The 72,089-nt window shown below is 39.0% G+C and overlaps 1 pseudogene across 1 annotated transcript; it reads left to right on the top strand.

Annotated features, from left to right (window-relative positions):
- Nucleotides 1-31,612: 31,612 nt before the first annotated feature.
- Nucleotides 31,613-32,155, top strand: LOC112636125 (annotated as a pseudogene). The gene has a single exon (XR_003122130.1). The product of XR_003122130.1 is annotated as a 60S ribosomal protein L21 pseudogene (transcript).
- The last annotated feature ends 39,934 nt before the right edge of the window (nt 32,156-72,089 follow it).

Raw genomic sequence — 72,089 nt, 5'->3', positions numbered from 1 at the left:
GGGTTTTCTTTCTTCTCTCTTCCTTCACTTCTGCTGTTTCTCTTTCTTTCCACTTTAAGTTCCCAGGGAGGTCCCCTTTCTCACCCCTTCCTTATCACATTCAGTGCTCAGGTAAATGATATTGTTTCCACTAGCCTAGTGCAAACATTATATACTTTTTTATTCACGGGGATATGCTTTTGAAATTTTATCTCTAATTATGAAAAGAGTTGGCAAACTAATTTCAACATCAGTAAGAAGGTTAGGGGAACTATCAGGTGCAGTAAAGAGGCCTCTCCCTAGCATCAGCAAAAATCTTTTAAGGAATATACTTGCAAAGTTTAGATGTGAATCCAGTTCTAATGGAAAGGAAAGGGGGTCTCAGATGAGTGAGGCTGAATGCAGATCACATTTAAGAGGACTCCGGAGGACTGAATTCTGGAGGCATTCCTTTATCTTGGTGTCTTTCTGGGAAGATTGCTGGAGTAATATTGTAATCTCTAGTTTCTCTATTGAACACATGACCTCTGAGATTTTATTCTCCTGAAGACTCGGAAGCTAATCAGCCTCCTCATCAAGAAATATTTCAGAGCAGTATCTCACAAATTGTGATGTGTAAGTAAATCACCTGGGAATCTTGGTAAAATGTAGATTCTGTTTGTACATTCATGATTTCTCATTTCTAACAGAAATGCAGCAGGTGATGTGAAAGCTGCTGGTCCCCAGACCACACTTTGTGTAGCAAACTTTTAGTATTGTGTTGTCTGATATAGTAGCCACCAGCCACATGTGGCTATTTAAATTAATAAAGATGTAAAATTCAGTTCCTCAGTCTCACTAGCTACATCTCAAGTGCCCAGTAGCCCCTCATGACTAGTGGCTACTGTTTGGGGCTGTTAGAATAGAACATTTCTATCATCTCAGAAACATCTTTTGGAAAACCCTGTTCTAGAAGATGGAGAGTTCAACTCTAGATGGAGTACAAAGCTGTAAACAGAACATGTTTTATTTATTTTTCCTGGAAATATCAAGGTAGCACTATTTGCCAGAGAAGTGGTCTGTATTTCCAGAAGGTGCATAAACAGAAGGTCTAGCATTTCCTAAGCCATGGTATAATCCAAGCTACAAGAGATTTCTCTTGAGACCTTCTCTTTCTTTTTACACACATCGTGGCCCCTGTCCATCAGCACACCAGAGAAAGACACACATACACAATTTAGTCCTTCATGGAGTTGATGGCTACAGTTCTCATTTGGGTACTCCTGATGACATATTGTTGATTTAGGAATTAAAAAAAGACTATGGAATAGTTCTTCATCTATCTTGAACTCTTATGTGGCAATTATATATATGATAACAAAAGTACAAACGAAGAATTTGCAAAAGTTGTTAATAGCCAAACTACAACAAGAATGACAACAAACCACAGAGACTTTGCAATCAGTTAAACAACTAAACATGTGTCTATAAAACATCCAATGCATATGGCAATATGCAGGTCTTGGTGACACGTGAATACTGTCTGCCTTCATGGTGGGCATATGTAGTTTTAACTTTACACACAATTAGCTCTTGTTTAATTGGAACCTATTGATTTCAATGTCTTGGAGGGCAGAGTATACCAATGTCCCAAGTGATGCTCAGCTGCTTTCATTTGAGCTCTGGAGCCCCTTTTCAGTGTGTTAATGTCACTGTCTTTTGCATGGCACTGCAGAATGCTTCCAGAGCACAGGAGGACTTGTGCAATTCAGGCAATTCTATCCTTTGGATTTGCTTCAATATGGACAGGACCTTTGTGGTGAGAAGTATGTGTCACACTTCTCAATGCCTTTCTGTGACCAAGACACGGTTTAGATTTTGGTGTCACATGATCTCCAGTGTCATTCCTCAGGAGTCACATGAGTCTTTAATATTTTTGTCTCCTGAAAGCTGGCATGACAAGTATACACTTGGCCTTAGCATGTGGTTATGTGAGATCACTGGCCTGGATAAGGACATGAGGTAAATTCTCTCAAGTTTCTGTAAGGATATGTGCAGAGCATATTGGCTACAGGTTGAGGTTAATATCCTCAGCAAGATTCTGCCCCACATTGGGTAAATGCATAGTCAGAGAAGTGACTTAGAGATCAACCAGTGGTTCAGTTCCACGGAGAGGTTACCCAGCTGGGAATTGAATAATTTCAGTGATGGGTGTTGGTTACTTGAAGAGCCTGATAACTAGCATCCTTCTTCCCCTCCTGATATTGTAACCAGTAGAGAAAGGAGCACTGGAGTCAGACTTTGGGGATAAAAGTATAACATGTATGTTTTTTGATAAAGCTGATAAACAATGGGTCATAAGGGCTGTAGAAGGCAGCTTCTGACCTGGTCCCCATGATACCTACCTCCTGGTATTCACACTCACATGAAATCCTCTCCCCTTGAGTGTGGGCAAGACCTGGTAATTTGCTTCTAACCAGGAGATTATGACAGTGATTATGGGATGTCCATTCTGTTACTATGTTCTGTATGAGTGTAACTTCCATTTTGCTGACAGACTCTGCCTGTTGACTCCCTTACTGGCTTTGCTGAAGCAAGCTGCCACGTGGAGACATTCCAATGGCAAGAAATTGAGAGCAGCTTCTGGCCAACAGCCAGTAAAGGACCAAGGTTCTCCATCCAATATCCTGCAAGGATCTGATTCTGTCAATATGTCAATAAAAATGTGAGCTTAGAGGCAGATCTTTCTCCAATTTGAGCCTTCAAATGAAATCTCAGCACTATCTGACACTTTGATTGTGGCTTTATGTGGGACCCTGAAAAGCAGAACACCAGCTAGGCCACGCCAAGATTCCTGATCCACAGAAACTGAGAAATATTAAATGTGTGTTATGTTAAGTTGCTAAGTTTTGGGCAATTTGTTCTTAAGCAATAGATAACTGATACAAATGTGTTTGCCAAGAAAATGATAATAGATAATGGATACAGATGTGTTTGCCATTCTGCCCTGCAAATAGACAGATGTATCTTTCTAGTTTCTGGTGATGCTGAGCAAACACATGCCCGCTGCTTGGGAACCTGCTGCTGGAAAGCTCACAGCATGTGGGGGCAGAGAAGAGAATATGCCTTTGTTAGGCAGGTAGATTCCAAATCAATTAAGGAAAAGATAGGATCAAACTATAATGACTATTCTTTTTTTTTCTGAACTTACCTGCTGATAAGTCAGTTTCTTGTCCACTGAGGAAGAGGATCTTCACTACAGGTCTCTCCACATCTGCAAATGCAATGGATGAGCACCCTTGAGTCATGGGGTTGCCTAGTGAGCAGGTAGGTAACTCATCTCTACGGGGAGGATTGAGGTTGGAGCAATAAGCCAGGAGTGTTTAGGAAAAATCTTTTCTTATAGAAGCCAGAAGAGTAGAAAATACTTATTTTTCTTTTACAAAGAGCAACTCTCCATGTGAAAGAGTCTTACATAAAAGAATCTTCCTTGTGTTGCTTCAAAACCTAGTTTTGAATTTTCTTAGTTTTGATTTCTTAATTTGTATAAGAAATATACAAATGTGTCAGTTCTTAGCAATGCAAAGATGCTTTAAGATCCATCTCTACCCTCAGGAAATGTATGGCTTGAAAGACAGATGTATTTATAAGCAAACAACTAGAACAGCCATTGCAGGCTTGATTCCCCTGGAAGCTAACTCTCCTGTGAAGTTTAATATGTATAATGTTTACTAGGGAGAGTTCTTGCGACCAATACCTGTTGAAGGAAAGAGAATGATGCAGAAATGGGCAGAGGAAGGAGTTGAACTGTGTGGTAGGCTTGAGAGAGCCTAGCTGACTGCACTAGAAACTCTAACACTAAAATGGCCCCTCAGGATTGACCTGATGGGCTGAAATGGCTTGGCCTTACACACCACTGGCTTCTTCACTGGACGTGACCACTTCATGTGCAGTGATGTTCACACTGGCCTTTTTCCTCATCTGAAGGAATCTCTACAAGGCTAGCAGCTGAAGGTGAAGTGCTGTCAGCACTCGCTGGAACAACAAATCCTTCCTTGATAGGGCAATTTAGAAAGTGGGACCCCCCCGACCCCACCCCCAAAAGGCAGGCATTAAGACTTGGCTAAGTAATAGCCCTCTCCAAAATACAAATATTCCCCAAATCCCCTCCCTTCTTATTCAGGCCCATTTCTATTGTTCAAAGTGGAATAGTGGTTCAAGAAGCTTAGGCTGATTATTTACCTTGAATCCACATCAGCTATCCACATCAGCCATGTACTCACTTTTGAATCTGATGTCTATTGATGTGGGAGCAGATCTCACTGGAACATCTCCTTGCACCCAAGTCAGTGTTATTTAAAGACAGAGATGTGGTCCTTAGAGAAATGTATCCTTAGGGGATTTCATTGTTTTGTGAACATCATAGTGTACCCCCACAAAGCTGGATGGCACAACCTACTACACACCTAGGCTGCGTGTTACAGCCTATTGCTCATGGCTACAGACCTGTTTAGCATGTTACTGTCCTGAATATTGTACAACACAACACAATTACAACACAATAGTAAGTATTTGTGTATCTAAACAAGTCTGAACACAGAATGATAGAATAGAATACGGTGTTAAAATCTCATGGGGCCACCATGGTATATGCTGTCCCTGGTTGATGGAAACATCGTTAAGCAGGGTGTGACTGTACTCAGGTGCAAAATGGCAGTGAGGAGGGAATGTCTGGCTGTGAGACTGTGAGGTTGCCTGGGGCCTGGTTGTGAAACAAGCTGCACTTTGCAATAAGAAATTTGAACTTTTTGGTTAATGAGACACCATTGGACACCACTGGAAATTTGTTCTCCTTGGCATCCATGGGGTGGCTCACTGTTTTAACCTAGTAACAGGTGGCAGTGTAGACAGTGGATTGAAGAGGAAGAGACTGGAGGCGTGGACACAAATGAAGAGATCAAGAAGCTGTAGAAGAGAGAGGTGATGAGGTGCAGGGCAGAGCAGAGTCAGCACAGACAGCAGGGTTGGGAGCTCTGAAGGAGGGTTCTAAGGTTGGACAGACAGGGTTTAAAGACTGATCAGACAAGTGAGGTGAGAATAAAGTTAGTTACAATGAATTTGTTTTCCAACTTGAGCCAATGTAAACTGGCTGGTTAGCTCATTGGTTAGAGTGTGGTGCTAGTGAGGGAGTGGAGTGAAATTCTTTCCTATTGCAAAAATACATTTATTCTAAAACAAACATACCAATATACTATTAGGAACGTAATGTTTTATTTTTCACACGTTCACTTCTTTCATACTAATAGTTTTTCAGGTGTTGAAAATTTGGGTGGACATTAAAATATTCCAGAACATCAGCTCACAGTTGATTATAAGAATAATAGCAACCACTGATTGTTTTCCTTTAAAAAAAATTTCATGGGAATAATTTTTTATTTTTAATTTTAATAGTTTTGGTGATACATGTGGTTTTTTGTTAGATGGATAAGTTATTTAGTGGCTATTTCTGAGATTTTAGTGCACTTGTCACCTGATCAGTGTACACTTTAGCCAATATGTAGTCTTTAATCTCTCACCCCTCCCCCAACCTTCCCTCCATAGTCCCCAAAGTCCATTGCATCATTCTTATGCGTTTGTGTCCTCATATCTTAGCTCACATTTATAAGTGAGAACATACAATGTTTGGTTTGCCATTCCTGTGTTACTTTACTTAGAATAATGGCCTCCAGCTCCAGTCAAGTTGCTGCAAAAGACATTATTTCTTTCCTTTTTATGGCTGAGTAGTATCCCATGGTGTATATATACCACATTTTCTTTATCCACTCATTGATTGATGGGCATTTAAGTTGGTTCCATATCTTTGCAATTGTGAATTGTGCTGCTATAAACATGCATGTGCAAGTGTCTTTTTCATATAACGACTTCCTTTCCTCTGTGTAGATACCCAGTAGTAGGATTGCTGGATTGAATGGTAGTTCTACTTTTAGTTCTTTAAGGAACCACCATACTGTTTTCTAGAGTAGTTTTAGTAATTTACATTCCTACCAGCAGTGTTAAAGTGTTCCCTTTTTCCTACATCTACACCAATATCTATTGTTTTTTGACTTTTTGATTATGGTCATTCTTGGAGGAGTAAGATGGTATCTCATTGTGGTTTTAATTTGCACTTCCTTGATTAGTGATGTTGAGGATTTTTACATATGTTTGTTGGCTAGTCAATAAATGGTGCTGGGAAAACTAGCAAGCTACATGTAGAAAAACAAAACTGGATCCTCGACTCTCACCTTATACGAAAATCAAGATGAATCAAAGACTTAAATTTAAACCTGAAACCATAAAAATTCTAGGAGATAACATTAGAAAAACTGTTCCGCACATTGGCTCAGGCAAAGAGTTCATGACCAAAAACCTGAAAGCATATGCAACAAGAACAAAAATAAATAGATGAGACCTAATTAAACTAAAAAGCTCTTGCACAGCAACAGAAACAATTATCAGAATAAACAGACAACCCATAGAGTGGGAGAAAATATTTGCAAACTACGCATCTGACAAAGGACTATATCCTGATTGGGCTTTTCTTTCTCTTTATCTCTTTCTCTCTTTCTTTCTGATGGAGTCTGGCTCTGTCGCCCAGGCTAGAGTGCAGTGGCATGACCCCGGCTCACTGCAACCTCTTCCTCCTGGGTTCAAGCAATTCTCTGGCCTCAGCGTCCTGAGTAGCTGGGATTATAGGCACCCACCGCCATGCCCGACTAATTTTTGTGTTTTTAGTAGAGATAGGGTTTCACCATCTTTGCCAGGCTGGTCTCAAACTCCTGACCTCATGATCCACCCACCTCTGCCTCCCAAAGTGCTGGGATGAGCCAGCATGAGCCACCACGCCCGGTCTGATTGGGTATTTTCTATGTGCTAAGGACTGGGACACTTTCCTTAAATAATCCTGTTAAACCTCATAGCTACATGATTATTTTGTGGTGTGATTATGCCAGTCAACAGTGAGAAAAGGAAAAATGGTAGATCCAAGATTGGAGTCACAACAGTCTGACTTCAAAGATCATGCTTTGTTTTTACAACCAAGACAAAGCCTCACTGAAGTGCTATTAGTTTTCCCCTGTGCCTGTCCCCAGGTCATTCCATCACTGCTGATGACCTGTGCTTCCTGTCATTGACCACCGAAGGGCTGAGGGTAAGGTACCTGGCCCTATAGGCAGCAGTTGATGGCAGTAATTTGTAGTTTGTAATGTTGAAGTGTTGAGAAAAAAGATGTTCATGTTGCCAGAGTTCTTGCGTAGAAACATAACTTCCATTAGCATTCTGTTGAGTTTTCAGAAGCTAATTAAATGTAGGACCAAAAAACGCAGATGAACACTGAGGAAGTTTAGGAATAAGATTTTCAGTCTTTTTTATTTCCTCCTTTAAGAATTATGTATTCAATGTTAAACTTTGATTGAAATACTACCTACAGGCTATTGTGTCCTCTTTTCATTTTCTAGTATAATATGTTACATTTGAATAACACTTTGTCTGTTATCAGCTTTTTTGCATGGAACCCTATTTGATCTTGCAACAATGTGAGATTGAGTGACTCAGAGGGTTGAGTGAGTCGTCAGATCTCACCCAGCTACTGAGTCAGGACCAGCTTTCAAACTTGGCACTTCTAACTTCACGTTCAGTACTTTAAAACTTTTTTTCACCATATTTAGGAATTTTGTAAGCCAAATGCAATCTAAAGCACATGGTGCCAATAGTTATTTTTTTGCTTATTTGCTTGTTACTGATCAATATATAAAAATTACTTTAACTCTTTTACTGTTAAAAATAGAGTTTGAGTCAAGTGAGTGAAGTTTTTTTTTTTTCCTTTTTTCTTGACCTAGAAACATAGCACAAAACAAAATAAAACAGGAGACAGATTCATTTTTTATAGTGACGTGAGACTGATGACATCAGTTTACCAAGGATTTGCATAGAGTTTTCATTGTTTTTGTGAAATCTTGTGGACTGCTATGCTGTTGAACTGAATAATGACATTAGAATTTGGACTTTGAAATAAAGACGAACAGATAAGTCTTGGTGATGTACAAAGGCTGGCCTCTTTTGCCTTTGATTTTCAGACAGGGATTTCTGTGTCATTCAGTGATTAAGGTTGCCAAATGTAGCCAGGAACTGTTTCAGCAATCATAGATGTTGATTTTCCAATTGGGCCAATCTGCCAGACTGGCAGACAGAAAACTAACAGAAATATTAAATATAGACAGCTTCTATAGTTGAATCTTGTTTTTCCCTCTCTCTGCTGGAAGCCACTATAAAATAGTAGCCTGTATGTAGGTCATTAAAAACATACACAGATACACACAGCAAGTTGTGTATTTGCACTGTTAAATTAAACCTTTGTGGACTCAATAACTGGGTGCCAAAACAGTTGTTGCAGATGTATTAGGTGATTGAAACAGTCTTTCATTGACGATGTCATACCCAGATACTGTCTGCTGGCTCCCTGTCCCACTGTGAAGGATTCCATTCTCTGTTGACCCACACACCTTTGGGAATCATTTTAGGGGAAGCACAATTTTTTAGTTTCCAAATTCACACTCTTGAGGTCTCATAAATTTGATAGATGTGTGCTGGGAGAACTTGATAGAATAGTTGGTTTTGTTTTTAGGATTCGCTTCCATGCATGGCCAGCAAAGATGTATAATTGTGTGCAGTTCTTCTCCTGGCCACAAACACAGCAGAAGTGAACTTAGTTTCTGTGACCACAATTTATGTAGAGTGAAACCCTCCCCTCAGATTCAAAGAAATGATGCAATTACATTGCAACACACATATGTGGCTTCCCCAGATGCCCCTGGGATATAAAAGGGCCTTATGTAGGCTGTGTGGCACCGTGATCCTCCTTTTCTATGAATATTCTTCGACAATTTTCCTAGCTTTTTCTGAAATATATTTCTATCCACTTTGTTCTGTATTTCTTTAGAGGAAAAAAGTTGAGTAATATAATGCAAAGTGAATTTTTGCTGGGTAGGATTGATTAATGTCCACTTAGGAAAAATGTCTTTCAAATATAGTTTGTTTGTTTGTTTTTTCCTTCCTTCCTTCCTTCCTTCCTTCCTTCTTTCCTTCCTTCCTTCCTTCCTTCCTTCCTTCCTTCCTTCCTTCCTTCCTTCCTTCCTTCCTTCCTTCCTTCCTTCCTTCCTTCCTTCCTTCCTTCGTCTTGCTCTGTCACCTGTCGCCCAGACTGGAGTGCAGTGGCGTGATCTAGGCTCACTGCAAGCTCCGCCTCCTGGGTTCAGGCTATTCTCCTGCCTCAGCCTCCTGAGTGGCTGGGACTACAGGTGCCCACCACCACGCCGGGCTAATTTTTTTTTTTTTTTTTTTTGTATTTTTAGTAGAGACGGGGTTTCACCATGTCAGCCAGGATGGTCTCAATCTCCCGACCTCGTGATCCACCCACCTCGGCCTCCCAAAATGCTGGGATTACAGGCATGAGCCACTGCACCCAGCCCAAATATATTGTTTTCTAATAGGTGGGAAATGTACAGAGAGAATTGGTTTTCATCATAGCTCATTTGGATTGATCATTCCCACTTCCTTTTTCCCTTTCAGCAGCAAAACTGGCAAAGGAAACTGTGATGTATTTGGACACCTGTGTTCTTTATACATGGCTTGAGAAGACTCTTTAATATTAAAAATAGCATTTAATAAACATATTTCTGTATGAGTTGGGAATTATGAATTTTCTCTCTGTTTTGGAAGGTTTGGGTTACTTGACCCTTTGACCAAACAACGAGTGAATTTAAGGACTAGATGACATCTTCCATCTAGAACTCTGTGTCTTGACAGATTTAGAGATGTGATCCTAAGTTTAGGTGAGGAAGGTCGATTTTCCCTCTTCTTATTTGTGAGAGGTAGAAAACAAGAATGAAGAGGGAGAAAAGTTGCATTCCTCAAACAACCCACACCCCAGAATAGAGAGCATAGATAATCTTTTCTTGATAATTATACATGGCCAGTGCTTGCTAACTAGTTTTTGTCTGACTTCTCAACCTAGACTCTTCATTTTTGTGTCCCATAGCCGCTTGCCACTCACTTTTTTTTTTTTTGAGACAAATTTCACTCTTGCTGCCCAGGCTGGAGTGCAATGGTGCTATCTTGGCTCACTGCAACCTCTACCTCCCAGGTTCAAGCGATTCTTCTGCCTCAGCCTCCCGAGTAGCTGGGATTACAGGTGCACACCACCACGCCCAGCTAATTTTGTATTTTTAGTAGAGATGGGGTTTCTCCATGTTGGTCAGGCTGGTCTTGAGCTCCTGACCTCAGGTGATCCTCCCACCTTGGGCTCCTGAAGTGCTAGGATTACAGGCGTGAGCCATTGTGCCCAGCCTGCCACTTTTCATACACAAAGGGACAGCCCTAGCCTAGTCACCTTACAAATGTGCGAAGACAGCAATTGCAATCCTTCTTTTCAATGTAGTAAACTCCCTCTACACAGCTGACCTCCCTTGTCCTGCATATTCATGTGTGGTTGATGGCTCAGAATTTGTTGGAAACTCCTTGTATTAGTTTTCTATAGAAGCTTAATAAATTACCACATATTGAGTGGCTTAAAACAGCATAACTTTATTATCCTATAATTCTTCAGGCTAGAAGTCCATAATGGGTCTCACTGGACTAAAACCAAGGTGTTGGCAGATACGCGTTTCTTTCTGGAGGCTGTAGGGGAGAATTTGTTTCCTCGCTTACCCTTGCTTCTAGAGCCTGCAGCATTCTTTGCTCCGTGCCTCTCTTCCATTTTCAAAGTCAGCAATGGGTTGAATTCTTCTCATATTGTATCATTCCAGTCTTTGCATCCATTATGACATTGCTTTCTCTGACTTTGGCTCCTTTTCTGCCTCTTTCTTCTACTTTTAAAAGACCCTTGTGATTGCATTGGGCCTACCCAGATCATCCAGAAAAATCTCTCTATCTCAGCATCAGCTGATTAGCAAACTTAATTCCATCTGTAACCTTAATTCTACCTTGCCATATAACATAACAAGTCCTGGAAATTAGGCCGTAGACATCTTGGGAGGCCATTATTTTGCTTACTACACCCTCCCCTGTCTCAGATTCAGCTAACGAAGGATGGAAGTTATGTTCTTGAACTGATGATATGGTTTGGATCTGTATCCTCACTCAAATCTGACATTGAATTGTAATCCTAAATGTTGGAGGTGGGGCCTGGTGAGAGATGATAGGATCATGGGAATGGATTTTTCCTGAATGATTTAGCACCATCTTCCCTGGTACTGTCCTCGTGATAAATAGTGAGTGGGTTCTCATGAGATGTAGTTGGTTTGTAAGTGTGTAGCACCTTCCTTCATCTCTCTCTCTTGCTCCTGCTCTGGCCATGTGACAGGTATGTTCTCCTTTTACTTTCCATCATAATTGTAAGTTTTCTGAGGCCTCCCCGGAAGCTGAGAAGATGCCAGCATCATGCTTCCTGTACAGCAGGCAGAACTGTGAGTCAATTAAACCTCTTTTCCTTATAAATTACCCAGTCTCAGAAATTTCTTTACAGTAGTGTGAGAATGAGATAATATAACTGAATTAGCAAAGGTTAGCTGATCTCAGCAGAGGTGAAATGGTATTTCTTGGATAAGTGCTCACTCCAAGCCTGAGCATCTTTTTTCAGAGTAGGTATGCATGAGGGCTCTCTGCAGAATCAGATTAGAGCCAAAGTATTTGATCTACAGGATTTGCAGAAGACTGTCGCAAGTGAACACTGCTCTTTTAAAATACAAGCTTAGTAGTCCTAAAAGGAAATTTTAACATGTACTGTCTACAAACTCTTTGGTCCTAGTCAATGAATACATTATTATTATTTTGACAAACGACGCTGCATGGACACTGGAAATTTGTCAGCATATTTGCTTTTGAGAAGATTACATCGTTCATGAGAGGAGGCTACGGGGCCCTGGTCCTTGAGAGAAGCCTCTGGGCCTCTGGTTCATGAGAGGATGCTCTAGGCCTCTGGTCCATGAGAGAAGGCTCTGGGCCTCTAGTCCATGAGAGGAAGCTCTGGGCCCCTGGTCCATAGGAGGATGCTCCAGGCCTCTGATCCATGACAGGGTCCTCCAGGCCTCTGCGTCGCTACTTTTGCTCAAGTGCCTTCCAAGCCCTGCCTATCTGCAGGAGAAGCATCTCCTGTTAACCCTGATTGCACTGTTTCAGATCTGGCTGTTCATTGTCTGAGCACAACATGCTCATTCCTGCTTTTGGGATGTGCTTTCAGGTTTTCTGAAATGTTCAATTTCCCACTTTTTCACATGAATCTTAGAATTCTAGCTGTATACTCAGGCTTTGAATGTGACCTCTTCCCCTCTGGCCAGCCTGGAGGTCTGGACTTGGGCCCTGAACTCAGCTCCTTGAGGTCTGCCTATCATTGTTGCTTGATCAGTTACCCTGAATTGGATTTTCAATACTCTTCTTTTCTTTCTTTATTGTAACCCTTCCTTCTACTTTTACTCCTACATGTGATACCTCTTAAAGCATGTGGAACTCTCCTAGGTCTCACTGACCTGGTCAGGTTCTCATCCAGTCCTTTCAGGTCTTTCTTTGCTCATTTCCCTTAACTTTGGGCACTTAGACAATGGCAAGGCTCATTAATGTAAAGGTAGGTGCTTTAAAAGAAGAAGCAAGGAAACTTCTGATAGAGACACTGCTAGTAATTTCTCGGCATCACTTTATAAGGAACAGGGAGTACAGGGAGCCACTGTCTCGTATTTTGGTGTTTATAGCAGCTAGAGCAGAGCCGCAAAAGAAAGGGAATCCTAAATACCTTTCACCGAAGGGACATTGTCATGATTAGAAAAGAAGAATTGGCCATATAAATTTGGTCTCTGTGTAAAAAGAAAATTGTTCCCACTCAATTGACAGGTTATTTTTTACAAAATAAATTTATTTTTGGCTTTGGATAGAAACCTTTCCCAGCTTTCTAATTACCCAGAAATAGCTTTTTCTAGGACCTTTTGAGAATAAAATGTGCCATTCAGAGAGGAGGAAGAAAGTATCTGAAAGCCAAAAAAAAAAAGAAAAAAAAAAGCTAAAGTAGAGTACTGGGTTTCCTTGGGGTCTTTTTCTCAACTATCAACAGTGTTTGGGATAGTTGGGCGCCACTGTGGGAGTCGTGGGGACTGTGTCTTCCACAGCAGAAGGAGGAAGACTGTACCTGCTCAGCTAGGCCTGCTAGACATTCACTGGACAGAGTTACACTGAAACCAGTCATCCTCCTCAGGGGGAAAAGGTATTCTCCTTCTTTACCTATATGACAAGAACAAGGATGAGAGAGGACAGTGGGCATATAGTCTGGGGGACTCCAGTGTAATATAACTCCATAGAAACACCCTTAACCACATATCATATGGTTTGACTGTGTCCCCACCCAAATCTCATCTAGAATTGTAGCTCTCATAATTCCCACATGTTGTGGGAGGGACCCAGTGGGAGATAACTGAATCATGGGGCAGTTTCCCCCATACTGTTCTCATAGCAGTGAAAAAGTCTCACGAGTTCTGATGGTTTTATAAGGGGAAATCCCTTTCAATTGTCTCTCATTGTGTCTTGCCTGCTGCCATACAAGGAGTGCCTTTCACCTTCCACCATGTTTGTGTGACCTCTCCGGCCACGTGCAACTGGGAGTCCATGAAACCTCTTTTTCTTTATAAATCATCCAGTCTCAGGTATGTCTTTATCAGCAGCATGAAAACCGACTAATACCACATGAACGGGACCTGGCTGAGGGTATGATGGATTTCAATGAGAATTTTACAGAGAAGACACAAGGAGAGAATCATTCGCAACCTGCACATTCCAATAAAAATCTTAGCTCCAGCTCCAGAGTCATGGAATGTTGAAAGGTGAATGGTCTCAGAGTCAGATGAGTGAGGAAAGTACTGTATCTGCAGCATGTCACTGGCTGTCTTCTAGTCGCCAACCAGATCTCTTTGCCCTTTGTAGTGGTTTGTGCTCCATGGGGTCTGATGGGATGAGTCTAGACCCTGGCTTCCCTGATTACTCTCTGAGTGACCCCCAAACAATGTAGTTAGCCTCTGTTTACCTTCCATGTGATACAGAAATTGCAACAGACTCTCCCTCATTGTGTAGTTTTGAGGCATATGTGAGATAACACATGTTAAACACAACACACAGACGGCTACGTGGTAGAGATTATTAAAAGTTAGCTGCCATAATTGTCGTCATTCATATGATTTTGATTAGTTGGACTCAGTAACTTGGGAGACGTGCATAGAGTAATAGCTGGAGTTCTGTTGCCTGACTGTGCCCTATCAAAGGGTTAATTTGTAGATTGTAAACAAGCTCCGTTTTCCACATTCCACTTTCCACTTTCCAGGGGCTTGACTTCAAAGTTTAGGCTCTCTGTACCCTACAATTTGAATTTGTACTGCTTTTGGTTCAACTGTGAAATTGTGGTATGCTAGAGCTTAACTCAGCCAGGCTTACTATTTAAAATCTTCTCTTGCAGCCCATTTGGCGTTACATAGATCTTAAAGCTGGTTTCACACTCCATTGTATCAAAGGTTAGAGGTCAATTTACAACATAGCAGGAGTGGACAGTAATAGCATTTGGCACCTAGATCTCCTTTTCATACAGTGGGAAGCATTTTAGAAATACTAACCTCAGTGGGTTTCTCAGATTAGCTCTGTTTTGAATTAGTCCCTCCAATCTGGGTGGTAAAATGCAAGCGGCGAGGTTAAATGACCTTTTTCAAGTTCAGAAACAGAGAGCCTTTCGAAACATTCATATTTAAAACTTCAACCTTTGTTGCCTGTTCTGCTTTGTTTTGTTTCTCCTTCCTTCTTGGCCTTCCCTGGAAGCAAATGCATTCTCTGACATTTGTAAGTCTTCTACATTGAGAAGGAAACGACATTAGTTTATAATATTTGTCTAATTTCATCTTTTTAGTTGGTGGAGGTTTTGTTACTGAACACAGGGCATCAGGAAGGGAGGAGGGGGAGAATCATGCTGTGGGTCTATTGCTGCCAGTTACCATGATCGCTTATAAAGTCATTGGAATGATGGGAGCTGCAAAGACTTCCTTGGGAATCAGCCACCAGCGCTAGTTGTTCAGTAGAGAGATTCTGAAAGCTCGGGGTGTGTGTGTGTGTGTGTGTATGTGTACATGTGTGTGTGGAGGGATGTAAGTTCACAACTGTCATGAATACTCACTTTTATTTTCCCAAAGTAGAAAGTTTCAGCAGATCCTCCCTCTCCAACCCTTTAGAAAGGTTGTAGGGCTGCTATTGCTGGCTCTGACAATTTGTCGAAGTGAAAATGAAGTAGCAACAGAAGATGAAGTGGAGAAGGAAGAGAGGGAGGAGGAGAAGGTGGAGAAAGAGGAGAAAAGAATATTTTATTTTCTAAATTGCTGAACAAGGCACCTCAGCAAAATGGAAATATCACATTCTTTATTTCTATTATTATTTTCCTTCTAGGATGAGAAGATACATTAAATACTTCAGGTTCAACCATAATTGCATTTGAACAACAGGCTAACTCATTAATGGGAGGTGGCTTGCTTTGGTTTGGGGTTATCTCCAGTATTAGTGGAGAGATGGTTGGATAATCTAATCAGACATGTCTTCTTTTCAATCAGTGTCACTGAACAACAAAGTATCACTGACCTGTTGAATTTGGCATAATGGGTTTTGGCCTTACTGATGTTTAAATTATCGACCCATATGTAAAGTTAAATACCTTTTGCTTTTCCTCTCACTAGTTTCCTGACTGGTAAAAGTTGTTGTAAATTGTTTAGCAGGGACTCTGACTTTTTCTATCACTTGGTAGGGAATAGCAATCTTACTTGTTTGCTATTTTAGGCTTTATGAATGTGTCCAGTTTATGAAGCTAACAAATGCCTTTTTAGTATTCTGGACACTGTGCCCTCATTTCATTATGTGGCTCTTTCCATTCAGCATTGGACACATTTATAGACAAAGACGAGCAAGAGAAATAGAGTTTTATATTCTTAGCTTCACGGCACGTTGAGGAGGAACCCCACTATCCTACCCTTCATAGCTCATGCTAGAACACACATCAGTGTTCAGTCTAGGCTCTCAGTCAAACATCAAAAATTGACAGTAAATTCTGAAATGCTATTTTGGGTGCCGTTAAAGGTATGTCTGTGGCAAATTCAGTAGAGTGCTATTCAAATCCCTGCTGAGGACCTAACAGGAATGCTGAAACTCAGAGTGTTTCACCAAGTTCTACCTTGGTGGGAAGTAGCAGAATACAAAATATTTCTCTTATAGTCCCCAGCAGCATATTTACGGAAACCTTAAGTATACATCGAAATACAGTAATTAAAATACAGCTCACTCATTGACTTCCTACTCTCTAAAATAGAAAGTCAAAATTCAAGGTATTTAGTTCCATTAGTTTTGATGTCTCCAGACAACAAGGACCAATAAGGCTGAGCAGGTTTGAAGAGACAGAGCATCCTCTTCCTTTTCAGGAGTTTAAGACTGTCTTGGGTGTCAGCTTAACATTCCATAGATGGAGGGTTAGTCCTATAATACAAAGCGTATTAAATGGCATTATGGAGTCAGTCCTGTATTTAATGTCTTGAACATTTTAAATTACTTCTATTCTCATGTTGTTTTTTAGTCGAATTGTTTCCTAAAGAAAACCACTCTTTGATCATGGCTCTCCCTGTCAGAATTGTGTGCACTCTGTAACATCTTTGGTTCCAGTAGGCCTATTTTCCTAATAACTTTGTTATTGTGCTGTGAAAGATTACAAATTTGAATATGTAGTGTACATGCTATTCAGTTTGTGAACTAGTGGGCCATATGTAACAGCTGACCAACATGTGAAGATACTGGTACTTGATAGCCTCTTCAGGAAAATTTGCTTCCAAATTTTAAGCTGGAACGTCACTGGAATAACTTTAAAAAATGATTACAATACATGGTTTTTAGAATTTTGTTACATATGTTAAGAATTGTGTACAAATTGAAATGTCTGTACTGATCCTCAACCAATAAAATCTCAATTATGGAGAAAAAAAAAAGAATATGATGGAGGACCTTAAGCATCAAGATGTTCACCTTTGGGAAGCTCTCATTATTTCTGAAATTAAAATTAAGTGCATGTAAGACATACGTTCGTGAATGGAAGATGTGCTTTAAGGTATACTTAAAGTTGCTTGGTAGTGTCATTTTGAATGGAAAATTGTCCTACAAGGCCAAATAGAAGTCTTTCTTAGTTTTCTCTGACAATATCTTATAGCATTCACTGGTAAGTTAATATTGAAAACTGCTTGGCTTTCAACAAACAGTCTAGACTTTTCCAGTTACAGACTATGCTGACATGGCTTGCCTTTATTAGTAGGTTTGGATATTTCTAGTTCCTGCATATTCTGTTTTGTGGGTTTTCTCTTATATTCTCAAGAAAGGAATAAGAACTTTGAAGAAATATCCCCGAGCAATAATTCTTTTATGATAGTCCCTGATCCTCTGTCTTAGGATGATTATCTGAAAATTGTTTACATGGTCTAAGTTCATTTAAGTTTTTGGTGAAATAACGGATATTCTAACCCACCATGTTCACAATCCTATTTATAATTCTTCTGGGTGATGGACATACAAAATGAAGCAACTTTTACCATGTTCCTCCCTTCAGCTGAAACTGTGAGAGCCAGATACCAGTTTAGAGTTTTGGTATTTCAAATTATTAAATATCTAGAGTTCCTGTGTAATTTGGGGTCGGGGTGGAGTCCGGTACCATTTCCTAGTGAAAAATTATTATTATTTATTTTTTTCATAGAAGTATAATATAAAAAAAATCTCCAACATTCTTCCTGATATTTGCTGGCAGTAGTAGTAGTGTCTCTTCTCCCCGTTGAGTAGCTCACTCTGGGAACAAGACTTCAAGCAACTGGGGCGCCCAGGGCAGCCACTGCTTTTGTGTCTGAAGAGCTCTTTTTCACTACTGTGCCCATCATCGGGGACACCTTTGACGGCGGCAATCTAGAAGAGCCTCAGGAACACCTCTATCAGGGTTTCTCTAACTGCACGTGGTAAAAGACCACGTTTTATTCTTCATTTCCAATCTGTCAAAGACATACTTTTGTAAGAGACAGTAACAATGAATTGCGAGAAACCTATAAAGAAAGGAAAGACGTGCAAACACCAGTCTGCTGATCCCACACTTGGATGTTGAGACAAGTCAAATTGCTAAAAAGGTTTTAATTATTTCATTTCAATTCCCATACTTATGTCGTTATGGACAAGTAACAAATAGTTTGAAGACCGGCACCAGTCTCCACATTTTGAATAGCACTGACCTGGGTTCCTTGACAGAAGGTCATCTTAGTTCTACTCCATGGACAAACTAACATCCCTGCTGAACCATGTGATGGAAACTGATATTCAATGTCCTCTCAAGTTGCTTTGTGAAGGAAATTTATGTAACAATCCAGCACGCCACCTTTCTCACAGCCCAGTCAAGTGTCCTGAAATAAAACAGTTTTATCACCTTCCTTTAACTAGGAGAGTGTTCGCTCACTCAGAGAATACCCCTCTTTGGATTTCCTGTTTCATCTTGCTTAAAATGTTTGAATTCAAGAATTTAGAGAATTTGGCAAAAATCCCAAATTCCTTTTGAATTTCTCCCATATGACACAAGGACAAATGTGCAATTGAGTATCAGAAAGAATGTGGGTAAATAGCTCCCCAGGGTACATATGTAAATCAAGCATTACTAACAATTCTGGGCTATATTAATTAGCATTCACATACAGATAATGAAAATTCTGGAGTGAAGGGACAGTTGCACAGGAAGCTACTTGTCTGTCTCCTTATATGTGGAAAGATCATTTACAAAACAAATCACTATAAATCTATGTCTTTTCAGTATTTAAAACTGAATACAGTATTTGATATATCTTAAATGTACAATTGGAAGAGCTGTGGTTTTTTAAAAAGTAACATTTTTCTTCTCGATTTTTCTTTCTTCTGTCTCTTTTTGTTGTAAAACCAATAACTTAGTGGTGCTCAACAGGTATTTAGTGAGTCCTTGAGGAATCTTTCCCAAGTCAGATTTGATATTTAAGACAAATTCTCTTCTATGATTACTGATAATTTGGAAAAAAAATCAAACTGTCTCTCATAAATATTTATAGAATAATAAAAGAAATAGACTGATAGGATTTCCATCACCTAACTAAATTAGCATTCATGTTCACAAAAAACAATGGGCTTCTACTTGGTAGTTAAGCTCAACCTAAGGCAAAATATTTTAGAGTTGGTGAATTCAGAAGACTCCAAAGCGGGGAAAAAAGTATCCTTGCAGAAAAAGATAAAACATACTAACCTCACATCTTTTATTGGAAGGTAGCGTTCTGGTGGTATGTCCTAAGAAAAGTCAATTAAAATTGAATTGAGCGCCTCTTAAAAATATCCTGTTAACATTTAGCTACCTCTAAGCACTTTTAGAAAAGAGAAATAAAGAGAATTCAACCTATCGAATTTCAGAAACAATCTCTGCCAAGGAAGAAAATACAAAAATTAACTTGAGTAACTTGTCCATCATGTTACTGGATGCATCTCATCTATTTGCACATGAATCCACAATAGTAAAGTCTGACATCTGCAGAAGGTTTAGATGTAAAATGAGAGAATTCTCTTCAGATGCCGCAATAATCATCCCCAGTGCCCTGTAGTTATTGGCAGAGCTCTAACCAAACAGAGATTTTTTTGTGTGTTTTTCTTTCCTTTTACTTCTAAAGGGTGCAGGAGCAGAGGAGAGCTTTACGCCTGGGAAAAGGATCATGGGGTACGTACATCAAGGCAGGGTTTAGGGGCAGCATTAGAGTTAGTTTGACTCCACCCATTGTGAAGTCACTTCTATTCACACATGCCTCACATGGGTCTGCATACCCCATCTTAAAAAGCCCAGGAATAGAAAGGAAAGGAGGGAAACATGTAAGATCTCACCCTGTATTTTTGGATGAATTATAACAAGATGAAGAGTTTTCAACTTGCATAGAAGAATAACTTATCTAGAAAAATGCATTCAGAGAAGAAGCTTATCCAGAGCAGATTCCAGCAATTTCAGTCCCAATAGAACAGAGCAACGAAAAAAAAAAAAAACAGCTATTGCTGCAAATTCTTGCAACATACTGTAAGGGAGCTCTATGGTTGTCACTTGAACTTACTGATTCCTGGAATAATTGAAGCTGTTGACTCTCACTAAGCCCCCTCCTAACACCTCATCCCATATTACCTGCCAGGACCTGTGCTTGCCTAGGGGACAATGAGGATAAGTCCCTTCCCTCCAGCTGTACCTAGTCTGGTGAAGAGAGACAATGACATACAGCATGTGATAAAGTGTAGCGATATGGGAATATGCAGGAGAGGCAAATCATGTCAATAGAGTTTCCATGAAGGTTCAGGACTAGAGCCCAGGTTTTCTGATTCACAGCCTGTTGCTGGGTTGCATTCCTTTCTCATTTATTCTAATGACTAGGTCATTTTGCTCTTGATTAAAATGCTTGGAGAAAGAAGTAATAAGAGGAGGAACATCTGAAGAAAATAGATAAGCTGTTAGCCAAAAGGTAGCCAACAGCAAAAACAGAACAAAACCAGTCTCTGGATTTTTATTATAAAAATTAATAGTCACAATGCTAACACAGTCTAGAAAAGGGTAAATTACATTTAAAATTCCATGTTTAATAAAACAAAGATGTAGGTAATATGGCTTAGACATATTTAATCTAAAATGATTAAAATTGAAATGCCATACATGTTTTTTAAAAAAGCATTGAGCATCTATTTAATGAAACACATATAAGAGGGGAAGCCTCAGTTACCTGCAAAGTAATGTGACATAGAGTATATGATTCTGTAATAATAACAGGTAAACAGGGTAAAGAAATGCAATCTATTGGGTAGACTTTATTAGCAAAGGAGAAAATATGCTTAGAGTGTCTGACGTACCACATTGCCTTTGTAATTGTTCTTCAGCTATTACTGAACAATGTCTTTAATAATCATATCACTTACAGGCTATCTTTGTACTTGACTCAGGTATAGCCAAATGCTTGAGGTTTGCTTTAGAAACACTAAAAATATCATATCCAGGGGCCAGAAATTTGTAGGGCAGCTGTTAAAGGAGACATATAACAGTTTTGTTCAGAGGCGAATCATTCACTGAAAAGGGCATTGTTGTTTAGTTGGAAAATTTTTTGAAGGACAAATACAAGCTAGGATGGAAGAGATAAAATAGAAATATAATTGACCAACACTGAAAATCCCAGAGTGTTAGGTATATTTAAAGTACGAGGGCATGAGGCAAGCTCCATGGAGATGGTTAATAATTAATGTGGGAACTTGAAATTCTGTTTTACCAAGGAACAGAGCCATCCCTGGGGAAACACACGCGCGCGCGCGCACACACACACACACACACACACACACACACAGATATGCATGCAAATGCGCGCGCGCACGCACACACACACACACACACACACACGCTCCAGATCCCTTTTGGTTCAATGAACTCTCTAAGGAAAGGGTGGGGTTCAGGCATCAATATTTTTAATTAGTGTTTTTAAAAAGCCATGCATGATGATGTTGCTACTATGTAGCCAGGATTGGAAACCATTGCTCTAATCGAACCAGGCGTGTATGTGTGTGTGTGTGTGTGTGCGTGTGTTTGTTCATATGTAGGGAAAGTATTATGGCCTGAATGTTTGTGTCCCCCACCAAATTTATATGTTAAATCCAAACCCCCAATGTGATAATATTTAGAGATAAGGCCTTTGGGAGGTAATTTAATGGAGGGTGGAGCCCTCATAAATGGGATTAGCACCCTTATAAAAGAGAATCCCTTGCCTATTCTCCTCCAAGTGAGAGTGCGATGAGAAGCTGACCATTTGCAGCCTCAGAGAGGGCTCTCACTGGAACCACCAAGCTAGCATCCTGATCTTGGACTTCCAGCCTCCAGAACTATGAGAGATACATTTCGTTGTTTATAAGCCACTCAGACTATGCTACTTTGTCATAGCAGCCCAGACTGACTCACATAGGAAAGGAGTAGTTAGGAAAGTTTTTTCTGGCTCTGTCACTTAGGAGAGAATGCAGTGGTGCAATCGTGGCTCACTACAGCCTCGACCTCCCAGGCGAGGCTCAAGCCATCTTCCCGCCTCAGCCTCCCAAGTAGCTGGGACTACAAATCTGTGCCACCATGCCCAGCTAATTGTTTTTATTTATTTATTTATTTTTGTAGAGACTAGGTTTCACCATGTTGCCTAGTCTGGTCCTGAACTCCTGGACTCAAGCAGTCGGCCTGCCTTGGCCCCCCAAAGTGCTGAGATTACCATAGAGAAGGGAAGGTAAGCAGGTTCAGTCTTCTGCTGGAAAGAACTGCCTTAGTCAGACGCTGTAGCTGAAGATGCCTCTTGCGACTGTGGTATCCTGAGCAGGATATTCTGGGTCTAGAGTTTCATTCGCCATTCTTCCAGAGGGCTAGTCATCCTCTGCTTGTGACTATGGCTCTTCCTCTTGGCCCTCACTACTCAAAGTATGATCCTTTGGAATAGCAGCATCAGAATCACCTAGGAGTTTTGTTGAAATGAAGAATATAAGACCCTATCCCATAGATAGATAGATAGATAGATAGATAGATAGATAGATAGATAGATAGACAGACAATAGACAGACAGATAGATAGATAGATGGAAGTCTAAAACTGCAGATAGATAGATAGATAGATAGACAGATAGATAGATAGATAGATGATAGATAGATAGATCGGTGAAAGTCTAAAACTGCATTTTAATAAGGTTCCCCTGTAATTTTTTACATATTAATGATTGAGGAACTTTACAGCAATGTTTTTCAAACTTTTAACTAACACCCTCCCACATGGCAAGAAACACATTTTACATTGTGTTCTAGAAGACACACACACACACACACACACACACACACACACACACACAACTGAAACAAACTTTTCAGGAGGCAAAACATATTGGATCTATTCTCTGTTCTATTTTTAAGAAAAGAATACCAGCCAAGACTCACTACATCAATTTCATAATTGTCTAATAGTTCATAATATGTGGTTTAAGCACCTAAAGAACCAAAGTGACATAGAAGTAAAATGGAATACTGGAAATATTTTCCCACTTTGCAGGAAAATTAAATTAAATGGAAAACCATTTGTCTGTCTAAAGATATTTTTTCCTACAGATATTTTTTTAAAGGTCTGGCTTTTGCCACTGCTTGATTGCTAGCAACTGAGTGCCAGTAAGCATAATCAAAAGTAAAAGAAAAGGAGACAAATATTCATGGAAAAAGAATTGGAAAGAGTCAATCATGCTTAGCTTAAAAGTTAAAAAAATAAGTGACATGCTTTTGGTTAAAATTACATGTGTCAAAAAATATTTTTTGAGATGAAATATTTCTTGATATGAGAAAGGTTTCATCATATGATATCAATAAATAAATTAAAGGTGTTAACATTTAATATCACCTGATCAAGGTTGAATATCATTGCTCTGGAAAAGTATTTCTCGAATTATTTTTTGTGACCATAATGCAGACCGAGAAGGTAGAAGACTTCACAGACCCCTTACCCTGTCCATTCCCACTCTACAGAGGGGAAAGAATAGAGTAATAAGAGGGAACATGTCACTGCATAAGCAGATTCTTGTGGTTTGCCTTAGCAAAGTGGTAGAGATGACTTGTATTCGAATCACAACGTATACATGCCTTAAAGGCTAGTGATTGCAAAATTACGGTCTTCAAATGCCGTTGATGGAAACATATATCACTACACACTTGGGTTAACCGAACAATCCACAACAAAGTCCAATGTAAATGAAGAAGTTAAGCCAAAAGTAATTCCTAAGTAGAAGGCATTTGGAAACCACGACCAAGTTAAGACCACACTGATAATCAAGTGTGCTTCCTGAAAGCAACAGGAATTCCACAAGTTGTGCTCAATTAGAATTGTGCAACCTCACCAGCATTACATGGTAATGCAGGGCCCTGAATCAGAGTTCTCAGCAATCTCTACTAAAGTAAGAGTTTAGTTTTGTGCATACAACATTAAGCAACATTAAGTAACAGTCATTCATTTAGAAGATGGCCAATATGTAATCTTTGAATGCATTTAAAAATGATAGTAGGAAGAACCAAAGAATGCACATTATCAGGAGGCCCCACCTGGACTATAATCCATACTCTAAGAATCACTACTATAGAATCATTAATTGTCAAGGCCCCACCTGAGCTATCTAGTGATGACTCTGAAATTCCACAGCTTTTTAAGGCAATAGTTTTTTAGTTGTTTTTTTCTTTTTCTTAAATTTATTTTCTGATTTCTGGAGAATGCAAAAAACAAAAAAACAAAAACAAAAACAAAACAAAACAAAAAAAACCATTGAGATTTCCCTGGGAACCAAGCCTGGGTAATTTTATGTATTTCCACACCGTTAGTCCTGTCTAGGCCAGGGATAGTTAAAATGTTTCATCTCACAAGCCAAGTCTGATTGATTAGTAATGGATGCCTGAGTGGCTATGTGGAAGCAAGAAAGGGTGTCTTGATTGATAAAGGATGTTGGCCATGGGCATTGGATAGTGGAAGGGCAGTGATGCTTGGTTTTGCTGTCTCTACTGTGGGCTCTTTTTTTCTAAACATTGAGGCAAATCATGGATCTTTTATCATCCCATAAATCTACATTGGGGTACCCTTCTGGGATATAATTGATAATTAAGCTTTGGCATCTTCCTTCCCATGTTCACATACAGCTAAGGTTGCCAGACAAAATACAGGGCATCCAATTAAATTTGAATGTCAGATAAGCAACAAATACCTTTTCGTATAACCACGGCCCAAACCTCGCATGGGATCCACTTGTACAAAGGATATTGTTTATCTGAAGTTCAAATTTAATTGGATGTCCTAAATTTTTATTTGCTAAATTTGGCAGCCTAAATTCAGCATTTAGGACACTTGACAGTGTCCCAGTATCTGGGTTTCTATGTCACCTACCTCCAGCTTCAGGGACCACAAAGACCCCGAGTCCTAGGATAGCTTTGTGTATCCCAGGGTGACCCACGGCAAATATGCAAACTAATCCTGAATTACAAAAGTTTGTTAAGTCCCAGGAATGTAGAAAAGGGGAGTAGGGGGAGAGATTTAAAAGATTAGAGGGTGAGTGGCATGCAGGAGTCAGGAATGTTCAATATTGTAGGTTGGGATTAAGCATGTCTAGAGGTGACTGAGGTAGGTAAGAACAGTTGGCTTGGATGTGACTCACAGGGAGGGATTTAAAGGGAGAAAAGGGGTGCAGCATTTTGTTTAGTCCTTTCAAATCTGCAACTACTTCCATGTTAGGTGTTTATTAATGGGGTTTCTATTACTAATGTCAAGAACAAAGCATTTCCTAGGGCTTAGGCTCACACTCTGCTTGGAATAGAGATTGTAATTCTAGGTGTGATTTTGAAATATGGCAGCAATAATCTTTGGAGTCCTGCAGAAGCATTCCAAAATAATATTCTTAGCACTTGAGAAAAGAAGGGTGAGGAGAAACTATTTAAACCCAGAGTGCCAGGAGTGAGTCTTTGTACTTTCAGTCTCTCTCTCTCAATCTCTCTCTCTCTCTCACTCGGTCTATCAGGTTTCTGGGAGTAAGATCCATTGATGTTTGTTTCAATTCAAGTGTGTGTGTGTGTGTGTGTGTGTGTGTGTGTGTGTGTGTCTGTGTAATTTGTGTGTATAATTTAAACCCATGATCATTTTGGCAATGATTCAGATGTACCTTAAGCTCTGTAAAGCAAAACAACAGAAAAACTGGAAAACAGATTAAACTCATGACCAGCCATCGAATGATTTGTAGTTATGTGCTACTGTTAAAACTAATTTCCCTAGTGGTTTCACTAGTTTTTCTGTATGCTGAAGAGTTACACTGCAGTGTGACAGATCTTTCTCTTGTTGGTAAATCACACAACATTAACAAGTAATTTGATGACTGTGGATTGGAGCTGTGATTCAGTTCTGTCTGAATTCGCAGAAAATGTTTGACTTAGAGCTCTTAGAAAATCCAGAACAGACCTTTCTTTTGCCTTACCAGCATGCTTTATTAATCACTGAAATACCTGCAGAGTACTCAAGGACTGCAGATGAAATGGGGCTAAAGGATATTCATCTGATAAGCTTCACATAAAGTCTAGATATTCAGCAATTTAGGAGGAAATGCACGTACCAGCCCCCAAATGAAGTTGCTGGTAAATTGGCTGTATTATTTTGCCTGCTAAGAATCTCTCTCTCTCTCTCTCTCTATAATGTTTTCTCCCTACAATGGTCACTTCTCTGTTACTTGCTATAGGAGCCCCATGAGGATGAAGGCAGGAGAAACAGACTATGTGCCAGGCAGCTGGAATTCCTCTAAAGCCTTTTCCTTTGAAATCAACTTCCTCCTTTCACAGGTTTATAAACAGCCCTTCCTGTGATTTTGCAGTACAGAATATGAAGATTGCCCCTGCCAGCTCAAAGCGCAGCTAGGCGCTAAGTCTCTGTTGCAGCTAGCTAGTTCCTCTGCAAGCTGCATGCTCACCATCGGTGTATGATCAGCATTCTGCCATCATCCAGGGGTCGGGAGGCTGACCGTAATGCTCACACACAACCCTCCCCACTCTGTCTTGGCAGTTAGCAAGACTGTTACAGTAATGTGAAATGCTGAGTTCTGTTTCTACGTTGTTTTCCCCTGCCAAGACCGTTGCAGTGATATAAAAAGGAGGAAGCCCAGACTGGGCAGGGCTGCTTTGTGGTTAAGAGGTTGTGGAGGTGATGATGGAGGTAGTTTCTCGTTTCTGTGACGAACAAGAAGAAGTTTCATTTTCTTCATATGATTTCTTTTCCCATATAACTGTCGAATTTCTAGCATAGTGGGGAAAATATATTGATAGATGTGATTCTAGCTGGAGAACTTGCTAAGCCTATGCAGGTACATACACAGTGGCATGGGTTAGTAGTTAGTCCTTGTGCTAGAGTTAAAGACAAATATTGGGGAAGCTGTCCCATATGCATGATTATTAAATTCTTGATAGCATAATTATTTCAAGTGAGTAACTGAGCAAGTGTTCTACTTTGATAATTGTGTATGTGATTTGTAAATTACATTAATAATTTGTGATCAGTGGCAGTGTTGGTATGATCAAAATTAACCCTATCTTATATTTCTGCATGATTGTACTCTTAGTTAAATGTATTTCAGATTTACTTCATTTCAAGTGCTTTATGTAACAGAAAATTCTATGTTTGATGAATTTTAATAAATCAAACTACCTTTTAACCCTATGGTAGTGAAACAAATGTATGTAGGTTGATTACTTAGTGATCACTGTGTACCAGGTGCAGCACTAACACTTTGTGTAAATTTTGTAATTTTAATAATCACAAAGACTATATAATTAAGATACTATAATAATCTCCATTTGATGCATGTAGAAATTGTCCCAGAAAGGTGAAATAACTTACCTTAAGTATTTAGTGAGAAAGTTTGGGTTTCAACTGAGGCAGCCTGATACCAAGAAACAAACCCAATTACAGTTGCTAGATCAGAGCAGTCAGTCTACTAGAGTAGATTAACACAGCCTTCATACATAATATGAAACTATTAATCTGGTGAATAGGTATTCCCCCCATCCTTATTGAAAAGTAGGATCAGAAGCAATTTGCATTCATTTGAGACAAAAAATTATATGCATTGGTGGGATGCAGTGGCTCATGCCTGTAATCCCAGCACTTTGGGAGGCCAAGGTGGGCAGATCACTTGAGGTCAGGAGTTCAAAACCAGCCTGGCCAACACAGCGAAACCCATCTCTACTAAAAATACAAAAATCAGCCAGGCATGCTGGCACATGGCTGTAATCCCAGTTACTCAGAAGGCTGAGACACAAGAATTGCTTGAACTTGGGAGACAGAGGTTGCAGTGAGCCGAGATTGTACCACTGCACTCTAGCTTGGGTGACAGAGCAAGACTCTCAAAAGAAAAAAAAAAAGTATACATTTACTGTCTTTTCTTAGGGCTAGTTAGCTTGCATCTCTTATCATTAAGACAGAGCACAATACTTAATAGGTATCTTCTGATACTAGCATATGCCACATTCGGATATGCTGTTTCCATCCACTTACTGGGTGACGTGGAAGACTGACAACTTTGAGTGGGGCCTGGAGTGGGAAAAGGTCCCGCAGTGAGTCCAGGTTGCCATGAAAGCAATCTGTCACTTGGGTCAGCAGATCATGTGGCACCACAGGGAAAAAGACATGCTGTAGAGTGTATTGCAAAACCCAATAGGAGAATTTTGATAAAGACCCAGGGAGCCTGGAACTAGGTCACAGCATCTGCAGCAGAAGACTGTGCCCTTTTGGCTGCCTCTAGGGTTGTCATGCTACTAAACTCAAGTGGAGACAGTATGTGACTTTGTGCCTTATTTCAGAACAACCAAGTCATAAGATAGGATGGATCCAGCAGCAGGGCATCATCATATGGTAGTGCTATTAAAGCTCCATAGGGTCTTCTCGTCTTATTTGTTTATATCTGCCTCTTCATGGATAGGTCAATTTCATTGATTGAAAATAAGAGACAGCTGAATCTATTAGATTATATATGAGAAGAAGACGACAAGGTGGGTGGATCATTTGAGGTCAGGAGTTCGAGACCAGCCTGGCCAACATGATGAAACCCTGTCTCTACTAAAAATACAAAAATTAGCTGGGCATGATGGCATGTGCCTATAATCCCAGCTACTTGGGACACTGTGGCAAGAGAATTGCTGGAATCTGGGAGATGGAGATTGCTGTGAGCCAAGATCATGCCACTGTACTCCAGCCTGGGTGACAGAGTAAGACTCCATCTGAAAAAAAAAAATGTGTGTGTCTCTCTCTCTCTCTCTCTATATATATATATATATGTGTGTGTGTGTGTGTGTATATATATATGAGAAGAGACAAATGGTGTAAGTAAGCTGAAAGTAAGGTTACCATGATTCGTTCCCCTTTTGCCTATGGGGTTTAACTGCTGCCTCTCCTTCACCTCACACTACTGGTTTCCTGGGGGGTCCCTTATGACAGCTGATGCTATCTCTAAACCATGCTTGGTTTACAGACAGTCAGCTTGGTTTGTGGGTACGAGTTGAAAGTGAACTGCGCTTTATGATGGCCCCACTTGGGAAGGTTCTGAAAACCAGTGGTGAGGGTAGATTCTCCCAGTGATAAGGAGACATAGGTCAAATTATAAGTAATGGCTTTATGAGCAGAATGACATGTCTCATTTGCCAGGGACCTGGAAGGAAACAGACTAGAACATCAAGGTCAAGTAGGTTCATGGATGGGCCTTGGGGATTGATCAGTGTGTGGATCTCTGTGTTCATCTTAACAGCATCAATAATGAAAGAGGGCCTAAGTAGATAGAGTAACCCAACCAACTTCAGCCAACTCTGTCGTCAGCCACCTAGTGCTGGCACAATGGACTCATGAATGTTATAGCAGTGAAGTAAGGATGGAGGCTATACCTGGGCCCTGGGCCCTGAGCTCCCACTCATTAAGGCTGATCTCATTGCAGAGACCAGTGATGAGCTTCTGAATCAGCAAATCTTTCAAGGAGATCAACCTGCCGCTTGGTGGCAAGTTGATTACATTGAACTTCTACCCTGTAAGGAGTAGCAATTCATCTTGCCAGGGTTCACAAAATATCCTGGGAGTAAGTTGCCTTTCCTAGTACTGCTCTCTGAGGGCTTAAAGAATGTTTCATCCACTGACAAAGGATTCTGCATAACTTTGTTTCAGACTAAGTAATGCACTTAACAGCAAAAGAGGTACAGCAGTGGGCCCATGACTGTGGAAGCTCCTGGTCATATCACCTACAGCTATGTGACGAATATAGAATGGGTCCCCATTCTCCAGAATGTGGTGTATACACTAAATCAATAACCAATACATGCGCTTTACCCCATTACATAGAATACATGGGCCTGGGAACCAGGAGATAGTTTTAGAGATGGCCTCACTAACCATCATAGGTAGTACCCACCATGGGAATTTGTGTCCGTCTCTTTCTGATGACGTTAGAATGTGTATGTCTCAAAGTCCTGATTCCCAGAGAGAAAATGTTTTCACCAGGAGCCACATTGAGAGTATCATTGAACTTTAAGCTATGGTTGCCGTAGAACTTGTTCAAGAAACTAGAAGATACGGAAAAGACGGCAGAGGTTATTGATCCCGATCACCAAGAGGAAGTAGGGTCACTATTATAATATAGGGCTAGAGAGAAATATGTTTGCCGCGCAAGTGTTTGAGTAACTCTTGGTACTCTCTTGTGCAGTTTGGTGTGAAATGGACAAATGCATAAAGTGTGGCCTGGGAATGGCAAGGTGACTAGACTCTCAGATCTCTCAGGTAAGAGCATTAGTATCACTCTTCCAGGCAAGGCTTCTAGACTATCGAAGTTACCAACCAAGGGTGAGGGGAATCTAGAATGAGTAGTAGAGGAGGGGAAGCAGGAGTGTTAATTGCAGCCTTGAGACCAGCTGCAGGGATGGGATTTATTGTTTCTCTCACTCTCACTAAGCTGCTTTGTCCATGCTTTGCCAAGGAACAAAACCATCCAGAATCCTGGAGAAGTTTTCCCCAAATGGCATAAATTTACTCTAAGAAATAAGTGGATCTAAGTTGCAGAAGGGGTGGGCTAGAGTGAATACCATTCTACTTTTTCACAATCATAAAGGAGATAGATTCACTCATTCTCTAAGCTACTGAGGGGTTTGGCTGCTGGCTACCACCTTGGCCAAGGTTATGCCCCTTCTTATCCCCAGAGGCAGCTCAGACCCAAAGAGTGGATGATGGAAGTTCTCCTAGGCCTGGCCTCCTTGCCTCAATTGGCTGAGGCCTCCATTGTAATTGTATCACAGTTCAGTTCAGCTTCTCTCTGTCCAGTTCAGCTTCCCTCACTTCTCTATTGGGGGGATGTTCTTTCCAATAGGGCCCCTGTCCCAGTCTCCTTCTCAGAGTCTGTTTGCTGCAGAATCTGACCTAAGATATGCCAAAGTGCTTTCAGCGAAGGACGAATAAAGCCTTCAAGTCCACAACGTCACCTATAAACAGATGTCCATCCTACTCTCTGATTCTTAGTAACCATCCCCCCTGTGAAACTGTGAAAATGCCCTTGTTCCCACCTGCATGGCCCCTTAGGTTTTGAGGAGGTCCCTCTTGGGCACATGAGAATTGTTCTGTTACTTCTGTGCAGTGCCAGAGCACCAGAACGTGTACAGCAATCTTTCACCTGGGATGCCTGGGTTTACCATGTGGCCATCCCCCTTCTCTCTCTCTGTCTCTGATTTTGCTGCCTGCTTCAGCTCTTGTTTTTCTACTGTCTTAGGCTCTTCTTGGGAGACTGATGGGCCCCTGTGATGAGTATCACCTACTTCTCTCTTCTGATCATTTATTTTTTGTTCCCTTCTTTCCCCATGTCCAGAGTGAGGTTTTGGTAGAATTCACTTCTCAAACCCTCAGATTCAATAAAATCAGAAACCTCTCTACTCCTGTCAGAGTATAGGCTTTTAAAATAGAAAAGAGGTCCTTTCGGCCGGAACCGCCATCTTCCAGTAATTCGCCAAAATGACGAACACAAAGGGAAAGAGGAGAGGCACCCGATATATGTTCTCTAGGCCTTTTAGAAAACATAGAGTTGTTCCTTTGGCCACGTATATGCGAATCTATAAGAAAGGTGATATCGTAGACATCAAGGGAATGGGTACTGTTCAAAAAGGAATGCCACACAAGTGTTACCATGGCAAAACTGGGAGAGTCTACAACGTTACCCAGCATGCTGTTGGCATTGTTGTAAACAAACAAGTTAAGGGCAAGATTCTTGCCAAGAGAATTAATGTGCGTATTGAGCACATTAAGCACTCTAAGAGCCGAGAGAGCTTCCTGAAACGCGTGAAGGAAAATGATCAGAAAAAGAAAGAAGCCAAAGAGAAAGGTACCTGGGTTCAACTGAAGCGCCAGCCTGCTCCACCCAGAGAAGCACACTTTGTGAGAACCAATGGGAAGGAGCCTGAGCTGCTGGAACCTATTCCCTATGAATTCATGGCATAATAGGTGTTAAAAAAAAAAAAAAAAAAAAAAAAAAACCTCTGGGCTGAAAAAATAAAATAAAATAAAATAAAATAGAAAAGAGGCTGGTGGCCTTCAGTCTTTGTGCTTGAGGTCTGGCTGCAGCCCTGCCCTGAGGCAATGACTCAGGCTGGTGGGATTGGGCAAAGGGCGAAAAGTGGAGGAAGAACCCGGTATCTGCGGTTTGGTTTTCCATGGTTTTAGTTACTCATGGTCAGACGTGGCCTGAAAATATTAAATGAAAAATTCCAAAAAAATAAAAAAAAAAATTGATAAGTTTCAAATTGCCCACTGTTCTGATCTGGTGTCATCCTCCTGTGTCCTGCCCAGGGCGTGAATCCTGCCTTTGTCTGGAACCTGCATGCCATAGATGCTCCAAGCCTGCCAATGAGTTAGTAGCCATCTGGGTTATTGGATCTACTGTCCTGGCATCCACAGTGCTTGTGTTCAATGAACCCCTATTTTACATAATAATGGTCCCATAGTGCAAGAGTACTATGCCTGGTGTATAAATTAAACTTTATTATGGGTATGCATATATAGGAAAAAACAGTATATATAAAGTTTGGTACTATACATGGTGTCAGGCACCCTCTGGGGGTTTTAGACCATATCCGTGTGGATAAGGGTGGGAAGTTCCATACTCAGAAATACCCACAAAATATCAGTTACTATAATATTTCAAAAATACAGTCTCATTCCATTTAGCACTCTATTGTAGTGAATATGTCCTTGCCCTTCAAAATGGTATTAAAGCAACATCAATGTCTTTTGTCCTTTTTTTTTTTTTTTTTTTGACCCTAGAATCTAATGCACTATTCTCTGTGTGGAAGATTCTAATTGTTTTTATTGTTGTTCTTATTAATGAAATTATTCACTATAACTGACACACAAAATAATAAATGTATAATTTACAATGTAAACATTGATGTTAGACTCTTGAAAGTCAACATTGACCACACCGGCCATGGTGAGGGGAATTTATAGTATTGTCTGCATGGCTTACTGACTTATGTTTCCTTTTATATTTTGAAATTTATAAATGTCTTCCTTAGTATCCACAAGAATCTATTTATAATGCTCACATGCTTCAATGATTCACTGTAGTCAACACCTGTAAGTAAATATCTAAATTCCTGGTTAATTCGATTTCATGAATGAAGCTGGTATTATGAATGAAAGAGTTACCAAAAAAAAAAAAAAAAAAAAAGCAAACCAAATCCAGGATTCATGTATGCCAACCTTTTCTTTTTCCATATGTCCCTGAGATGAGTAAGGAAGGTGCCAAGTAGATTTCAGGTGAGAACAGTTTGATTTTATCACTAGAAGTGAATATTTGAGCAATAGAAATCGTAGTGTTCAATCATGGAAATGTGAAGGAAATGAACGTAGAACTCACAATGATGCACCATGTTATGACTCTTAAATTGCCAAGGATAACTAAAACAGTGGTTTCCATGGGCACAGAAAATGCTTGCTCTTCTCTCAGCTGGTGGGACTAAATTGACCCAGTCTTTCAAAAGGCTAATTGATAATTTGAGACAAGAGCCTGAAAAGATGTGTTTTCCTCTTGACTTAGGATAAATCTCTGACTATGAAATTACTAAGGACAACATCAGAGATGAGGCCAAAATTTACGTACTAGGATGCCCATAGAATATTTATGTATAATACTGGAAAATTAGAAACAACCCAAATGTGTAGCTATAGAGAGAGGGTTGAACAAACAATTCATGTCTATACTATGGAATAATATGCCTCAATTCAAATTTTTGAAATTCATCACACTACCTGGAAGGTACTTACTATATTAAATGAAAAATACTACATTTACAGAATCATCTGAATTTTGTAAGAAAGGAATAAGCTTTATAAGTGTCACAAGAAATTCTAGGAGGAACCAACCATGACAATACCTTGATTTCAGACTTCTAACTTCCTGAACTGTGAGACAATAAATTTCTGTTGTTAAAGGCAAAAAATATATATAATGAAATAAAATTTAGGAGGACAATGCACTAACATGTGATCAATGTTTAGCAGAGTTAAGAGGAGTTTTAATTTTTTCTTTACAATTTCTGTACTTCTATTTTATTTTTTATTTTTTTTTTGAGACGCAGTCTCACTCTGTCGCCCAGGCTGGAGTGCATTGGCCGGATCTCAGCTCACTGCAAGCTCCGCCTCCCGGGTTCACGCCATTCTCCTGCCTCAGTCTCCCGAGTAGCTGGGACTACAGGTGCCCGCCACCTCGCCCGGCTAGTTTTTTGTATTTTTTAGTAGAGACGGGGGTTTCACCGTGTTAACCAGGATGGTCTCGATCTCCTGACCTCGTGATCCACCCGTCTCGGCCTCCCAAAGTGCTGGGATTACAGGCTTGAGCCACCGCGCCCGGCCTCTGTACTTCTAAAATTGTTCACAGTGGCAATGTCTTACTTAAAATTATTAAATAACAATAGAAGTACTCTTATATAAAGGAGAATTGTCTTTGGTGATAGCATTTGTGACTCTATGTGGTGAGGAGGAAAACACTCTGTATGCATATAGTACCATGCAATGAGGAACATATGTGAGGTTCATTTCCATTAGGTACCCACTATCTTTTGTCCTACTTACAAAGTTCCAGTCTTGGGTTGTTTTTTTTTTGTTTTTTTGTTTTTTTTTTTTTGGCATGTATGTTTTGTGAGTATATTATTAAAGTTCAATCTCTTCTTTTGTAGGGTACAAATGTAAATTGATATCTTTTCTTATTTCTTGATGATTATTTACTAAAATGCTTATGACAATGCATAATTTAGAAACTTACTTCTCTTCTCAGAAACAGCAAACATGTTAAACTCGCAGCCCAAGGAGAGGGCTTAGAGCATAGAATTTAAAGCACAGAATTATAGGGCCCATAGTCTGTCTTAACTGCTATGGTAGGAATTTTTGACTTACACCCAGGGGGATGTTTATGAGTAAAGAATTTGAACAGCACTGGGTGGAAGGAGAAAATATCCACTTCCGGAAAATCAATAGCAAGCTCGTGGTGTCTGTGTCAACCAAATTAGAAAAGAAATTACTCGTTATTAGGAACAGAATCCATGCAATGATGAATGCAGTGCAAGGATGCAGGGATTAGTATTTCTTTAAGGAAATGTTTTTCTTCGTCTGGTTCTATATAACCCTTTCATTCTGATTCATTATTCTTAAGTTTTCTCCTAGTATAGGTATTACCGAACATGATTCAGGAAATGAAGGAAACAAATAAAATGCTGAAAAGTCGCCATATGTTTTCTATGAATAAAGTGTCTTAGTGCTGCTACAACAAAATACCACTGACGGGATAATTTATAAAGAACAGAAATTTACTTTCTTCTTTTTGAGATGGAGTCTTGCCCTGTCGCCCAGGTGGAATGCAATGGCACGATCTCGGCTCACTGCAACCTCCACCTCCTGAGTTCAAGCAATTCTCCTGCCTCAGCCTTCCGAGCAGCTGGGATTATAGGGGTGAGATGCCATGCCTGGCTAATTTTTGTATTTTTAGTAGAGATGGGGTTTCACCATGTTGGCCAGGCTGGTCTCAAACTCCTGACCTCAACTGGTCTGCCCACCTTGGCACTCCAAACTGTTGGAATTACAGGTGTGAGCCACTGCACCTGGCCAGAAATTTATTTTCTTACAGTTCTGGAGGCTGAGAAGTCCAAGATCTGGATGCTGGCAAGTTCAGTTGTCTGCTGAACTTACAAGATAGCACCTTATTGCTACATCCTCATACGGTAGAAGGCAGAAAGGCAAGCTAACCAAATGCTGCATAAAGCCTCTTTTATAAGGGCTTTAATCCCATTCATAAGTGAGGATCCCTCAAAGCCTAATCACCTCTTAAATGTCCCACTTCTTAAAACTGTCACATTGACAACTCCTAAATTTTGGAGGAGACACATTTAAACCACAGCAATAAGAAAAACTAGTTTTTCCTTTCCTTCCTCTCTCTGTTTCTTTACCTCTCCCTTCTTCCTTTTGTTCTTTCTTCTCTTCGTCTCTTTCTGTTTATTCTTTCTTTGCTTCCTGATTTGGGTTGTTGCATAAAAATCTGATCATGCTTGTTACTTTAGAGGCAAAAACGTACAAAATCTTTGGTTTTTATAAACAGTATTTTAACATGCGTAAGACATAACTGCCACAATATGAATATGTTCTCCTGTGTAAAAAATGGCATATTTGTTTGGAATTTAATTATGGCGTGTCATTTTCCTGGACAAGGATACTCACAAAAGAGTGTCTTTTCTAATTTTTAGAGACTTTGAGATGCCTTATGGCTGTTTTTGAATGATAGACTCAGTGTGGATTCAAAACAGGGGGAAGCCTTTTTTCTTGTTTCTTTCAATAATTTTTACCAAACATCTGCTAAGAACTCCCAGAGGTATATTTTGCACAGGACTGAAAAATGACTGCTGGTAATGCTAAGAGCCTGCTACTTTCAGAATACGTAACACAGATAATATGCATGACGATTTAATACATCTATGAATGGATATTATATGGAGATTGCAGACCAGCTGTTCCCTCCTAAAACAAGCCACAGGAACAAGGGCTGCAGCTAGAGCGATTCAGTGTCAATATAAAGAACTGGAAGAAGTTGCTAGGGAGGTTTCTGCATCCCTTAGGAAGATTCTTACTTAGAACATCGCATGTTGTTAGTTCTGGCCTGTGATTCCCAAGTCTTGCAAGTTAAAAAAAGAACAAAATATCAACTTGGATTTTAAATTTAGGTGAAAATCACTTTATTTACTGGAATAAATTCTTGATCGGTACTTAAAATGAAGAGAAAAAGACTTTCGACTCAAAACTACTGGAGTTAAATTGTTCACCCTCTCCTTTGTAGCAAAAGCGGAATCCCCACAGACTGTAGAAGCAACTCGAGGCCTCCTTGCACTAAACTTCTGTCATTATAGCTTCCTCACTAGGACCTCTCAACAAACTCGCTGTCTATTAACCCTACCAGCCAGGGTGAGTCCTGCCATAAGACGGTGAAGCAACAGTGGTTTCTTTAATTCCTGCAATGATCTGTTAATGTCAAATCCTTTCCTGTTTAGCTTCTTATTTGATCTTCTTCATGATCATACAAAGCCATCATTATTATCCCATTTCCAGATGAGAAAAAATGAGGATCATGGGGTGACTTATCCAAAACTACCCACTTCGTAAGTGGCAAAGCCAGGCCAGAACCTAAAGTCTTTGGAATCTCAATTTAAGGGCCCTTTGTACCGTACAGTAATTTTGATTCTCTCATCATCTTTTTCAGGGGTGCTCTTCTTTCTGACATTGTGACTGGTTGGTCTGGTATGTCCCTGGATCTCTACTCTTCTAAAAATGGCAAGATAAATAGTCAGACTTCCACAAATCATCCTGTGAAATAGAAAGCTCCTGCCCATCCCTCCACTATAAACATGGATGGTCTGGCTTTCCACGTGCCCATTGTGTCACCTTGGGCAAGTTGTTTAACCTCTATTTGTTTCAGTTTCCTCATCTGTATAGATGGAAATAATAATATTCCCTATCATATAGGGATGTCGAGAGGGAAATGCATGCAAGGTGTTTGGAACAGACTGTTTGGAACAAAATAAGTAGAGTAAAAATGTTACTTAATATTATAAATTTGCCATCAATTCTAGACTCCAAGCCTGACTTTCCCATGTGACAATATGGTATTTAACTAATTATATAAAAATCATCTGTATATATGCCTCTTTTCAAGGCAATGGAGAATATAGGGATGAATAAAACTAGTATCTTTCCCCAAGAGGCCTATCATTCAGTAAGAAAATTGGGAAATACACACATTTTGTGTGATTTTGAATATCTTTTTTTTTGAGACAGAGTCTTGCTCTATCACCCAGGCTGGAGTGCAGTGGTGCGGTCTTGGCTCACTGCAACCTCTGCCTCCTGGGTTCACACCATTCTTCTGCCTCAGCTTCCCCAGTAGCTGGGACTACAGGCACCTGCCACCATACCTGGCTAATTTTTTGTATTTTTAGTAGAGACGGTGTTTCACCGTGTTAGCCAGGATGGTCTCGATCTCATAACATCTTGATTCACCCACCTTGGCCTCCCAAAGTGCTGGGTTTACAGGCGGGAGCCACTGCACCTGGCCTGAATATCTTATATGCCTTAAACTTCCATGAAACCTGGCTCAGTGGCTGCTACACACAAGATACTCAGAGAATAAATATGGAAGAGTTGAATATGGTGAGTGAAAGTCAAGATTTAGGGAAAGCTCCCTGGAAGCAGAAACAACATAAGATACACATGGAGGCATAAGAAGGATCCATTTAAGAAGTTCATGGTGGTAGATTTATGGGTTCAGGGTCAGTGTATAAAAAAATTGTAAAGATAGATTTCAACCTGGATATTGGATGGTCTTGAATGACATCCTATAAGTTTAAGTGCCATGTGGTACCCAATGGAGGCAAGCAGGACATCAGATGGTTCACAAAAGAATCTGGTGTGATTGGATATGAACAATAGGATCATGTCTTTTATGATTTTGAGGACTGTTAGGACTGGTAGTCTGGTATACTAATCTTCATAAGATCATAACCACTCATCTCAAAACGTTGCTAAGGGAAATGTTCATGCTTGGGGTCAAATGCAAAGAAAAGCAAAATAATGGTTTTTTTTTTTTTTTTTTTTTTTTATTGGTTGGACTTTTTATCCACAACTCCACGATGCCAGTAACTCTGTTAAGATGGGCTTGCAACATGGCATGTAGACAAGAAGCCCAAGATACCTTCTTGCTATTCCTAAGCCTAGACTGTAACTTGGATGGTGTGCTCCAACTTGCCTCAAGGACAATAACTTTTGAGTCTAATGGCTTAAATATACATGAAAGAGCAAGACAACTGGATGACTCCTCCATGTGGAGAAAGGCTTGGGCCACTTTGCTACTCCTTGGCCATAAAAGGAGAAAGAAAGAAAGAAAGAAGAAAAGAGCCACACCTGTGGATGTGATGATTAATCCACAATAACCATGCATGTGTAGGCCAGGCACATGCTTGGAGTCTGACTCATTAAATGTGTGTCCCTCCTTATAGAAGAATAAGAAGATATGGGGGAAAGTAGCTGTTTGTTTTTCCAGAGGCCTACCTGGAAGATGGGTTAAGGAGGTTAAATATTAGAGGTAGAGGGAATTTGAGCTAGGTCAGTGTCCGTGGGACTGAACACTGTCTTTGATCTCAAAGGCATTGAGAATTCTGATTTAATGTTGAAGTGAGAGATGTAGAGACACTGAAGATGATTATTAGTTTCTAGTTTTCTGTGTCTGGGAGCATGGTGCTGCCATTAACTAAGAGAGGCAATGAAGAGGCTAAGATGACTTCTTTTTTTTCATAGTTTTAGTGTACCCTTTAAACAAAATACATCTGCTAGTACCCTGAAGCTACCTCAAGGGTAAGCAGAGCATTAAGTTAATTGACAAGTAATATTATAGTCTGAGGAAAAAGGGAAGGATGAATACCACCTTTTATCTTTTCCTAGAAAATAAGTAACAGGAGTGTAGAATTATTCATGAGGCAGGTGGACCTAGGGCCCTGTAGTAAATGGCTGCTTTTTAAGCATCCTTGCTGTGTTTCAGATGATGTTGTAAACTGTCTAAGAGATGCTGAAAGCTTTTTCAAGAAGTATATAGCAAAACTTTTGAAAGGGGCTAGTCACAGAAATTGATTCCTGTGATGGTTAATTTTGTGTGTCAACCTGACTAGGCCACAGGGCATCCAGGTTAAGTGTTATTTCTGGGTGTGTCTGTGGGGTGTTCCAGAGGTGGTTAACATTGAAAATTTGAATTGGTAGATTTAGTAAGGTAGACTGCACTCCTTAGGGTGAGAGGATAAAGGGCCTAAATAGAACAAAAAGAGGAGGAAGGGAAGACACACTCCCTTCCTGTCTGTCTATATGAGCTCAGGTGTTGGTCTCCTACCCTTGAACTCGGCTCTTCACCTTTGGTGCCCTGGATCTCAAGCCTTTGGAGTCAAACTGGAGTTACACCACTGGCTTTTCTAGGCCTTTTGCTTGCACACAGCAAATTCAGGGACTTCTCAGTCTCTATGCTTGTGTGAGCCAATTCCTTATAATCTATCTCTCCATATGTATATGTATGTGTGTGTGTATATATAATATATATTATATAAAAGTTATATATAATATATAATATATATTATATAAAAGTTATATATAATATATATTATATGTTATATATAATATATATGTTATATATAAATTAAATATATATTATATATAATATATATACACATAGGTGTTTTCATTGGGTTCTTGTTAAGACAACAAGAACCATATATATATATATACACACACACACACACACACACACACATGCACATGCACACACACCAGAGAAACAATATGTGTGTGTGTGTGTATATATATATTCCATTTCTTTGGAGACCTTAACTAATAAACCCTCCTAGCAGTATTTTCATAGTTTAGCAGAGGGACTTGGCTCTGGGAATTGTTTAAAGCCAAACTTAAGTATGTGAGAGAAAAGACTCCACTTAAAGTCAACAATAGTACTTAAAAAAAAAAAAAAAAAAAAAAAAGGAAAGAAGTAACATGATAATCTGGGCCCACAAGAAAAAAGATACACATGTGTACCCTGGCATTTTACCTGGAATCAACAACTGAGATAAGAAGTGCTGAAAGGTAGTTGGTATTCCAAATGAATAGTTTAGAAAGATAGGAAAAAGTCTGGATCAGTGATTACTAGTGGGTCATGTAATTCAAAACCAAACACCACATGTTCTCACTCATAAGTGGGAGTTGAACAACGAGAACACATGGACACAGGGAGGGGAACATCACGCACCAGAGCCTGTTGGGGGGTGGAGGACTAAGGGAGGGAGAGCATTAGGAGAAATACCTAATGTAGATGATGGCTTGATGAGTGCAGCAAACCACCATGGCATGTGTATACCCTTGCAACAAACCTGCACGTTCTGCACACGTACCCCAGAACTTAAAGTGTAATTAAAAAAAAACGGATCTTCTTAAAAGCACTATAACATATTAATGAACTGTGATTAAATTAAATAAATTAGAGAACAAATTGGTTATTATAATTCAATTAAAAAAAGAGCATTCATAGTTAATAGGGGTCAAATTCAGGCAGAAATCAGAAGGCCTGAGAGCTGAGTACTTAGGCAGTGATATGGCTCGGGTCCTGTCCCTGCCCAACTCTCATGTGAAATTGTAATCTTCAGCATTGGAGGTGGGGCCTGGTGGGAGGTGATTGGATCATGGGGTTGGAGTTCCCCCTTGGTGCTGCTCTAGTGATAGTGAATGCTCATGAGATTTGGTTGTTTGAAAGTGGGTGGCACCTCCCTGCCCTCCCTCTTCCTCCTGCTCTGGCCATATGAAGACCTGCCTCCTTCTCTTCACCCTCCATCATGATTGTAAGTTTCCTGAGGCCTCCCCAGCCATGCTTCCTGTACAATCTGTGGAACTGTGAGCCAATTAAACCTCTTTTCTTTGTAAATTACCCAGTCTCAGGTATTTCTTTATAGCAGTGTGAGAACAGACTAAAACCGGCAGTATGAAAAAGCATGCACAGACAATAGCCAAGACCCAAAATGGCAGCTGGAATATGAGGGAGAAGGCAAAGGTGGGGCTGGGACTTCACCACGTGGCTGGGGAAAATTGTAAGAACCCAGTGTAGAAGCAGGAAGCAGGACTTTATAAATGAAATAACTCAGGTGTTTTCATTTGGTTCTTGTTAAAACAAGAGGCAGCCCTCAGGATGAGTTGCCTTAAGCCCTTATTAAAAAAATGAGTAAGCTCTTCATGTGTATGCAGAGAATGATCCTACAGAACAGAACAAAAGAAATACAGAGCCCTGGGGTACTTGTACTCATATGCTAGCAATTATGTAAATTAAAAGGGCACAGTTTGCAGTATGTATATGTATACCTCAGAACTTCTAGAAAGATCCATAAAAATCTATAATGGTGGCTCATGGTTGCTTGGTTAGTGGTAATCATGGTGGCAATGGAAAACTAGGCAAGAAGAAAAAAGGGTTGGAAGGAAGACATTCACTTACACCTTTGAGTTGGTATATTACCTATGGAAAAAAATCAAAGACATATATTTTAAAAAGAGTATCTTACTTGGGAATTTTATGTGCCGGTAATTTAGATTATGTGTCTTGGAAAGGATAGGTGATCAGGTGAGCAGTCATCTTATATATAATAGAAGGAAACATTTTGTTTTTACTGGTTTCAAGTATGCATTATCAATAATTTGTGTTTAATTTTTAAGTTAAAACTTCAATTCATAAAATCAAATGTGTGAGGTGAGTTTAGAATGGATAATTCTTGGAGAATTGAAATAAATTGTAATCCACCCACTTTTGGGTCTGCATGGAACTCTGTCTGTTTCTTGCTACATTTAGCAGTGTAGTTCAAATTCAGGAACGAACCTGGCGGGATGAACAAATGTTTTGTATGTAAAACGTGAAGTAAATTTCACATGATAATAACTTTGTGAGAGGGCTCTTCCTACTTGTGTTTTCTTTAATGTTTGAGTTTAAAGCCGTCAACAAATCAACTCACCAACTTAACCAAACTCAACAAAACAAACCAGAAAGAATAGACGAAGATGGTGGTGATAAGAAGAAACATTTATATGTACTTCGCTGCTCTGCTCAGGACGAGTTTTGTCTGACACATTATTTACATAAAATCACAGCAGCTTACAATACCAATTCATGGTTCATTAAAAACCTTTCTCCTGCCTGTAATTCTTATTGAAATCATTGGGGACAAAAGGGAAATGGATTTTGGAGTGATGGTGAGCAGGCTCTTGCTATGAATGGAATCCCATTCATGATGACTGAAGGATTGATTTGCGTGAGTTATGGAAACAGCATTGACTCTAAGTGTTGGGTTCAACTTTAGGAAGAACTGGAAATCCTATTGGTGTATAGATTTATATTCAAGTGTTACTATGTCAAGCCAATGCTAAAGTTATGGTCAACCAATATATTTTAGCAGTGTAAAAGAAATAGCGTTAGTTAAGTAGATATAAAGAAAATGTTAAAAACAAAGATATTTAATTCTGATTCCGGCATTTTCTCATTTTATTTTTGTCCTCAATAACCTTAATGTCTCAGTTGTTACCATCTCAGAAATGGGGATACCAATGCTGCTTCATAATGATACTAGAAGAAACCATGTAAATGTTATTGCAGTCATTCTATGAGAAGAAAATATTAAAATTTTAGAAAAATTTATGTCTATGTGAGAACATTTTCTGTTGGATTTATTGATAACTCTAATGTTTTGCCTGTTCTTTTGAGGTTTGTTTGTTTGTTTTTTTTGTGTGTTAACACACCAATAACTTACTTAATTGCTCTTTTGGAGACATTCTCATTGAAAAATGAAAACCAGCAATGTTCCTTTCTTTCTTTCTTTTAAGTTCTTTTTTGAGTTTTTAAACATCTCTTTTTTTAATCTAAAGCTATCTTAGAGTCTTTTTCCTCTCCTAAAATGTAGGATAGATTCATGCAAGAGAATTTTCCCCAGTGCTCCAGTCTTGTTTATAATAGCGAATTCCTTTTAAATTTTATAACTGGTGTCTCCAAGGGTTCACAATTAAGCATTAATGTGTTGGGGTTGAACTACCCAACACCAGTTTTTGAGGAAAAGAACCAAATGATCAACAAGCCAATGAATGGTAAAAGCTATTAAATACTCTGAGATTCTAGCTATTTATCATTGATGTTTTGGTAATTGTGATTTATTGGGGAAGTTACAAAGCTCCGAGTTCTCCCAGCTTCCACTTCTATATTGAGGTCCAAGCTTACTGCTTTTGTTTGTGACATAAATCATGTCCGGATACCAAAGACTCCAGATCTGCTAACCTCTAAGCTTTTTGTTTTATTTTTTCCCCCCTATTCTTTATGTTTCCTTTTTAGGAAATGTTGATGCAGTGATTATAGGCATATTAATTCTTTCATGCCTATTTCTAAAAATAGGATCTAGAAATATTATTTTGGGTATAAAGGTTACTAGGAGACAGGTGAGCTTAAAATTTTTGGCATTTGACTTTTTTCTCTCTTTTTAAAAAAACTTTTTGGATCATTTTGAATCAGAATCACTTAAATCACAGACTTGTTTTCTTCTGAAATCCTGGCAATAAAGTAGATAATTAGAAAATTAGTCTTCTAAATATTGCTTTGAGAAGTTACAGGTTACAATCTCTCTTCTTTGAAGAACCCTACTAGAATTACTTGCCCGTAAGTGTTTACTTCCTAGGGTCTTTTCTGTCATTCACAGTTCACTTCAAATGCCATTTCCTCAAAGAGGCGTTTCTAGTACTTTCTAAGGTTGTCCCCTGACATTGTTCTCTATTATGTTCTTGTTTTCTGTTAATATCTGAAATTATCTTACTTATCTATTTTCTCTGTCACTTTCTGTATCATCTTAGTAGAAGCAAACTTCTGTGTGGGCAGAGACCCGACATCCTTGCTTTCAGTTGTATCTTCACTTCACAGCACAGTCCAGGACTCAGTATGCAGTAGATATTCAATAAATACTTGAATAAATTCAATACATAAATGAATTGAAGTTCAAAATAGATTTTTCCCTGCAGTTTACTGCATGTGTAATCTTAAGCATATTACTTCATCCCACTCATCTTGTATCTTCTTTTGAAAAATAGACTTGAGTGTTGTGATTTAAAAGGTTGCTTTAAGGTAGAGAAGTGCTATACCTTTAACTTTGAAAATTCCATCTAGTTAGTATTGCTTATAGCAAGAAAGCCCATTAGTTGTGTTACTCTACTAATGAAAGTTTGCAAGTATATTTTATATTTTATTTTTATTGAGACAGAGTCTCACTCTGTTGCCCAGGCTGGAGTGCAGTGGTGTGATCTTGGCTCACTGGCAGCCTCTGCCTCCCAGGTTTGAGTGATTCTCGTGCCTCAGTCTCCTGAGTAGCTGGGATTACAGGCACGAGCCACCACGCCTGGCTAATTTTTGTATTTTTAGTAGAGATAGGGTTTTACTATGTTTGCCAGACTGATCTTGAACTCCTGAACCTAGGTGATCCACCTGCCTCAGCCTCCCAAGGTGCTGGGATTACAGGCGTGAGCCACCGCGCCTGGCTGCAAATATATTTTAGTTGACTTACTGTTTTACTTTGCTTTTGAGAGATAATTGTCCTGATTTCTTTTTTTTTCTTCCTCAGTGGATACATTCTGTTGTATTGTTGACCTGACATCATGCTCTGAAGAAAAAAGATCCCTGTTTAAAAGGATAGCTATCTCTGGTTGCACACTTTCAGGACCTAATCAAATTTGGCTTAGTGCTACTGAAGTTAGGCTTGAGAGATGTCACTGAATCTCTTGTCTACTCTAAGTGACACTTGAGGATCATTCTTGGGAATCATCACTAATATCTACTCTTCATTTTTTTCCATGATTCAAATTTCAAGCCTAGATTTCAAATGACTAAAGCAAATGAATGACAACTGACTTTTTCTCCTCATATTTTTTTAATCCAACTATATCTGTTCATGCCCATTCTTAAGATATAAATAATTTGAATAACACTGTTTAAAATAGGATAAGGAATCCAGCCCTTTTTATTCTGTTTTCGTGTTACTTTTCTCCTGGGTACATGTCAAGTTATTGCCATCTAACATCATATACATCAACATACAATTTATTTTTTGATCTTGAATTTTCTGTTTCTTACCAGTGGATTATAATTTCTACAACAAATACTGTTTCCAGTTTTGTATGATGGTTCCCTGTTGGGTCCTTAGCACCCATGTTCTGTGTGTTTACTGTGTATCTGTCACATAGTAGAAATACAGCAAATGATTGTTTAATGAATAAATGAGTGTTCTCAGGCATCATTTCTAGATAATTCTTTTAACTTAATCTATTGCCAGAAAAGTAGGTCCAATACCAACGACTTCTTATTGTCTCTACTCTTACACTGGGAATCTATGAACAAATTGCAATTCAATAAAAATAATCAGTAACTGTGCTCAAACTTCATTTTGTCATTGTGTAGTGCACACTATCTGTACATTACAATTTTATTTTGGAATGGGACTTAAGAAAAAAAAAGAAGATATTTAAGTTAGCTTGAATGCAAAAAGGCAACCTTATGATTCTAATGAATAAGAGAGAGTGCACTTAAGAAATCATTATGCTTCCATGGGTATATAATTAAATGATCCCATATAAAAGGCCTCTTATTTTAAAAATTCCTCATTAAGAAAGAGGAAAGACATTGTGTCTATTCTTTTGACCACCATACTTCTTTCTGTGTTGCCTATGAAGTAGGAGAAAAAGGTTTAATTTGTTTTTTTCGTGAGTTAAAATATTCATAAATTTGATTTTTTTTTCAGTATAATTTGAGCTTTTTGTGTGGCAAACACTTGTTCCTTTCCTCATATTTAACTAGATTTAGCACAGGAGGAAGTGCATTTGAGCAGCATTTCTTTCTTTCCAGTAAATCAAATTAAGAGTTGTTCAACATTTCAAGCAGGATGGGGCGGCTCTGTGAAGCTTTTATTCCAGAACATGACATTTGCTATTCACAAGACTCTAGTAAGCAGAACAACAAAGAGAGCTAAAGAGGCAATTGCCAGGACTTAATAAAAATCAGAATGACCTTTCTTTCTTACAGGAAAGGGTCACTGATCCAAAGCACGCTATTGGTACCACCAAGAAAAAAAGATGAATATGTGGACTCAGAAAAGTGAATTTTAGGTTAGTTAAACTGAAACCACCTGTTGTCTCCAATTCTTTAATTAAAAAAGAGAAAAACCCAAAGCTTTAGAAATCCAAGATTATGAGGAGCTATTTTGGGAGTTACATGAGGCAAAAGCAGTAATTTCCCCTTCTGAAACACATCCCATTTATTCATTTACTTATTCATTCATCTATTCAACCAGTGCCCATCACCTACTAGACAGACTAACCTGGAAATAATTACAGTGATATAACAAATGTCTTAACAAAAATGTGAACGAGGCACAAGGAAGGATTTGCTTAACTCTGCCTGCAAAATTCAGAGAAGGCTTTTGTCAGAGAGTGATATTTGAGCCATGCTGTAAAGAATAAGGAGGATTTTTCAGCAAGACAATGTGGAAAGAACGTATTAAGTAAAAGGAAATGGCGTTTCTTACAGCAACTGAGATGAAAAAGAGCAAGTCAAAAATGTGTAGTGTTTTCTTGGTTCATGAGAAAGGTCGTTATGCCATTATCCTGCATGCTAATCTTAAATTTTCTTCTCACAATTATATGACTGCTTTTCATGTCTAGCTCAGCTGAGTCTCCAATAACCAAAGTCAGATTATTAGAACCAGAGAGTCAGGGAGAAATGTTTTCAATGGGAATCATTTATTTGGATCACTATGGTGAAGCAATGTGTTTACTGACTGGCCAGTTAAATAGCCTAAATGTTGTGTAAGCATTTCCAGGATGTCTCTTCTTGATGGTTCGTCCTCCCATGGTTGAAATGCTGCTGTTCCCCCATTACTGGTGGCAGAATGTCTTGATTAATATCTCTCACTTTTCTTTGTTCTACCTCCTGGGTGTTTTGGCCATGACTTCATGGGAATTAAACGGTTGCTTGGTAGAAATATTTGTACAGTTAGGACAACTCATATATTCTTTTGAAACAGATATTTGTTTGCTCCCTTCACTCCTTCTGACCTCTTGACTCCTTTCTCAGCTGCCTTCACCTTTTTCCCATCACCTTCTTCCCATTCCCCCAGAAGGAACTCAGACTTGTCCATGCCAAGATCCAGGATCTTGGTTCATTTTTCTTAATCCTTATTATTTACTCAATGTTGTAGACACGATAAAATTAAATGAAACTTCAAAATCTGCTTATTCGTGCTTAATACTTTAGGAAAATGTAATCATTTGAGTTTTAAGTTTACAATAGAAGTGTTTTATTGTATGGAAGCACTAATAATAGTAATTCCTACTTTTTACGATAACAATGTTTTACATTATTTTATAATAATGTTACATTTGTCTTAAGACATCTTTCTAAATTAGTATAACACCATAAAATTATATTTAATGCAATGGAATATTAATCTTCACACAGAGCTTATTAGCATACACTTACACATAGGGGATAAAAAGGGAAGAACAATTATGCAGAACATTTTTATGTTTATAATGTTCATCAAATCTAAACTTAAATTATGACAATTATTACTTATGTCCATCAACATTTATTTCCATAAATGGAATATTTGCATTTTTGCTTTCCTTACAAATTCTTAAATATTTGAAATGAGTACGGCCTACTGATTTAGCTAGGAAAAGAGAAAAGATACTTTCTCAAAATATAAACAAAGATTTTAAAAAGTCCTTATGTTTATAAAACTAGTAGATGTCAATCATATTTAAAATGGTATATTTCAGTTATCCCATTTTGTATCCATATTTAAACATAATTAAATAAGGTCTGATTAGTTTGGAATGTACAGTTAAATTCAGTGGCATTGTTTAGCTGAAAACAAATTGTACCCTGAAGTATAATTTTTTTGTGTGATGCAACTTAATCTCACAGGTCCTTATTTCTATAGAATCATCAATTTTTTAATGTTACATAGTAGTTGACATTTACTTTAATATAGGTTTCATTCTAAGTCTCTTTCATGTTTATCAACTTGTTCAATAATCAAAATAACTTTCTGAAGAAGGTACTATGGACCTCTGCTTTGCAGATAAGGAAACTGAGGCACTGAGGGGTTTAGGTCCAGGTCATATAGGTAGTGAGTGGCCAAACTGGGCTTTCAGCCTCAGCTCTCTGCAGAGTTTCTGCTGTTAACCACTGAAATCTATTGTTTTTAGTAATTAGGAATCTAATTGGATTGCTCCTTCTACTAAATTAGCTGTGTGTTTTAGGAAAATTTAATGAGTGACAGAATTATATATAGGATTGTGACCAATAGAAAAATGGAGGAGACAGGCATGAACTTTACACTTAATGGGGATTTTACTTTGTGCATGTCTTATTTCTCTGGTCTTGGTTTTTTCATCTATGAGACAGCAATAATGATGTACACTTCATTAGGTGATTTAAAAAAGCCAATAAGATAACTTAAGATTAGATATTGTAATCTGCAAAGTAGCTTTTGTGAAGGAGAAGTTGTAATTAATACAAAACTCAAGGCATGTACATTCTGCTTCTGCTGCACTGAAAATGTTCACTTCTTTGTAGCTTCTGTTTCTGTTGATAGTGGAAGTCAATTAAAACTCTACGTTCAAGTTAAGATGGAGCCATTTCAAATGTCAAGAGACTGTTAGGAGTTGCTGAAGTATTACTGAATTTGTATATTTTTTCTTTTACAAACAACTGGGCTATAATAAATATTTTGGCTTCTTTCCCTGGTTAAAATAATCAATTTGATCCATTTCTATTTCTCCGAGCATCTTCATGTTATGTGCTTGATAACTTGAGAAATTTTGGAAGGTCTACCACTGACAATTTCATTAGAAGGTGACAACTCAAAGAAAAAATCTCATTTAAATATCTATTTAACCCAGTATTTCCCTGACTCTTTTTTGTAAATAATGTGACAGGAATGAATAAAGCAAGAAAACTTCACAAGAGTTAAGCATGCTTGCAGACAGATCTTTAAGCTTTTTTGTACCATTGGCTGGGTAAGTATGGTGATAGTTAGGTATTATTGGAGGAAAGAAGTATCCAGACTTCTTGGAGGAGATAAGACTTGATCTGAGATTGAGAGAAGAGTGAGACAGCACAGCAGTAGTGGGGTGGAAAGGTGTCCTGTCCAAGGACTCAGCCTATACAGCGGAATGGAGATAAGAACCATCTTGTCATTTGAGGGACTGAAGCATTTAGTATGCCTGGAATGAGGGACTTAAGAGAGAGCAGGAAGAGACCAGATTAGGGATTTCAGCAGATCTAGACCTTTAGTGCTGATATGGTTCAGCTCTGTGTCCCCATCCAAATCTCACCTTGAATTGTAATAATCCCCACATGTCAAGGGTGGGACCTGGTGAAGATAATTGGATCATGGGGGCAGTTTCCCCCATGCTGCTCTCATGATAATGCATGATTTCTCAGAAGATCTGATGGTTCTACAAGGGGTTTCCTCCTTAGCTTGGTACTCATGCTCTCTCCTGCCACCCTGTGAAGAGGTACCTTCCACCATGATTGTAAGTTTCCTGAGGCCTCCCCAGCCATTCAGATCTGTGAATCAATTAAACCTCTTTTTAAAATAAATTACCCAGTCTTGGGTATTTTTTTTTACCAGCAGCATGAGAATGGACCAATAAAAGTGCTTTGGGTACTCACCTACTGTTAGAACTTGATCCTAAAACCTGCAGGGAGTCATCGAAGGATTTATCACAATTATATTACCAGATTGTCAATTAGAAAATATAACTGTGGCAGTACAGTAATGGAAAAGTGCCCATCCTGGAGGCAAGAATGGAGAGAAGACTTCTGTACTAATCCAAGTGAATTGTGATGAGAGCTTGAGAGGAGGGTAGATAGAAGAGATGTGAAAGATGTAATACTTTTGATTTGGTGATTGCTTGAGGGTAGGGGAGGATTGAAAGGGTATAGTCTTGAGTGATTCCTAGGTTTCTAGCCTGAGCAATTGGAAATGGGTGGTAGGATAGGACAAGAAGGAAGAAGCAGCCATGCTTGGGATTTGAATGTTTTTAAAATTCAAGGTAGTAGTTTGGGATCTACATATGGTTTTGAAGGTATTCTCTTGCATCTTAGACTGAACTTCAACTAGGCAAGAAGAACGGGATCCTTAAAAGTTTAGATGCTCCCATTTGACCCATTTGGCCCCTTTAGTTACACTTCTGATTTCTGTAGAGCATTGAGTATCAGCTGTATTCTTGCCTCACTATAGAATGAAGGCAATTAGCAATCAAGGCATTTATTCTCTTCCAAAAGACTGATCTGGTCCTTGTGGAGATGGGCTTCATTGGCCTACCATAGACAGAATTCCAGGTAAGAAAACTTTGGTAATTTGGTCTTAGCTAATATTATGAATAGTATCAGCAGAAGTTTAGATGTAACATAATAAATATGAGGTAGGTGTAAGGAAGAATCAGAGATTTATATTGACTCTTACTATAGACAAAACAGAAGAGATACTAGAATTTGAGAGGACCCATGTGGTAGCCATGGGATTGTGTCTCTCATCTCTCTTTTCAAGAGAATTGCTATGGGAAACAGAGTCATCTAGCAGCCTCTGGCTACCAGAACTTTGGGATCTATCGAGACATTCACAGCAAGATCACTCTTGCCTCTAGCTGCTCACAACCAATAACTAAGCAGGATGAAAGAACTAGATCCAGACCAGTTCTACCAGACATGGGAGTCCTCTCATGGTCATTCTTTGCTTAAGGGCTTTTATTAACCCTAGAAGACTTTTTCAGAACCTCACTATGGTCTGAGGCTTCTCCTACCCAATTAACTTCCCACTCTTCTGGCATAGATGTCAGACCTGCATTGTGCTAGACCAAAGGGAAGATGAGTTTGATGAAGCAGGGTTTGAATCCAAGTTTGGGAGAGAGTGGATTACAATAGTACTTGTATGTTGGATAGAAGCCAAAAATGGCAAAGAGGAGGGAGATGGGGGCACCGACACATCTAAAGGTTTGGAGTGGAGCTTTGGTGTAAAGTTCTTTTTGTGCTAATAGGACACTGGGCCTAGGGAAGGATGTTGTTCTGTGTGTGGTCTGATCAGCAATATGCAGCCATTGCTTATCATGAATATAGAATATTGATACAATGTTTTTTGACTTGATAAAGCTCAGAGTTGTTTAAAAAGAATAAGGTAATTAGAATCTAATAAGATGTTGTCACCAATTCCTTTATGATCCACTGGATCTAATGAGCTCAAATATTTGCCAAATGACTGCTAGTGCTCATCCACATTCCCTTCTTCCTGGTCACACATCTAGACTACATATTCCAGTCTTCCCTCCAATTTAGGTGCAGTCAAATGACTGAGTTCCAGCCAGTGGAGTTAACAGAAATGATGTATATTGCTTTTGGGTCTAGCCCACTAAAATTCCCAAAACCCCTTTCCCTAACTGCTGTTGGAATGGGGAGGTCTCTGAGGATGTGGTGGAGTGAGAGGCAAAAGGAGTTTAGAGCAGAGTCTTCTTTTCTCACTGCCCTCAAATAACCCACATTGCAATGGGACATTAAACAATGAATTTTTATTGTGTTAAACTAGTGAGAATTGGGAGTTATTTACTATAGCAATGGTCTTACCTAACTGATACAGTATCTGTGGAAACTATGTTTGTTGTTTTGAGCATGTGGCAAGCTCTATAGAGGTTTGGAGCAAAGCCATATTTTCTCAGCAAGTAATTGTATTTTAAAGGAGACAGACCCTGGCTTGTTACTGGGACTTCATAGAGACTAAACACAAGGTGACCATGCTATCCAAGCTGTGTCCATCATGCATTCAGATTCATCTGATTGACTGAGCCAGGAAGCCAAGTGTTCCCATGGGTGCTCCTTCAACTCCTTCAGAAGTTGAATTCATGGAACATGACTCAAGCGTGTCGTGTTGGCACAAGGTGGCTAATAATCCCACAGTGCCTATTTTTGCCACACTGCTCCTTCTTTCTCAAAATACTATTGTGGCCTCAAAAGCAGTTTCCAAATGACAGTGGAGAGAAAAACAGATTCATTTGAGATGATTCAACATGATATGCTGGCACCAGTATCACAACCTGGGGCATGGTTGCTCCTGAGAGCAGTCAGGGAAGAGAAATCTTCCAGGTTGGTAGAATTTTTTATACTTACTAAATTTTGTGTTCATAGATAAAGAAGATACCCTCAAAGCATATTCTCTACGTTATGAATAGTCTTTAAATATTAATTGGATAATATCACTTGCTTTACAAAATTATTCTGTGGCTTACTATTATACTTCACATAATTTTATACTCCTAACTTCTGTCTACAAGACTGTAGGGGGTATAGCCCCGGCTGGACTCTAGAACTTCAATTTGAACTCTTATTTATTTTGCTGCTCTAGCCACTGACTTTATTTCAGTTCCCCAAAGCACCGAACTCTCGGCTCATTGAAGGTTCCTGTGCAGACCTTCACTTTGGCTAACTCACAGCACGGCTGGGCCTTTCTAATTATTCAGGTTTTAGCTTGTGACCCCCTCTGATAGATCCTCACTAATCTTTCAACATATATTAAGCTTCCTCTGTTACTCTACCTTTTCCAACTTTTCTTTGGCTCTCTGTTCTTTCCCTTCATAGAAGGTACTACTATCTATATAATTGTTTATGTGTTATTTTACTTAAAAGTCTTCTTTACTGTATCATACATTCTGTAATAGTGAAGTCCATGTTTGTTTTGTCCACCGTGGGATGTAGAACACCTACACAATGCTTGGCTCATAGTGGGTAGATGAGAAATTTTCAGTGAAGGAAAAAAATGAACAACAAAAAAATGAATAAACAGCTATCCCATTTGGAAAGAAATTAAGCAGAATGTGAGTCTCTAGGCCAAGTGCAAGTGTGCAGGTACTGGGAGAGTCATTTGATTCAACAGAGCCATGGGGAAGAAAAAAAATAGAAAGCTGGTAGAACAAAATCAGTGATTCTACGTGGGATGTGAAGAGGTAGATAAGACACAGATATGGAGGGTGGTGGAACAAAGAAGGTCTTATAGATATCAGGATCTAGCCGAAGATGAACAGAAACTTTCCCAGGCCCTCCAGTGGCACTTTGAAGGGATAGTTTACCTAACCCTGACTGGCTTCCTACATTCCTTCATTTTCTCATTCTTTTGTTATTCTTTTTCTTTTTCTAAACCAAACAAGAAGACATAAAGCAACTAAAAAATTGAATTTTCCAAGATTTTTGGCCAAATTATTGAGGAAGATAAAGGTAATTCATAGCCAATGAAATTTCCATGGGCCTCCTAATTTATTCATTCAAGAAAAATAGTATATAGGTCACTGTTCACCAACAAAATAAAGATTAATTTTCCTAATAACATGTTTAGTTTTTTCCTGAAAAACTATTGTAAAAATGTTTTTATAGGCCTAGACATTCTGCAAAATACAGTTTGTAATTAAAATTCTAATAGCATCAAGAGAGAAAATTTCAGATTTCCAACTGAAAGTCATCCCTTAAGCCGATTAAATGCTAATATCAAACAGACAAACACCCACATATAAAGAGCAGATCACTAAAGGTCATAATTTTGAAGGTGGAAGGTTAAAAAACAGAAATTCCTGAGGGTGACTAGATATTACTCTTAATTTCAAAATACTTTCAGTTTCAGTTACTGTTTTCAAGATGCCAGAAAATCCTGTAGTCATTTCAATCATTTATGCCTAAAAATTTTCCCATAGTAATAACATATTTGCTAAGACACCATTACAAAAGGAATGACAAGAAGTTTTATTAAACATCTATAGAAGATCTGTGAGATTAAAGAACTTGGCTGCTTTGTGATATGTTTATTCCTTTCTCCTTGTGACAAAGGCATTTTCCCCACCAATATTAAAAAAAGAGTGCTCTGATGTATATTTAAACTCGGGAGTTATACCTGTTTAAACAACCAAATACGACTCCCATAAGAAATTTGTTGTAATCATGGGTGTATCAGACAGCATTATTAATGACAAGCAACAGAAATGAACTAATTTAAGTAGTAAAGAAATTTGTTAGGAAATAGGCAACAGCTCATAAAGTCTTCAAGAGGACCAGAGACCTGACTTGTGGGATATGCAACCAGGAACAATGCCCTGAACTACACATATAGCTATTACAGCATTACTACTGCACACAATCAAGGCGCCCAGTGCCATCAACACCTTTTGGGCATTTCTGTCCCTACAAACTGGATGCAGGTGCTCATTCTGCTGCTCCTGCCCTGTCCCCAGTCCACCACAATGGATTCTATGTGGACACTGTTTTCTTGCATCTTTATCATGAGATTCAAAGTTCAGGGAAGATTTATCTGACTGCAGGAGCCTGGGTTATAAGTCTGTGCCACAGCTTCTCAGATTCTGTATTGAGAGGTAGCCTTTTCCATAAGGCAGACATGTATCTTGGACATAGGGAGGATGATAGGTTCATGGATTATCTAAAGGAATAAAAAATGTCTGCATAGTGGAATTTGATTTTGATTTTACTTTGTGTAGTTTTCTTCTTTTAAAAATAAAAGAATCTCCAATTTCTGAAGTATTTAATAAAATCAAAATGTTTTGGGAGTATAAAACCTGGGTTCAAAGCAAATCTTAGGTACTTAAGCTCATCAAGCTTCAGTTTTCTCTTGTGTGTGTGTGTGTGTGTGTGTGTATTTCAAATTCCCACATTGATAGGAATTTTATTTCATTTTTCTGCTTCATATTGATACTGGGATATTCCAATGAAATTATGTGTATGAGAGCAATTTGAAAATTTAGATGAAAGGGATTTAGAGTCAAACAAAACCAGATTCAAATTTGAGCTTCATCCGTTATCACATGTATGACATTAGAGTTGTTATTTAAATTATCCAAGCTTGAGTTCCCAATGTTAAGTGGGGATAAAACAGCTTTCAGAATTCTTAGGAATGGAATGGGATAATATGATTAAAAACTTGGAATAATGCATTACACATAAAAGGAACTCAACAGAGGGTCATGTTTGTATAGAAACACACACATGCACGCACGTGCACACACACACAAATTTAAAGAAGCATGGCAATGATATTAATGCTTTTCCTAAACAGGAGCTGTTGGAGCTGAAATTAACATGAGGATAATTTCCTCTCCTAATATGTAATCATCAATTCTTATATGGTATAGTTAGAAATAAGAAATATGTTATTTAAAAAAAAATTTCAAGTAAATTTTTAGTTGTAAAGTATTGTCATTGATGAAAATATACAATTATAAATATGTTACCACTGAGCAAATCTGCTCAAATTCTGAATACAAATAAAATCTGAAAGTGCCAAATAACTTTATAAAAAGATAAGTAAGGGAAAGGGCCTTCTCATCAAACATCATTGTTACTTTCTCTTCATCCATGTTTTCTGTTGCTATTTTGCAAACAATAACAATAGGAATTATAATAAAAACAATTTTTGAAAAAAGGCCATGTTTTTTTCTTTTCTCTTGAGACAGAGTTTTACTCTGTTGCTCAGGCTGGAGTTCACTCGTGCAATCTTGGCTCCCTGCAACCTCCGCTTCCTGGGTTCAAGCACTTCTCATACCTCAGCGTCTCAAGCAGCTGGGATTACAGGTGCACAGTGCCACACCTGGCCAATTTTCTGTAGTTTCAGTAAAGATGGGTTTCACTATGTTGGCCAGGCATAGTAAAGATGGGTTTCACTATGTTGAACTCCTGGCCTCAAGTGATCTGCCCACCTCAGCCTCCCAAAGTGCTGAGATTACAGGCATGAGCCACTGTGCCCAGCCGAAAAATACCATTTCGCAACTGTATTATCTCTTAGGTACTTTACATAGAAAGAATAAACATTATACAATTTACATTTCTTTAAGTACATTCTAAGAAGTGTCTCTTACTCAAAAATCAAATCAATATAGAACCTCACAAATTCCATCCACGTTAAGTGCTACATTTTAAGGTCTCAAACAACAAACCCTGTGAATTTTCCATTTACTCTATTAGATTATTATTTCTTCTTTTTTTATGTGGCTCCTCTGATTTTGACACAGAGTCTCAATCTCTCATAAGTCAAATAGTGTTGCCAACAGAAAATTTTTATGTTTCATAGTAAGCAGTTCATTGTTGACATCATTCCTTGCCAGACATGTGAGTTTTATTTCTGCAACATAGTGAATTTTTCTTTTCAAAATTGTATATATTTAAGAATATTTAAGGTGTACAACATGATGTTTTGATAAGCACATACACGGTGAAATGGTTACTATAGTAAAAAGTTTTCTCTGTTGAGGTAAAATTTGCATATAGTGAAAAGCACAGATTTAATGTGTACAATTTATTATTTTGACAAGTGTAAAACATTGGCATATTTAACACCCCAATCAATACCTAGACTATTTCCACCCCTGTAGAAAGTTCCCACAGGTCCCATTCCAGTTAGCCACTACCCCCACAGCCTGTGGGCAAGCAGTGTTCTGATTTGTATCACCATAGATTCGTTCTGGTGTTGTTGAACTTCATATAAATGGATTAATTCAGTGTGCACTCTTTCATCCAGCTTCTTTTCTTCTTTTGCTGGATACACACACACACACACACAAATATATATGTATATATATTTTTTAGATTTACCAATATTATTGTATTTATCAACAGTTCATTTTTTTACTGGTGACAGGTACATCATTGACAATTTATTGACATTTTTTCTGTTGATGAATTAGAAGGTTTCTGTTGTTTCACTACTATTAATAAAGCTGCTGTAAGCATTATGGCTCAATTCCATTTGTAGACACATGTTGTCCTTGTCCAAATACCTAGGAATAGATTAACTTGTGTTATATGATGGATGTATGTTTAACTTTTTAAGAAATTGTCGTATGGTTTTCCAAAGTAGTTACGCCATTTTACACATCTATCGATGTATGAAATTACAAATTGCTTAGCCAATATTACATGATTTCAGTGTTTTGCTAATTTGAAGTATTGCAGTGATTGTGTAGTGGCATCTAAATGTGGTTTTATTTTGCATTTCATTGATGACTAAGGACGTTAGTACCTTTGTCTATCTACTTGGGTTGTTAGAATATCTTCCTTTATTAACCCTCCTACTTTTTATTAGGTTCCCCTACTTTTTATTAGGTTGTTAATCTTTTATTAATGACTTATATGGCTTTTAAGTACATTCTGGACTTAAGTCTTTTGGCAGATACATATTTTGCAGATACTCTGTTCATTTCAATTTTTCAGTCTAATTTTTTTTCTGTTGTTCATATTGTGTAATTTCTATTCTCTCTTCAAGTTCACGAATTCTTTTCTCTGTCTTCTGGTGTTGAGCCCACTCAATGAGTTTTTATTTCTCTTACTATATTTTTCAGTTCTAATATCTTCATTTGGTTCTTTATGTCTTCTACTGTTTTATGAAACATTTTAAAATTTGTTTCAAGCACATTTGTAACTGCTCACTGAAGCAGTTTTATAATGATTTCTTTAAAATCTTTGTCAGCTGATTAAAATATACGTCATCCCAGTGTAGGCATTTATAGCTTGTCTTTTATCATTCAACTTGAGATGTTTTCTTTCTGGTTCTTGATCGGATGAGTAATTTTCAATGGAATCTTGTATATTTTGTGTATTTTGGTATAAGACTTTGAATCTTATTAAAATCACCTCCTTTAATAGGCCTCCTCTATACTGCACTGGTGGGAGGAGTGGCCGCTCACTGCCTACTTAACTGCCTGACAGAGATGGAACTCCCAGTTCCCCTCTTAGCCACCATTGACCCTCAAAGGGGAAGAAGTGCCTCATTACTGCTGGGTAGGGGTGGAATTTCAGGCTTCTCATTAGTAATCACTGACACTACCCTGGCTGGGATGAGTAGCAGTGACTTTTTACTGCTCTCTCCACGTCTTCTAATGACACGGCAGATGGTTGACCTCATTACTGGAGGTGCCATGAGGTCTCCTTTGATACCACCTGAATGAAGAGGGGTACGGACATTTCATTACAGTCAGGTCACTATGTCAGTCTAGGCTCTCCATTCAACTTTTGATGATGGGGTTTGGAGTGGGATTGCAGTTTGTATTCTTTGGTATTTGCTTGGAGTAGACAGATTATGGTCTAAAAGTTTTCTGTCTTGCTAGGCTGTACCATTTCTGGTCTTTTCATAACTGATGGCAGACTTTTTGGGATTTTTTTTTTTTTTTTTGTCTGTGTCCATTAGCAATTCCACATTGTTGGTTTCTCTAATACCCAGCCTGGATATGTGAAACAAAAAGAAAACCTAAGGAGCTCACCGCCATTCTGTCCCTTGGATCTTTAGCCAGCTTGTTTTTCACTCTTCACCTCTTAATGTCTTTTTATGTTTACTTGATATATAATGTCTAGGGCTTTAGGCTATATTTAGAGAGAGGAAGAGGGAAAAGTGCATCGACTCCATCTTTCCAGACATAGAAGTAGACAGGGCAGGTCAATTTTAATTTCGTTTCTAGTCTTAGGCCTTTACCCTCAGGCCTAGTTCTTACCCCTACCTGTGGCCTTTCCTGGGTTTTCACGGAATGCCTGAGAGCCCATATCACAGAATGCCACCCAGCCCATAAAAGTTCCCCTATATGGGCTGGGTGGAGACTCTTATAACCTCCTGGCTCTTGATGACCTCTGTTACGTTGGTTCAGATTCCAGTCCCATACCAGTCATTCTGTGCCTCACTGTGCATAGTTTTGCTCTGAATATGTGTATCCTGATTTTTGGTCAATAATCTTAGAAATTCCACATACAGGCTCCTTAGATCCACCTCTGTATGTTTCTTGGCTCTCTTGTACTTTGCCTACAAATTCTAGATGCTTCTGCAACCTCAAGCTCTAGTCTTTGCCTCTTCAGGTCAGGGAGGTCACTACCCCCTTGTTAGGCCTTTTTTCTCCATTGTGGTTTGACCATTGCCCTAGACAGAAAGGCTGGAAAAATATGGGGCTTACCACATTTCTTTTCTTTAACGATCATGGTATTTCCTTTATTTAAGGATCATGGTTCTGAGATGCCTGTAGACCAGCACCTGAAAACAATTGCCTCTTTTTTTTTTTTTTGTCTAATTTCAAACTTATTTACATGTGGGTAATGTAGTACCACTTATAATGACTGGAAGTAGAGATCTCTACACTGGCTTTTAATTTTTCAGTTATTGAGTAAATCGTTAACAAATATATGTGACAGAGATACTTAGATTTGGATTCATTCAACAAAAAATTAAAACTTTTCCAAGTTTACCCAGTGAGATCTATTATGTGACTGACAGGAAAAATATATATTATGTGTTAATCAGAACTCTCTAGAGAAACAGAACCAATAGGATGTGTATGTGTGTGTAGACAGAGAGAGAGAGAGAGAGAGAGAGAGAGAGAGACTGGGGTTTATTATAGGGTATTTTCTCACACAATTATGGAAACTAGAAAACCTAATATCTGCAGGGTTGGCTAGCGGGTTGGCAACCTGGATCTCCAGTTCAGATTGTGTAATTTCTATTCTGTTTTCAAGTTCAGTGATTCTTTTCTTTGTCTTCTTGTGTTGAGTCCACTCAATGAGTTTTTATCTTAGTTACTGTATACCTCCAGTCTAAGCCTGGTAGACTGGAGACCCAGGAAATCTCATATTCCCATTCAAGTCTGAATGGTGTCTGATGTAAAAACAGGAAGAAAGGATGTTGAAGACGAGGTCTGAAAGCATTTTTCTAGGGTGGTCTCTCTTCCTCAGGGGAAGCCGATCTTTTTGTTCTGTTTCTGCCTTCAACTGATTGGATGAGGCACACATACATTATGAAGGACAATCTGCTTTATTCAAAGCCCACTGATTTAAATGTTAATGTCTTTCAGAAACACCCTCAAGAAACACCCAGAATAATGTTTGACTAAATATCTGAGCACCCTGTAGCCCAGCCAAATTGACACATAACAATTAATCATTACATATTATTTATGTACTTTTGAATATTTTCTGGTTGTTGCAAGTTAATAATTTTTAAAAAAATATTTAATGTGCTTTAACTTAACCTAAAAACATATATCTCATTTTACATACAGTGTGCATTACAGTAGAATCCCTACTTTCCATTTATCTCTCTTCTCATCTTCTCTCAAATATACTCTGTTTTTTATAGACATGCTAAATGTCATAGGGTAATGTCATGCTTTTTTTTTCACTTAACAAATATTTACGTACTTTGTACTGTAGTAGTCAGTGACTGCTCCGTAATGAGCTAAAGGGACATCACTTAATGATGGAAACGGAAAACTTAAATAAGTAAATAGACATTGTAAACAAATCAGATCATGTCATTCCTGTGCTCCAAAACTTCTATTGGCTTCCCATGTAATTCAGCATAAAAGCCAAAGTCTTTATGATGGCCTCCAAGGTCCTGAAAAATCTTCCTCTGGCCTCTTAACTCCACAAGCTCACTTTCCGCTGGTGTCCCCATCTCTCATTTCATCTCAGCCATTCTGTCATCCTTGGTTCCTTGATTGCAGAAGGCATGCTCCTACCTGAGAACTTTTGAACTGACTGTTCCTTCTGCCCAAGTATGCTCCATAGGTATTCTTGCTCACTCCATCTGTATCCTAAAGCCTTTCTTAGATATCATCTTTCTATGATTATTTTAATTGAATGATTAACCATTCTGCTTAGCTGTAGCTCTTCCCACCTCCCTGTTACTCCTGATACCTCCTTAACCTGCTCTGTTTTGTTCCATTGTACTTATAACCCTCTATCATTTTATGTAATTTCTTTATATATTATTATTGTTGATGTTTATTATCAATATCATCTCAGAATTTGTTATATGTGAGCAGGAAGTTTCGCTGACCTGTTCATTACTATGTTCCCAAGTGCTTATCACATCTGTTGGCCCACAGTAGGCATTTCATACATATGTATTGAATAAGAGAATAAAAGAAAGGAGCAATTTTGGTATGCAGAATTGAGAAATAAATAAACAAGACACCAAGAGAAAAGCTAACAGGTTAAGGGAGGCCTACCCTATATAGGATGGCCAGAAGAGGCCCCACTAAAGATTAACTAACTGTTTTGTCAACATAGACTAAAGGATATGATGGGAAAATGTCCCAAGAGGAAGGAGCGATATGAACATCAAATCTACTGCAGAGAAGATAGTTCTCATTTGAAGAACTTGGAAAAAGCTCCTGTGGCTTGGGCACAGGGGAAAAAGGGAATGACCCCTGAATGGTGGTAAAGGGCTAAGCAGAGCCCTTGATCCTGTGTAGGCCTTGTCAGCCAAAGTCAGGTCTTTGGATTTTCTGGGAGTGCAGGAAGAAACACTTTCCAAGGAGGAGAATAGTGTTTTAATTTATATTTGCAGAAGATTATTCTGACTGCTGGGTGGAGAATCCCAGCAGTACAGAAGGCAAGAAGACTTTTTAAAAATCTATTAAAATTTCTGTAAAAGATGATGATGTCTTGGAGTGAGGTGGTGACTGTATAGTGAGAAATGGAAAGATTTATAATATATTTTGTGTATAGGAAACACAGTTCTTGCTGATGGGTTAGATAGGGGTACAGTGAGAGAGACAGGAATAATTAATGATTCCTTCCACCTTCCTCTAAAATTCCCAAGCACTAAATGGGTAGTTTCACCTTCAACTTATAAGAGCAGGGTGGGATGACATTTTTAGATGGAAAATCAAGAGTCCCTTTGTGCACATGTTAATTTTGAAATGTTTTGGGAACATTCAAGTGGACATATGTAGTAAGCATTTGAAAATACAGAAGTCTGGACTTCTGAGGAAAAATTTAGGATAGAGATGTGAATTTAGGAATGATCATCATAAGTACATTGTTTAAAACCATGAGAATGTTTGTGCACACCCAAGAAGCAAGTGTAGAGATGAAAGAAGGGACCTAATTATAATTCTTAGAGTTTGGGTTGAACTGTAAGCACTGGCCAAAGTGAATGATACCAACTGGCAACTCGTAAGTAGGAGAAAAGCCAAAGAGAAGAAAGTATCCTAAGAAGGAGGAAGCATTTTCCAGAAGTTCTTGGAATTATAAGACAAGGACAAACATATGTGCATTGAAAAAGAAACTCACTGTGGACATTCACAATGGTATTTTCAGAGGAGAGAAGTGTTAGGGTAAAATCATATTGCAAGGAGGTGAAGGGTGAATGAAAGGGGAGAGTTAAGGATCTGAAAGGGAGCTAAGAAAGGAGGTGGTAGTTACAGGCATATTGTTTTTGTTTTTTTAATTATTTATTTTATTTGTTTATTTATTTATTTATTTTTGAGACAGTGTCTCAATCTGTTGTCCAGGCTGGAGTGCAGTGGCATGATATTGGCTCACTGCATCCTCGACCTACTAGGCTCAAGCAATCCTGCTTCAGCCCCCCAAGTAGCTGGGACTACAGGTACTTGCCACCATGTGCGGCTAATTGTTGTATTTTTTGTAGAGACAGCGTCTCACCATGTTGCCCAGGCTGGTCTCAAACTCCTAGGCTCAAGCGATCTGCCTGCGTTGGCCTCCCAAAATGCTAGGATGACAGGCATGAGCCACTACATGTGGCATTTTTTTTTTTTTTTGTACTGAAGAAAGTAGAATATGTTGGTACATATTCTGATGATGGTAGAAAGGTAGTTACAGCTGGTGCAGCAGAGTGAGGCTAGCCAAAGGAGCAAAGTCCTTGGCTGGGCAGGAATGGAGAAATGACATCCTGAGAGAACACTTTGTCTGTTGAGGGAAGAAGCAAAAGATGGGAGCAGATGCAGACTGCTTCCACTGCGTATTCTTTCTGCTCTCAGCTGGGCTAATTCAGATGTCTGGTGGTTGACTGGTTCTTCAAAGGAGTGCTGGAGACAGCTGGGTCACATGTGTCATCCTCTAGCGGATAGTTCAGGCATCTTCTCACAATGCTGGCAAATATAGCAGGAGTCCAACCACGTGAAAATTTCTGTTGTATCATATTTGATAATATCCCATTGGCCAAGAAAGCCACATGATCAAGATTAGAGTCAGAGTTAGGGCAAACAAAGTTACATGGCAAAGAGTGTGAATACGGGGACCAGTGAAGAACCTGGGCCGTTAATGCAATCTATTCTAGAACTGGTTAGGGCAGATGAGGGAACCTGGTCCTATGGAATGAGGCAAATTCATCAAATGAATATTGTGAGAAGGAAAGGTGAGAGCTTAGAGCAGTGAGGGAAAGAAAAGAAATAAACTTTATAAGGAGGGAGAGAGATAACCTTTCATAGAAACTAAGTATAATTTTTGAGTGTCCTTTTGTGATTGACTGACATGAATTTGATACCAATTTGACTACATGCATGATTTTCTTCAGCAGAGATTTGCTTCAAGAATGCAAATATTGGAGAAGGTGAATTCTTGGGTTAATTCAAGGTTGTGGAAGTATTATCCCAGCCTATGGAGGTAAAGGGAGTTAAGGAAGTTTCAGTAGTTACTAGGGCATCATAATGATGGACCACATAATTTAATCTGAACAAGAAGAGAAAGAAAGACAAAGGAGGCTGGGCACAGTGGCTCACATCTGTAATCTCGGCACTTTGGAATGCCGAGGTGAGCAGATCACTTGAGGTCAGGAGTTCAAGACCAACCTGACCAACATGGTGAAATCCTGTCTCTACTAAAAATATAAAAAATTAGCTGGATGTGGTGGTGCACACCTGTAGTCCCAGCTACTTGGGAAACTGAGACAGCAGAATCACTTGAACCTGGGAGGCAGAAGTTGTAGTGAGCTGGGATTGCATCGTTGCAGAGCAAGACTCTGTCAGAAGGGAAGGGAAGGGGAGGGGAGTGGGGAGGGGAGAGGAGGGAAACGTAAGATTGGTGAACTGGGGACTTTAATGAGGTCAGACAATGGTTTCCATGAGGATAACTAAGGAAGTACATTGGAAGACCGAAAGTTGTGGTTGGAGGGGGATCTATGAATGCATGATGTTGAGTCTGTTGTGTCCTTTTATGCCTGTGCTTCAGATTGTGCTGCCCTGTGTCTGTGGCATTTTACCTTCCTTGTCTACCTGAATAACTAGCTCCTTCCCCAATTTTGTCAGGCTGATGTACATGTTCCTTCTCTGTTCTTACCCATGTATATCCTATCAGTAGGGATATTACATGTCTCATAATTGCTGTCTCATAATAACAATCCAACTGCACTGCTACACTGGGAACTCTTTGTTGATGTCTGCCTTCTTAATTGGCTGGCACAGTGCCTGATGCTCAACATAGATTTAGCTGAAAAAAGGAAGAGTTGACAATGACTTTCGGTGATGGAGACTATGAGGGTAGATGATATTGTCTAGGGCAGTGCTGACCAACATGGTAGACCCCATCACAAGTTGCTATGCAAACCTAAATATAATATAATGAAAGTTAATTAAATATAATTCAAAATTTCATTCCTCAGTCATGCTAGCCACATTTCAAGTACCCAATAGACAAGTGTGGCTACTGTGTTAGAAAAGCACAGAGATCTAAAATTTCTATTAGAGCAGAAAGTTCAGCTGGATTGCTCTAACATTATAGAGCAAGAAGTTTGGGGGTGGGTGGGCAAGTGCTTATAGAAGATATAAGGAAGCACTGATAGAAGGCGAGAAGGGATAGAAAGGAAACCAGAGTGCTAGGACGTGGGCCCTAGCAATGATTTTCCACAAGAGGTCTTGTAGGTTATAGGAAAAACTCACAAATTGCCACAAGAAATTAGATGTGTAAAGTGGTAGTGTTAAGAGACTTACAGTAAAGTGGTAGTGTTAAGAGAATGATTTTTTTTCTTTTGGGATGGGAGAGTGAAGTATATTTACAAAGAGAAGTTTTACCACTAAGAAAAAGAGTGAAGAAAGGAAAGGATGGAGGTCATCAAGAATGCAATTTCCAGAGGCCAAAGGAAAAACTGGGATCTAGGGCGTGAGCACTGGGTTAGGCCTTGAGAAAAATGCACATATAAGTTTTTGTTTCGAAAAGCCAGACATCCATTTATTCAACTGTATTTATTGAGCACCTATTTGTGCCCAGCACTTTTTTAGATGTTAAGAATTCAGCAATAAGTAAAACAGAATAACTGGTTTTATGAAGCTTACATTCTGACATTGGAGACAGGAAAGAAAGAAGTAAAGTAGATGGCATGTTACAGAATGATAAGTACAATAGAGAAAAAGAAAGCACAGTTGGAGGATGGAAAGTTTCAGAGGCACAGGATGGTGGTGTTATGGTTGTTAATTTCAGATAAGGTGACCAGAGACATCTCAATGAGAAGGTGAAGGAAGGAGGGGACAGTCCTAGAGATGAGTGGCTGTCAGATAACTGTGGAGGTAGGGAGAGAAATTGAAGGAGTTCATTTTTTTTTTTTTTTTTTGAGACGGTGTCTCGCTCTGTCTCCCAGGCTACAGTGCAGTGGCGTGATCTCAGCTCACTGCAAGCTCCGCCTCCCAGGGTACACACCGTTCTCCTGCCTCAGCCACCTGAGTAACTGGAACTACAGGTGCCTGCCAGCTGACGGGCTAATTTTTTTTTTGTATTTTTAGTAGAGACAGGGTTTCACTGTGTTAGCCAGGATGGTCTCGATCTCCTGACCTCATGATTCTCCCACCCCGGCCTCCCAAAGTGCTGGAATTACAGGTGTGAGCCACCATGCCTGGCCTGAAGGAGTTCATTCTTAATGATACTTGTTGCCTTGGAAAAATCTTGTGCTGAGGATGATGAGTATGGCAGAAGGTTTGGGTGAGTTTGAAGGAGGGGTGGTCCACTGTAGAAAGTCAAAATATCATCGTCAATAAAATTAATTAAAATATATATATTTTTTCACCCTGCACTAAAGATGCAGCAATGTGCTTTTAATTTACATAGTATTTTTGGTCATACTTTACCCAGCCACTGTCTGCTGCAGTCATTGAGTGGAAAATATTACTTGACTCCTATCAAAGGTTGCCTGTTAAGTTTGTAAATTTTGTGAACTGATACCCAACTTAAAATTTTTTATTATTCATGGGAAAAAAATTGCATAACTCAAAAACCAGATGCTAAATTACTAAAGGGTCCAGAAGACTATGAACTTGCATAATTGAAGAACTCGAGCAGAAAGGGTATTACAGTTACAGAATGGAGTCCCAAGTTATGTTCTTGAATAAATTTAAGGGAGTTAGCAGAGCATTTGAAGATTTTTGTTCCATTTTCCTTTACTTAGGATAAATGAATATATTCATAAGTCACTAAGGTGATTCAGAAAAACAAATTAAAAATGTATCTTGTAGGTTAAAGATTATATTAGAAGTTAGATTGTCAAAAGAGTGAGGCAATGTTGAAACAGTGATACTTGCTTAATGTAATATGAAGGATTCTTGATACTCTTGATGAAATGAAAAATGGACAACTTTCTCTGAGCAGTTAGGATTGTAGAGTGCTGTAAAACTAATCAGATGCTATTTTGTCTTAGAAGCAGAGGCAGATTTTTATAATTTAATAAACATGCTAGAAAACTGCATAAAAATTGACTTGAGGGAAAAAGAAACATCTGGAACCTTTGCAGCATATATCTGGGAAGCAGGGCTGAGGAATCTATTGATGGAATAAATGACTGCCTAACTGGGAGATCCTGTCCCCAAGTATGTCCTCACAGGTCTCTTTCTATTGTGAAATTTCACTATTAGTAATTTATTTCTTTGTTTAAGCTTTGTGTGTGTGTAGGGTCCAGAATTCGTTTTGTCTCCCTTTCCCTCTCTTTCTTTCTTTCCCCATCAAGTGTCAGTGCTCTTGAGCACTGACGCCTCCACCTCAGGCCTCTGTTCTGGTTACTGTGTATTTTCTTCTGCTGCCACCATCGTGACCCAACTGTGTAGTTGTGATTCTCCAAACCTCATCGACTGCTCTGGACTCACTCAACCAACAGCCTACTGGATATAGTAATAGTAATAAATAATAATGAATGCCCTTTCTGAATGGCTTACACACACCATATATCAGGCTCTTGACTAATAACTTTAAAATGTGATCCCATTTGATCCTCATTAGCCTGTGAAGTTTGCAGAGGAGGAAACCAAAACACATTAAATATAGGTAACTCACTCAAGATCTCATGGCTTACAGCAGCTGTGACCTAAACCCAGATCTGTCTGATTCTAATGCCCTTGCTTTAATCACTACCTTATACTAGCTTTCCATTTAGCTATGCCACAAGAACTTTAAAATCAACATATCCAACCAAGTATCATTTTATTCTTCCCTCATCTACCCCTTCTCCTGTGTTCTGGATCCTACTTAATGATCTCACCATCTACTCAGGCACTTTAGTGAGAAGCTGGGAGCAGGGCCAGCTTCGTGGACATGTGACCTGTGTAATTGCCCAGGTGCCATGCTCAGAAGGACCCTGTGCTTGGCTTCCTTTCAGCCATCTCCATCTTGATATTCTTAATAATTTTAAAATAATATCAGTTTGCGCTGGGGCCCACACATCATATAGCTTGTCCTGCCTAGAAGTTATCTTTGACACTTTCCTTGCCTTCCTGTGTTCCTCTAACCCTTTCCTCCACCTCTGATTTGTGATGCTGATTCTTTCTCTTAAACCCCACTTGAGCCTCTGCCTTCTTCCCTATAGTACTAAATTTCATTGTCTTCATTTAGGTCCTCAATATGTGTTTACTTGATTACTACAGAGTCTCCTCTCCCCCTGTTTCTAGTCTCAATTTCCCGTAATTGGTGCTATGCATGATTTCAGAAGGAGCTCTTAAAGTATACTTGTTTATACTACTCCTCTTCTTGTAGCCCCTCAATGACTTCCCATTTCCTGTTGGAATAAAGTTGACTCTTTTTCATGGCATGCAGTGCTCTCAGAACACTGTCCTTTGCCTGTCTCCTTAGCGGTGTCTCTCACTGTCTCTCTGTTAGTGCAGTTTTCCAGTCATGCTGAAATGAACACTGGGTTGACCATTTCATGCATATGCACTTGATAGTCTTCATTGCTGGACTTCCCTTTCCTCCCTTATCTCTCATGATATAGCTTAAATAAGTCCTCCTAGGAAAAGGCTTTCCAGAACTTTCTCTGCTGTTTCCCAAAGGCAGTTGATCATCCCATTCTTTACAGCACTCAGGACTTGTTATATATCTTTATTAAAGACATAAAGCAAATACTGTATTAGGCTAAGCCATTGATATGGCTGTTTCTGTAGCCCTTGTAGCCATGGTTGGACATCTGCAATTTCTAGTAGCTTCACCTGTACTCTGTTGTGATTTCTGGAAATTTTATTTAATTGTGAGTTAAGGACAGAGACTTTTGTATTAAACATTGTGCTTCCATCATTGAGGATAGTACTTGGCACAGAGTAGGTGAATGAACTTCATGGAAAGAACAACAAAACGGAGAACATTGTGAGGACATGATTAACCTGAATTGAAAATGATCACTTGTTAAAATAAAATTATTTGTTCTAGATAATTGTAGAATGTGGACAGTTTTACATAAAGTGTAATCTCTGAGCCAAAGGAAGCCCAAGTATTTCAGTATAAGGGTTCAACCAATCTTAAATGTTTCTTATAGAGTCCTTGTTAAAACTTTGTTTATAAGGCCAGTTTGTAAAGCTCAAACTTTGACTGTTAAAGGAAAACTGTGAGAAAGAAGCTTTCAGGGATTTGAAGTGACTAGTTTTCTTTAGAGCCTAAGCAGATATACCTGTGGGCTTGGAAGAAAGCATTGCCATCTGACACAGGCACCCAGGATTGATAGATGATGAGAACCCTGGGGATGGCGAAGGAGGACAAAGACCAGCCTTAATGGGCTTTGAGAACCCATTTTGGTGCCAACTTCTAAGAAAAGTCTATAACATTTACTGATGTTTTGTGGATTGCCATGAACCCCCCACAGTAATTTCCAATGTTTTCAGATTCTGGTTCTAGATTTAGCCTTAATACCTGCTTCAGGTTCTGTTCATTTTATCATCTTTGAGGAAATTGAAGCCCTGAAGCATTCTCAGTCTGAATGTTTCTGTGGAAATCCCTCCCAGGAGAGCGCCTAAATAAGGGAAATGAAGCCTACTTGTCTAGGAATAAGGAAGGCATCCTAAGTGAGTGTTTCATGTTCCCACTCCATTGATTTTACATTATTTTATTTTTCATCGATCATTGTATTCATCACACACAAATATTGTGCCCAACACTAGTCCATACATTGTGAAATATAGAAAATAAAAGCTCAGATGCATCAAGAAATTTATAATCTACCTAGGATGCCCAATGCAGCCCTCCAACCTCCCAGTTAGAGAATGATTAGAGGTAAGCTTTTGTGGTACTGAACACCTACATAGGAATTTAGGTAAAAGTGGTTTCTTTGGGTTGTAGTATCAGAAAAGACATGGAGATGCTGAGCCTCCAGGTGAGCCTGACCCTAAAGAATGGACAGGAATGGTTGCTGTGGGCTTGTTCCCTCAACCATTAGGCTTTGATGAGAGGATGAGGGCTTGTAATAGCTGGGGTTCTCCAGAGAGAAAGAACCAATAGAAGATCTATCTATCTATCTATCTATCTATCTATCTATCTATCTATCTATCTAGAGAAGATAGATAGATAGATAGATAAATATAGACGTATATATAGAATAGAAGATATAGACATATACATATATATATATATATATATATATATATATATATATAGAGAGAGAGAGAGAGAGAGAGAGAGAGAGAGAAAGAGAGAGATACAAGAATGGATTTATTAGGGAAATTGGCTCATGTGATTATGGGGCTGAGAAGTCCAGTGCCTGGCTATGTGCAGACTAGGGACCCTGGACTGCCAATAGTGTGGCTTAACAAAGGCCAAGATTCCTTCAGAATCAAGGAAGTTGATGGTGTAACTCTCAGTCTGAGGCTGAAGGCCTGAGAACCCGAGGGACCACTGGTGTAAGTCCTGGAGTCCAAAGCCAGAGAGCCTAGAGTTCTGATGTCCAAGGATGGGAGAATAATATATTCCAGCTGCAGGAGAGAGAGGAAATCACCTTTTTCTTCTTTCTAGGCTCCGGCTGATTGGATGGTGTGCATTCACATTGAGGGTAGATCTTCCCCATTTAGTTCACTGACTTACAGGCTGATATTCTTCAGAAACGCCCTCACAGACACAGCCAGAAATAACCCTTTACCAGTTCTCTAGGTAATCCTTATTTCAGTTAAGTTGACAGCTAAAATTAACTATCACAGTGCTGAAAATCACTGTGGGGTCATGAGATGGGGAGGGGAACGGTGAGTCCAGGGAATCTTTCATATAAGGGGAAACGTAAGACTTCCTGAGAGACTGATTATAGGCAATCAAGAAAGCAAAATTCAAGGTGTCTAACCTAAAACCTGTCAGAATAGCAGTCCTGCTGGAGTTATTTGGAAACGGTAGTTGACTGGACTTTGTTTTGGGAAGGGGATGTGGGAGAAGGAGAGGATAATGCTTGACATGTAACTTGAGGAGCTAGACTCCAATGGGGAGCAGTGCTTTCCAGCATGTGATTTGAGAAATGCAGATTATGACAGGATGTTAATAGGTGCTACCTAAAGATGGATAAATAAATAAGTAAATAAATAAAAGAAAGAGAGAGCTCTATGGCCAAAGATGCTACACAGATTTCATATAAAACCAAGGCAATTTAGTTTTTTTCTGTTTTTTGTTTGTTTGTTTGTTTGTTTGTTTGTTTTGTTTTGGTATGGTAGGACTTCTCAGATTTTCTCCCATGAGAATATTCCCTGTAAGAATAGTCAATGTTCAGCAATTCCTTAAGTTACTCGATAGTAGTCCAGTGGAGCATTCCCTGGGACTGTCATTTTATAGTAGATGATTTATAAAATAACAGAGAATCTCAGAGAATACACTGAGCTAGGCAGTGGAAGTTGCAAGGAGAGAACACAATAGAGACCATGCATTTTAAGAAGTGGACAGTCATCACTCCCAAATGATTTGAGAAAAAAAATTTCTCTTCCGTCCTTCACTATAAATAAATAAGAGATGTAAAGATAATTTGAGGATGAAAAGTGAGATTTGCAGCTGCCCCAGTAATATCCAGAGATATGGCCAGTGAAGAATCTGTGAGTCCTGGATGATGTAGCTCAAGGCAAGAGGGCTAATGATAGCAAGATAAACAACTAATGTTTACAGCTAGGTGCATATCCAGTTTTATTAGCTGTCAGTTGTTGCTTTTTAAAGCAAATGACAAAGATTTATGACCAGTCAAAGTTATCTGCTGTGCAGTTTAAGTTAATTGCTGCCATGTTAGATTTCAGAGCCAGATTCTAT

This window comes from Theropithecus gelada, chromosome 12 (assembly GCF_003255815.1).
Source record: "Theropithecus gelada isolate Dixy chromosome 12, Tgel_1.0, whole genome shotgun sequence".
Taxonomy (NCBI): Eukaryota; Metazoa; Chordata; class Mammalia; order Primates; family Cercopithecidae; genus Theropithecus; species Theropithecus gelada.
Note: the sequence above shows the minus strand (reverse complement) of the source record. Positions and strands in the feature narration are given on the sequence as shown.